The sequence below is a fragment of the Uranotaenia lowii genome, chromosome 3, assembly GCF_029784155.1.
Source record: "Uranotaenia lowii strain MFRU-FL chromosome 3, ASM2978415v1, whole genome shotgun sequence".
NCBI classification, from domain to species: Eukaryota; Metazoa; Arthropoda; class Insecta; order Diptera; family Culicidae; genus Uranotaenia; species Uranotaenia lowii.
Window position 1 is genome coordinate 21,394,174 of NC_073693.1, and position 72,089 is coordinate 21,466,262.

The window sequence follows — 72,089 nt, forward strand, 5'->3', positions numbered from 1 at the left end:
AGTTATTGAAAATGTAAATAGCGTAGCTACAGTCCAGACAGTGCCAGAAACTCTAAACAGTATGTGTATAACTTCGAAAACAAACCAGTAAGTAATTGAAAGAGCTACAAATTTCAATAAGAACCTAACCTACAATTTTCAACAGCTCACGTGTTTAAGGAAGTTTTTGGAGTGCGAGAATAGCAAGGAGATTGAAAAACTAAACGGTCTCGTTTTTTTTTTTAAATTACTACACAGAAAAAATTAATTGCCGTAAAATTACAGTAAATATCCTGTAACAAAAAGGAGCAGGACATTTACCGTAATTTTACAGGTCTAGGACATTTATTTTTAAGTGCGCACATTATTTTTATTTTACATGCCAGCTGATAATTACAGGACTGTAAATTGAACGTAATATTCTCATTCAGAATAGATTTTTTTCTAATTGGAATTTTTTTGTCAGAAATAAAAGTTACAAAACATAGAACGCCTTTTTTTATCGAACAATTTTATTTCAGCGTGAGGATAATAAAAAGTCTCTTCCGTTACCAGTGAAGCTGACGTTGCTGAAAAAGTTGTGATATTGGTACTATTTGAAATGAATCGCCAACGAAGTAGTTCGCATTTTCAAACGTTGAGGCCAGCCGGCATTGTTGTGGGATCCAGCATAAAATAAGGAGAATGGATTTGCATGGAGTTGCATTGGATAGGGTTTGAAATACTTGTTCACTCCTAGATGCCTTCCCTGTTATCATCTAAATCGACCGCCGGAAGAATGAAAGCACTGAACTGTATTGTCTGGAAAGAATGCAAAGAAACATCAGTTAGAGACTTTTAATTACTTTTACAATCATTTTTGTCAGATGACAGTTATGTCTCACTATATTGACATACCAAGAACAATCCACTTGGAACTCGTCCGGCAAGCTCTGACCAGTGTTGTGTAGTTCCAGCCATTTTCTAATTAACTGGAACTTGCACTCCTGTTGTTCAGCCGAATTATATTGAACACCCCTTTTTACCCTTGTTTTTTATGGATGCAATCACCTCCGATGAAATTTTCCTCACCTAGCCGCTTTCTTCGTGATGGAGCAAGGCCGAGGATGTCCCGCATCATGTCACGCCACTAAAAAAGAAACGAGTTGGGCGTGAATATATTTTTGATCATTTCATCAATGTATATTGTGATACCTTACCTGAACATCAAGAGAACAGCAGAAAAATTTCCCCACTGGAATGGCAGCCTACGGATTCCAATCGGAAGACTTCTGATAGCGACTGATTCTCGAAAGCCCACCGTTATCGAAGGATAATGATTCGGATTGTTGACTCCTTGAATGCACGGTGCACTTTTCGGGACAAAGCTTTTCCTCCGGGGCAGTCTTTTATGGAAGACTACCGGATTTTCAGCAAAACAAAAACAAAACAAGTCGCGCGTTTTTGACGTTTCATTCCTCGGCACCAAGCTGGGCTGCCAGACGTATTAGAACTCCCTGATGTGCAATTGAAATTATGGAACACCGTGTTATTCAAGGACACGTAATTACTTTTGGACTGTAAAACTACGACAAATATCATGTTCATTTTTGTTACAGGACATATGCTGTAATATTAAATGGTTTTCATTCAATTTTTCATGAACAAATTTAAAATAACGTGTTTTTTTTAAACTACAGGATGTTTTATTTTATATTCAATACATTCAATGACACGTAAAAGTCATTATTTTTTTCTGTGTAGGTACCTTAAAATCCTAAAAAATCATCAGAAAACAAATTGTAAAAATAACTCAAATTAAAAAGGCGTGTTGTACATTTCCTTAAAAGAATTTCTTAACGCCGCCGCCGTCACAAACGACAAAATTGTGCTGTAATAAAGGCAGTTCAATAACACTAGTCAGAGGTGCAAAGCATCGCATCGTTTTGTAAGCAACGTTTAACTTTTTCCCGACCACATCAAACTAACTTCATCTTCGGAAGCGTCGGCTTGCGAACATAGCACGCCGACTTTTGATTGAAAATGAACGCATCGCAACGACGCTGTGGCACGATTGGTTCAAATGACTACATCTTTTAAGTTCATTCCGATGCTTTGCGAACAGTTCGCCTACTGATTTTAAGGCGACGTCAACCGAAGGAACCGTTCGTCCGAATATATCGGGGATAAGTTTAAACGACCTTATCGAGATAGAGTCGTTTGAACATTCAATTGAATGTTCACTTTTGAACGTTCTATTGAATGTTCGTCTGATGCGTTCGGCAGCCTAAGGCAAGACGCCGAGCCGTGTTAGGATGGGATGGATTATCGATATGGTGCATTGCTTGCGTGTGGTGTTCGGACGTCGCTCGACGATAGAGGGTGTCGGGTGTCTTGTAGCGCGCGGATGACTAGGTAAAGAGAATGAGGCGCAGTTACAGTTTCATTTAAAGGTCCAATTTTACTGAATAAAATGCAAACCGCCCAACTACGGTTGGGCTTGTAAGAGATTGTTTATTCTTTTTCATTCCAATTTGCGGATATTGGCTGTTTGCTTTAGTTCTGAACCTAAAACTAAAGCAAACCATCAATATTCGCGAAATTTAATTTCAGGATCAGTATACATGAAAATCTGTTTTCAGATTTCAGATTCCCATTTCAGATTCAGATTTCAGATTCAGATTTCAGATTCAGATTTCAGATTCAGATTTCAGATTCAGATTTCAGATTCAGATTTCAGATTCAGATTTCAGATTCAGATTTCAGATTCAGATTACAGATTCAGATTTCAGATTCAGATTTCAGATTCAGATTTCAGATTCAGATTTCAGATTCAGATTTCAGATTCAGATTTCAGATTCAGATTTCAGGTTCAGATTTCAGATTCAGATTTCAGATTCAGATTTCAGATTCAGATTTCAGATTCAGATTTCAGATTCCGATTTCAGATTCAGATTTCAGATTCCGATTTCAGATTCAGATTTCAGATTCAGATTTCAGATTCAGATTTCAGATTCAGATTTCAGATTCAGATTTCAGATTCAGATTTCAGATTCAGATTTCAGATTCAGATTTCAGATTCAGATTTCAGATTCAGATTTCAGATTCAGATTTCAGATTCAGATTTCAGATTCAGATTTCAGAATCAGATTTCAGATTCAGATTTCAGATTCAGATTTCAGATTCAGATTTCAGATTCAGATTTCAGATTCAGATTTCAGATTCAGATTTCAGATTCAGATTTCAGATTCAGATTTCAGATTCAGATTTCAGATTCAGATTTCAGATTCAGATTTCAGATTCAGATTTCAGATTCAGATTTCAGATTCAGATTTCAGATTCAGATTTCAGATTCAGATTTCAGATTCAGATTTCAGATTCAGATTTCAGATTCAGATTTCAGATTCAGATTTCAGATTCAGATTTCAGATTCAGATTTCAGATTCAGATTTCAGATTCAGATTTCAGATTCAGATTTCAGATTCAGATTTCAGATTCAGATTTCAGATTCAGATTTCAGATTCAGATTTCAGATTCAGATTTCAGATTCAGATTTCAGATTCAGATTTCAGATTCAGATTTCAGATTCAGATTTCAGATTCAGATTTCAGATTCAGATTTCAGATTCAGATTTCAGATTCAGATTTCAGATTCAGATTTCAGATTCAGATTTCAGATTCAGATTTCAGATTCAGATTTCAGATTCAGATTTCAGATTCAGATTTCAGATTCAAATTTCAGATTCAGATTTCAGATTCAGATTTCAGATTCAGATTTCAGATTGGAAATGGACTTCCGCTCATTATGAGTTGATGTTTAACAGTACATTTACGACTAGCGCTTCAACGTTAACCCAATCATCTCAGAATTATACACATTGAGCTTAAATATATTGAGTCCCAAATTAGTGGCGTACACCATATGATTAAGACCCAAAATCAGGAATTTGGAATTCATTTATTGGGGTTAGAATAGAAAAATGAAAAATTTGATAATATTTTGTTCACCAGAACTATCAGTAAATGCTATGAAATGATTAACTGTTTGTAGTAAATTTTCAAACATGATTTACTTTCAAATGCCAATTAAATCCCTTTTTATTCCGTCCCGATGGAATGAACACTTCGTACAGGAAATGACGTTAAGGTTGGTGGCAAAGGGGTCTGCACTTATACTTCTTCGGCTCCAAACAAAAAGTAAATAGTGAGCAAGACCTCAAATATGAATCTGAAATCTAAACCCAAAATCTGAACCTTAATTCTAAAACTGAATACTTAATATGAAACCTGAATCCGATATCTGAATCAGGATCTGAAATTTGAAATCTAAATCAAAATCAGAATGTGAAATCTGAATCTGAAATCCGAATCTGAAATCTGAATCTGAAATCTGAATCTAAAATCTGAATCTGAAATCTGAATCTGAAATCTGAATCTGAAACCTGAATCTGAATCTGAAATCTGAAATCTGAATCTGAAATCTGAATCTGAAATCTGAATCTGAAATCTGAATCTGAAATCTGAATCTGAAATCTGAATCTGAAATCTGAATCTGAAATCTGAATCTGAATCTGAAATCTGAATCTGAAATCTGAATCTGAAATCTGAATCTGAAATCTGAATCTGAAATCTGAATCTGAAATCTGAATCTGAAATCTGAATCTGAAATCTGAATCTGAAATCTGAATCTGAAATCTGAATCTGAAATCTGAATCTGAAATCTGAATCTGAAATCTGAATCTGAAATCTGAATCTGAAATCTGAATCTGAAATCTGAATCTGAAATCTGAATCTGAAATCTGAATCTGAAATCTGAATCTGAAATCTGAAATCCGAATCTGAAATCTGAATCTGAAATCTGAATCTGAAATCTGAATCTGAAATCTGAATCTGAAATCTGAATCTGAAATCTGAATCTGAAATCTGAATCTGAAATCTGAATCTGAAATCTGAATCTGAAATCTGAATCTGAAATCTGAATCTGAAATCTGAATCTGAAATCTAAATCAAAATCAGAATGTGAAATCTGAATCTGAAATCCGAATCTGAAATCTGAATCTGAAATCTGAATCTGAAATCTGAATCTGAAATCTGAATCTGAAATCTGAAATCTGAAATCCGAATCTGAAATCTGAATCTGAAATCTGAATCTGAAATCTGAATCTGAAATCTGAATCTGAAATCTGAATCTGAAATCTGAATCTGAAATCTGAATCTGAAATCTGAATCTGAAATCTGAATCTGAAATCTGAATCTGAAATCTGAATCTGAAATGGGAATCTGAAATCTGAAAACAGATTTTCATGTATACTGATCCTGAAATTAAATTTCGCGAATATTGATGGTTTGCTTTAGTTTTAGGTTCAGAACTAAAGCAAACAGCCAATATCCGCAAATTGGAATGAAAAAGAATAAACAATCTCTTACAAGCCCAACCGTAGTTGGGCGGTTTGCATTTTATTCAGTAAAATTGGACCTTTAAATGAAACTGTAACTGCGCCTCATTCTCTTTACCTAGTCATCCGCGCGCTACAAGACACCCGACACCCTCTATCGTCGAGCGACGTCCGAACACCACACGCAAGCAATGCACCATATCGATAATCCATCCCATCCTAACACGGCTCGGCGTCTTGCCTTAGGCTGCCGAACGCATCAGACGAACATTCAATAGAACGTTCAAAAGTGAACATTCAATTGAATGTTCAAACGACTCTATCTCGATAAGGTCGTTTAAACTTATCCCCGATATATTCGGACGAACGGTTCCTTCGGTTGACGTCGCCTTAAAATCAGTAGGCGAACTGTTCGCAAAGCATCGGAATGAACTTAAAAGATGTAGTCATTTGAACCAATCGTGCCACAGCGTCGTTGCGATGCGTTCATTTTTTTCAATCACAAGTTAGGCGTCGTAGCTGATCTTAACCTTTTCAAGAAATAATCAGCTTGCAACTTTTTCTCGACGACGTTTGCGCTGAACGTTCATTTGCACCTCTGACACTAGTTTACAAAATTTAAAAAAAACGTGAACTTGATTGACTGACCAATATTTTAATGTAAAATCGGGCGCTGAATCCGAAAATGAAATTCAAAAAAATCTCAGTAGAACCGTTTTTGTGTTATGCTCCAAATATGAAATTTTGGAAAATTAAAAAAGTTCTTGCACTTAGATGAAAATATCTCAGACGGCATAACAGTAATTTGAAATCCCTCTTTTGCATATTAAAGGTGAGTAAATTTTCCATCGACCATCTGAACACTGTTTTTGCGTATGATCAACAGTATTGTGGATATTAGTGACTTTAGGATAGAAAAAAATATGAAAAACGCATTTTTTTAGAGAAAATTTTGTTTCAGCGAAAGTTTTAGACTCGATGGTAACATTTAAAAAATCTGATTTTCTTCTACGCTTAAATGTCAATTTAAAACAAAGATTTTAAGTGGTTATATCAAAATCGGTTAAAAATTGAAGAAGTTATGGCTACTTTACCATAACAGTATTTTTTGTAGTTTTTAATAATTTAACGAACCGCAGTACACTTATCATAGTATAGGAAGAATGAAACATGATAAATCTCACTCGCTCAAAGTCAAAATTTATTATTAGCTCTAAATTTCTCTAAAAAAATGCGTTTTTCATATTTTTTTCTATCCTAAAGTCACTAATATCAACAATACTGTTGATCATACGCAAAAACAGTGTTCAGATGTTCGATGGAAAATTTACTCACCTTTAATATGCAAAAGAGGGATTTCAAATTACTGTTATGCCGTCTCAGTTATTTTCATCTAAGTACAAGAACTTTTTTAATTTTCCAAAATTTCATATTTGGAGCATAACTCAAAAACGGTTCTACTGAGATTTTTTTGAATTTCATTTTCGGATTCAGCGCCCGATTTTACATTTAAAATGACTTTTAGTTTACTAAGTTCAAAAATGTTGTAAACTAGTGTAATCGGAAAATCAAGTCTCTCTCTGTTGTTAGTCATTCACTCAACACTGACATTCAATATTGCTTCAAAATAATCTTAAAAATATCTCAAGATTGTCCAAAAATTGTCTCAAATTATTTCAAGGTTATGTCAGAAGTGTTGAAATAGTCACCAAATAGTTTTAAAATTGTTTTAAATTGTCTCAAAAATGTCCTAAAGTTGTGTAAAAATCCGTTGAAAATTACTCTATAATAGTCTCACAATTGTCTCGAAATCTTGAACTTTTTTTTGACATTATTGTCTGAAAATGGTCATCAAGATACTTCAGAACAATCTCTATTGAATGTAAAAAATTGTCTTTAAATGGTCTTAGAATTTTCTATTTTTTTTAAAATTAGTCGGAAAATTGGTTAAAAATTGTCTGAAAATAGTTGTTCCCAAAAATACGATAATAGTTTTAAAACAGTTTTAAAATTTCCTTATAGTTGTACTAAAACTCGAAACTCTACAAATTGTCTTGAAATTGTTAAAAAAAAACCCTCAAGCAATTGTTGAAAAAACTTCCCTCGTTGGAATCTCAATACTATCTCAAACTGTCTTAGCCTGGTCTAAAAATGGTTTCAAAAACAAGCCAGAAAATTGAATCAAAATTGCACTGTAATCCTGGCCCTTCAAATCCCGGCTATTTTATCTCAAAACCTGGCAAAATCCGGGCATTTGATTTCAAAATTGTCGACCAAAATCCTGGCACTATCCGGGAAAATTTGGTCAATAGCTAAGAATTACTCATCAAGAATCAAAAAACAAAAATAAAAAAAAATAAAATTCTAAATTTATCAGCATATTGTAAATTGTATGTAAGGTTTTTTAAAAAATCTTTTATGATTGTATTTTTAAAATTTCGTGTTGGACACATAAACAATTTTTTTTTTTATTTTGATTTGATAATGAGGATGAAAATAAACCGGGACAAAATGTGAGCTTTTCCAATGAAATCTGAGCCACCGGGCAAGACCGGACTTTTCCCAAATTTTTTACTGGATATCCGGGTAAATTCGGATTAAACCGGGCAATCTGGCAACCTTTGTTTAAAATCTGCCTCGAAGTATTTTCAGAAAAGCCTGAAAAGCCTATTGGCTTACTAATTATTCTAAAATTGCTTCTCAATCGTCTTTACAAGTTCTCAAATCCGTCTCCAGGTGGCTCAAAATTGAATTTAAAGTAATTTTGAAATAATCTAGAATTTGAAAAACAAAACGCTCTTAGAAACGCCTCTTAATGATATAAGCAGCTTCGAGAATAGTCCAAAAAGTCTCTAAATAGTCTTCAACCAGTCTAATAATTGTCTTAGAATAGTTTCAAATAGTCTGAAATTAGACAAGAAACAGCCTTAAATTGTTTCAGAATTTTCTCAACTTGTTTCAACTTTGTCTGCAATTTTTTGAAAATGGTCAAATAGATACTTCAGAACAGTCTCTTCTGAATGTCAAAATTGTCTTTAAATGGTCTCAAAATTTTTTAAATTTGTTTAAAATAGTTAGAAAGCTGTATTAAAATTGTCTAAAAATAGTTATTCCCAAAAATACGATAATAGTTTTTAGACAGTCTTTCAATTTCCTTATAGTAGTCCCAAAATTGGAAACTCTCTACAAATTGTCTGAAATTTTTTTTTTAAACTCCTACCTAGCAATTGTTTAAAAAAAGCATCGTCGGAATCTCAAACTATCCCAAAATGGTCTGAAGTTTGTTGCAAAACTGTTTAACACAAGTCAAAAAATTGTATCAAAATTTCCCTATTAAGTTTAAAATTACAAAAATTACAAAAATGGCATGAAGTCTCGTGAAAATAGTTGTTCCCAAAATACAATAAAAGTTTTTAAGCAGTCTTTTAATTCCCTTACAGTTGTACCAAAACTCGAAACTCTCTACAAATTGTTTAATTATTTTTTTTAAACTCTTAGCAATTGCCTCGTCGGAATCTCAAACTATCCCAAAACGTTCTAAAATTTGTTTCAATACTGTTTAAGACAACTAAAAAAATTGTATCAAAAGGTCTCTATAAAGTTGTATATCAAAATATTTTCAGACAGGCCCTAAAAACTGTCCAAAAATAGTCCCAGCATAGTCTCAATTTGAGACTCTCAAAAGACCTGGCCATAATTGTTTTAAAATTGTCTCAAAATTGCTTCTCAATTGTCTCTACAAGCTTTCAATTCTGTCTCCAGGTGTCTCAAAAATGTATTTTAAAGTAATCTTGAAATAATCAAAAAATTGAAGAAAAAAAACGCTCTAAGAACAGAGACGTTTCTTGATATATGATATGATATAAAGAATTGTCTCGCAACTGCTCAGAATATTCCAAAATTCTTCGCAAACATTCTCTAAATAGTCTAAAAACAGTCTCATAATTGTCTAAAAATAGCTTCGAATAGTCTCAAATTTGATTAGAAGCAGTCTCAAATTGTTTCTAAACCGTCTCAGATTGTTTCAAAACTGTCTCAACTTGTCTCAACTCTACCCTTAACTGAGTCAAAAGAATTGTAAATTGCCTAACAATTGTTCAAAAGTATTCACAAAACAGTTTTAAATTGTCTAAAAATTGTTCCAAAATAGTCATGAAAGAATAGCTCAAAAATATTCTTAGAAAAGTCTACCATTGTTTTAAAACAGACTCAATATGGTTTCAAAGTTGTCCGGAAAATCCCCTTCAAAATTGTTTCAAAACTGTTCAAGACAAGTCACAAAATTGTATCAAATTGCCCTATAAGATTTAAAATCTATCTATCTATCTAATCTATCTCAAAATATTTTCAGAAAAACCCAACAGTAATAGATAAAATAGTTCCAGCGTAGTTTCCAAAGACTTTTGCCTAAATAATTATTTTAAAATTGTCTCAAAATTGCTTCTCAAAATTGTTTTTAAAGTAGTCTTGAAATAATCCAGAATTTAAAAAAAATCTTTTGGAAACCTCTCTAAATGATATAATGAATTGTCTCGAAGCTGCTCCAAAATTCTTCGCAAAAAAAGTCTCAAAATAGTCTTCAACCAGTCTCATAATTGTCTAACAATATAGTTTCAAACAGTCTCAAATATAACTATAAACAGTCTCAAATTGTTTCTTAACTGTCTTAACTTGTCTCAATTTTGTCCTTAACTGAGACAAAATAGTGGTAAATTGTCTTAAAATTGTTCAAAAGTATTCAAAAACAATTTCAAACTGTCCCAAAAAGTCATAGAATAATAGTCTCAAAATATTTTTAGGACAGTTGTCCTACGATTCTCTTGAAATTATCCCAAAATGGTTTCAAAATTTTCTTAAAAATTGTCTTTAAAATTTTAAAATTTTAAAATGTCTCAGAAATTGCCTTAAAACCAGTCTCGGTGAAATCTTCAAACTGTCTCAAACTAACCTCAAGTCTGTTTGGAAATAGTCGGAAAATTAATTTTTAATTGAATCAAAATTGTCTCAAAACAGTTCAAAATTTATCTCAGAAAAGTTATGAAAAAGTTTGAAAACAGTCGGAGGAAAGTCTTAAATAGTTTTAAAAAATCTCGAAATTTCCATAATATCCACAATATCGTTTAAAAATGTTCTCAAAATTGTATAATTACATATTCTTAGGATATTCTTAAATGGTCTTAAAATATTTTCAAATCAGTCTCCAATAAATTTAAAATTGTCTTAGAAAATCAATACATTTTCTTAAATTGTCCAAAAAAGGTCTTAAAAAAAATCGAAATGGGTTCGAAGATATCTCATAACTGTTATCAAAAAAGTTCCTTCATGGTTTAAAAATTTGACTTGAAAACTACTTTCAAATTGTTTCAAACATGTTTCAAACTGTCCCAATTGTTCCAAAATTGCGTCTCAACTTAACTCAAAAAAGTATTCAAATTATGTCAACGTTTTCGTAAAAAAAATCTTGAAATTAGCTTGAGGTATTCTCACGTCAGCAAATAATTCTCCTGAAATGGGCTCATAATGGTCTCAAAATTAACTCAAAATTGCCTTTTATTGTCTCGAAATTATCTTAAATGATTCTAGTATTGTCTAACAAAACATATGTGGTTGCAAAACAGTCTCAAAATTATCTCCACATTGTCTCAAAATTGTTTAAATAAGGTCTCAAAATTCATGCCAAATCTTCAAGCTATCAATTGACATATCTTTAAGATGGCAATCTGGAATCTTCATTTCAAGAGCACCAAATGTTCAAGACATCACGATATTGATGCCAAATATTCAAAGTTTCGAAACAAAATCTTCAATATGCATATCAAGATCGTGTCAATTCTTCAAGATAAAAGTTAACAATATTTACGATTTCGATGTAAAATCTTTGATTGAAAGAACTTTTCAGAGCCAAATCTTTAAGATAGGAGCAGTAAAAACTCTGAAAAATCTTCAAGAAAGAAAAAAACCAAAGGAATGCCAAATCTTTAACAATTTTTTTCAATATTCCAAATTTGAAACCCATTCTTGTTGAATGGATTGAAAATTATGTTTTCTAAAACTATCATTTCCTCAATCAACATTCCAGAGCACAAAATCAAGATTCATCGCTTCGACGTTGTTCCATTAACATCTCAATCTGAAATGTGCATCAAATCAATAACGTCTACTTTCTCACGAAAGTCGTTCTCTTATCAGCCACAAAATACTTACCGAATCAATCAATCACAATTCCTTCGAAACACGACAGGGCTTCAAACGACCGACAACCGAAACCAAACCAAAACCAAAATCCAGAGAAGTGGATGAACCGGTTCCAGCTCTCTCTCTATCGACAAAGTTGAATAACGACCGCCAGACGAGGAATCAGGAATGAAACAACCAACAGTCAGTTGAAGTTGAATTAATTTAGGTGGGACCCCCATTCCATTCCGATTTCCAATCCTGAAATAAACTGGAAGTCGTTCCCACGCTTTCAACCATCTCAAAATAACGTTCAATAAAACAAACACCGAAAATAGAAAACCCGGATAATCGATATCGCCTTCTCGCCTCATAACATATCGGATTGTGGTAACTGAAGGGTGTTAAAAACTAGAAATTAATAGAGCTTCCCCCCACAAATTAAAAGGAAAAACGAAACAAAACCGAAACGAAAGAAAAGCAGCAATTAGTTCTTAATAGAACAACAACCAAAACAAAACCAAAAAAGAAACAAAAATCAACTACAGTGGGACTAGGTCATCATCAAAAAGTTTAATGATTAAGTGAGAAGTACTTTGGGGTTTTTTTTTCTTTTGAATTCTTGTGTTTGTTTTATTATATAGATTTTTTGTTTATCTCTCTCCCTTCTTCTTGCCGGTTGAACGTTTTCTCCTGTCCTTTTAACATCATTCTTGTCACACTGGTGTGAATACATCTTCTTAACTAACTTTGACTTGATTGTTTGCATTTTTTATATATTCTTTCTTGCGTAAAGCTTATTTTTCTCAAACGTTTTTCTTTCTCTAACTGGGGCTGTTTTATGTTTTTTTTTATCTTACATTGCTCTTTACAGATTTTTGTTATATTTCTCTCTAATTTTCAAAGGAGTTGAAAAGTGGTGGAATATCAAAATCAAGACGTTTTTTTTTATTCTCTTTTGTTTGTTGTTAACATGTTCGCTCTCAAAAACACTACCTTTTTCAATAATTTTGCTTTTCTGCTTTGTAAGATTTGATTTCGAAAAATTTTGTTCTACTTTCTCTGCTGTTTATATTACTTTTTTTTTGCTAAATTTTTTGTTAGTTCAAGAATGTATATAATAATGTTGTCAAGGTACTAATGTATGGTAGAGAGAAGAAACTGTCCCGCAAGTGTTTGGATTCCTCTCGCTGTTGGAGTTTTTTTGTCTTGTTTTTTGTTACCATATATTAAAGCAAAATTGTACGTACTTTCTCGATAGACTTAAGTAGGTAGGTACTTAAAGGCTAAACTTTCCGTTTTTAAGGGTAGTCACAATATTATTTAAAAAAAACTAAAATGAGATCATCAGTTCAATCAACAGAAAATAAAAAATCACAAGAAAAAAAAACTAAACAGCACAAAACACAAATCAGGAGTGCTACCTAAAGCTGTCGCGCTTAACTTAAAGTTATCGAATGATTGATTGTGTTTTCTTTCTCGAATTATTGCTAATCGTTAAGTATAAATAATTAATAATATCACATGCTTTTCCTTTTACAGTAAACGTTTAGGCGAAGTTGAGAACTAGCATTGTCGTGGCGAAGAAATAAGTTAAGTACTTCCTAAACTTTAAAGGTTGATTTTTTTTTCACTTAAAGCTCACATTGCTGATCTTTTCTGCGACGAAGGCGGAAAAGACACAAGGTATTGCTCTCTCTCTCTCATCTGTCTCTAGGTTTCTGACTACTGATTCCGATGATTCTAATCATCCGCTTCCGCCGGGTGTTAGATCTTGAGGGTGGCACAGCGCCGTTCCAGCTCCTCGTTGAAGCTGTTGTCGAACACCTCGTCCTCGATCCACGTCTCGACGGTGCTGGCCGAGGTGCGCCGGGACGAGTTGGACGTCCGCCAGATGACGTCCGAGTCGATTTCGTAGTTTTTGTTGTTCAGGTTCTGCCAGATGTCGGTCCGGACCTGGTAGGGCGGGGGATATGTTTTGTTTTGCTGTTGCGGCTGATTCACAGGGCTGGACGTTGGACTGGAGGCCATCTCGTCGATGAAGGGGTTCCAGGAAGGCCTCTGCAGTGGGGACGGAAGTGTGTTGGTTGGGGATTCGCACTTTTGCGGGTACGAGTCCCAGGGGTTCTTTGAGACCTTGTTCAGCCGGTTGTTGAGGTTGTAATTTCGCCAAGGGTCGATAAAATCTTCGCTTTTGCTCGTCACCACCTGAGCCAGCGGATGGTCGGAATTGTACTCGAAGCTGAAGGATAGAATACTGTCTGCGGAGTGGGACGCTACGTAGGAACCGTTCTGAGATCGGTTGCTAGCCGTGGACGGAGAACTGGTTTCATTTCTTAGGTAACGCTTGTTCCGATCGAATTTCACCTTCTCGAAGACAATCTCTTCCAGATTAATCGAACGTCGTTCCATCCGAGGGGTCGTTTGAACCTCTGGCATCGGTTGACTCAACTCGAACTGTAACCGGCCACCACTTTCCTGGTGTGAAGAATGCGACCGGAAACCATCGAATTCGCATGCCATAAACTCGTCATCTTCGTCGTCCTCCTCCTCCCCAGGACCAAATTGCGTCTCGATTTGATTATACTTTTTATGCTTGCCACTCAAAAACAGCGGCTTCGAGATTTTACTCTTCTCCGACGTCTGCGAGGCCAGATTATTGGTATTAACAACACTTCCTCCGCATAGCTTACCATCACTCGTCTCTACAACCCCACTTCCTCCGGCTACGTGATAAAGCGTCTTGCTGATCTTATCCAATTTAGACGTCACGACGCTGCTATTATTCATCCCGGCACCATCTGCCACCATATCCTTAAACCCTCCGCCGGGACCACCCCTCAACCGGAAGCACTTTTTCAGATTCACATTCTTGTTGCTGCTGATGTTTGTCCTTTTCCTCGGCAAATTCTTCCCATCCCGGGTCACCCGGTAGTTGTTCTGGGTGGCCGGTATCGTCGACTCGTTGACCGCACTCGTCGGTTCCAGTCGTCTCCGCACCGAAGGTTCCTCCTCAACTCCACTGGTCCAACTTTCTCCGACACCACTTCCGAACCGTTCCGGTGAACTGGGTTGCACTTTGCACCGGGTCGGGGTGCAGTTCCGGTGCAGCTGGTACTTGCTCGTCGCTCGGTTGTTTAGCAATATCGACCGACCTGACGTCGGCCCGCTTCCCTTACTCGACTTTGCCGTCACCGCAGTCGAACAGGACGGGGAGGATGTGGAACCGCTGCCGCTGCTGCTGCCCGGTTGGAAGGAGAATTTCCGGATAATCTGTAACACAAACGAGAAAAGGGAAAAAAAGAAATGAGTGTCAAGTCGTGTGTGTGTTTACGACGCCCTTCGACGCTGGACAGGGCTGCGGTGGCTTGCTTGGATGGAACCTTTTATGGCGCCACGAAAGTTTTCGCAAACAAGCGTCGTTGTTGTTGTTTTGGTGGGAGGGGAAAGCAACACTCGAGGAATCGCATGTGTGAACAATTAACGGTAATTAACCTGCCCGGGGAGATGCCGTTGGAAAGAGGGAATGGAATTAAACTGAGAGTTTCCGGCAAGGAGAGATTTCTTTTGAAGGTAATTAGGATGTTTTTTTACATTCAAACTTTTCTAATTATTCTTTCATTTTTTTATAACCCAGCAACCAGTTTCTTCTGAAAGAAATTTGAATTGTGAAGTGATCTGTTGTGCGCTGCACGTTGCAAATTGCTGTGACCGATAAATATTAAATTTAACATATCATAAAGTTAGACCTCAGTTTGAAATAAGACGAATAAGTAGAAATCTTAAGAAAAATCCAAACAATCTACCGATTAACCATTTCCGGTGTAGATAACGCGCAGATTTCGATCAACCGTTGGCTGGCTGCGTCCTGTTGTTGTTTACATCCGATTGCTCGTTTCTTCAGTCGTTTTGTGTGAGCAGAAGCTTAAAAATACGTGGCCCTGCATGCGCATGTTTGGAGAAAAAACTAAAGGTAAAAATATTAAGTTTAAATAACTAACTTATCTAATTGACACTTCCTTTTAAACAAGTAACATCCTATTCATATAGCATATGGAACTACAACCAAACTATGGCTGCGTCCTGCCATTGTTTACATTTGAAGGTTAAAAATTCCAAAGTTTTATATGAAAGTTGGAAAAACAGCACAAACCTGATCGCCAAGTGGTCTTTCGATTAGAAAATTAAGAAACTGAAGATGAAAGATGGTGAATCCTAATTTTGTGCTGGAAAACTTGATCCCTCCGTGACCAAAAAGATTACGATTTCAAGATAATGACGAGCGATTTTCGTCTGCTACGAGTACGAGATTTGGTAGAAACACAGGTAACTCAGCAAATTATTTTACTATAAAAAGAATGGATCTGAAAATTTGCCTAAATTAAAATCTGTTTCAGAGTTTTATGCCAGAACAATTATATTTGAACATGAAAGATTTTAGAATCCAAATTCTACATCATTATTTGAAATTTGAAATTTAAGACTCCGTTCTGAATCAGAAACATGGATCTTAACACCAAACATTAGTTTGAGTCTGTATTTTAAATCAATTTGAAATTTTCAACTCAACTATGAGTTCTCATCCCAACAGTTTAAAAAACTCGGAATGCACTTCCTTACTTACTTCCTTACTTTAAATTTTCAACTTAGAGTTCTCAATTCGGAATGCTGAGTATTCTACATAATAACTCGGAATTCTAAACTCAAAGTTCCCAATCCGAAATCTTCAAATTTTCTGAATTCTGAAATTTTCTAATGAGTAAGACTCAACTAAAATATATTATTCTCTACTGGGAATTCTCAACTCAAAACTTGGAATCTAAACTCGAAGTTGGAATTATCAACTTAAAATTTTCAACTGAGAATCTGAACTCAGAAATCTCAATTCGAAGATCTTAAATCAGAATTCTCAACACGAAACGAAATTTTGAATTCTCAACTCTGAATTCTCATCTTCGAATTTCTTACCCAGAATGCTCAACTCGGAATTTAGAAACTGAATCTGAAATCTTTAGTTCATAAACTGAAATCTTATCATGTGATGTTATTGACTTAAAAATAAAACGTATTCAAAATAAACGTATCAATTGTCAGGAAAAAAAAATAAATCATTAGACACAATTGAATGCTTAAAAGCACGAAAAGTAAAGTGTAAGAATGCCAAACTTGCTTGACAATTTTGAGAATCTCGTTCATACCAAATTTTCAACTTCACAAAAAATTGAAAAAGATCTCATGAGTTAAAAAAACAAAGATCTCTTAAAGACATTCCATTCTGATCCCGAACCTTCTTTTTCGTTAATTTTCGCCTTACCTGAGGATCAAATTTCCAATTAGTAAACCGTCACCACCTCTCTTCTCAAGACAAAACCACACACAACCGTTTTTTTCTAAAAATAAAAATAAAACCGCTGGCATCGCCGCTTTCATCTGCGGTCTTTCCCAATTACCATAAATCACCCCCCTGAATTCGTTCGCAGAGTTTCCATTTCCCGGTATTGTCCTTCTCGAAGCCGTGCCATATCTGGTGGGATTCATCTCTGAAGAAAAAATCCAAAAAAAAACATACACAAAATAAAATCTCTTCAAGTCATTTCCTGTTTGGTTGCTGTTCCCTTGAAGAGGGCTGATGCAGGAGGAAAAAATATCCAAAATGCTTCAAAACTCTCCCAGGCTCCCAAATATGGACCTTGAGAGAGACGAAGTGGACAGACCCGAAACCGGGGAGACCCCCAGCCAGCTTTGCCAGGCTGATACACATCAGCAACAGCAGCGATCCGTTGGGCTTTTCTTTTACTTTATCTTTAGAAGACTCGCTGTTGCTCCTTTTGAGGGACCCAAAAAGAAAGAAAAAAAAAACAACCGCTTGGAGTTATGATGCTTCTTAAACATTTTCCCATCAAAACAGCATCGTCATCGCCGCAATCATCATCATCATCCTTGGTAACGTCGTCATTGTAAAGTCATCATCATCATGAAAGTTGCACGAGCATAAACGATAGAATAAGGATTTCATCAGGAACTGGTTCAAAAATACGAACGAAACGGAGGAAAACAAGCAACGCAACAACATGACTTAATTTTGTCTCCACCTCCGGAGGGAAAATCATCCCCCCTTACCGTTAGTGGTTTTTTTCCTCTCGTTTCTTTCTTTATTTCATTTTGAAAGTTCCGATAAAAATAAAGCCATTTCTCAGTGCGTTTCGATGGTTGTTGTTCGTTCGTGATGAATAAAAACATAAAACCTGGGCACATACGCATCAGAAATCTCTGAACATGACACAGGCTTCCTTACCCTCTCAGCTTAGCTCAAGAAGGAACATTCCCACACATAAATCTATCGACAATCCACCACGCGCCAGCTGCCGGCCTCTAAGGCCACTTCGTAATGCAGCAGACCTCAAAAGGCATAAACCAAAAGTTCTAAGACCCTGGGAAAATTCGGATCATCACACCTGTTCTCGTCCGAAATCACTCGACGAGAATGGACGAGAGAGAGATAAAGAAGGAAAATCCTTCAGCAGCCACCAGAAACCCAAATTCGAAAGAAAGAGAGACCCACAAAAAAAAGAATAACTAGAAGTATACAGAATAAATTCACTCGAAACAAATCCATGGGAAAGTAAACTTCCACCGAACCGGAGTGTGTTGTTGATTCCAATAACAGAAAAGAACCAAAATAATAAAGAGAACGGCGACGACGAAGACCATTCGTCCGCTCGTTGATCGCATATGTTCAGGGATGTGGGTCCTGTATTTTTTTCTCTGTTTGTAACTCTCTCTCCCCTGGTAAGGTCGCGACTTCCTTTTGGCGACAGCCAAGAAGTTCGATATGTGTGAGCACAGCAGCTTTTTTGTTTGATTTTCTTTCCCGTGTGTCGGTCCAAAGAATCGAAAACAAACCCCCGGCAAAACGGTCACGCAGTCGGCAGATGACGAATTTCGGATTTATTTTATTCCGATCAAGCGACCATGGTTACATGGATTTTGAGATTTATTATTGCTTTTTCAAGCGTCTTGGCTTGGAGTGTTGTCACGAAGAAGACGAATGATGATGCAATACACGGATATTGAAAGTCGCAGTCGGTTGAATCTTGATTTCGCTTGAAGGTCTCTCGAACTAGACTTTTCGGTTGAGAACGTTTAAAATGAAAAGCAATTTTTATCATCGCTCAAGCATGTCCAGAAAGCGCAAATTTTTGAGGTTGCGGCTGATTGTTTTTGTTGATTTGGCATCCCAGTGAAAAAGACGGAATTTGCTTAGAAAGTGCTGATTTTTTGGACTGTTGCTGCCGATTGTTTGTTTTGATTTGACCTTCTGGTGGAAAAAAACGAAATAGCTTAGGAAGCGCATATTTTTGAGATTGCTGCTAATTGTTTGTTTTGATTTGGCCTTCCGGTAAAAAAGACGGAATTGACTTAGAAAGCGCAGATTTTATGTGTTGCTGATTGTATGTGTTGATTTCGCCTTCCGGTGGAAAAAGACGGATTGGCTTAGGAAGCGCAGATTTTTAAGGCTGCTGCTGATTGTTTGTGTTGATTTGAATTTCCGGTGGAAAAAGACCGAATGGCTTAAGAAGCGCAGATTTTTAAGGCTGCTGCTGATTGTTTGTGTTGATTTGGCTTTCCGGTGAAAAAAGACGGAATGACTTAGGAAGCGCAGATTTTTAAGGCTACTGCTGATTGTTTGTTTTGATTTGGCCTTCCGGTGAAAAAGACGGATTAGCTTAGAAAGCGTAGATTATTAAGGTTGCTACTGTTTGTTTGTGTTGATTTGGCTTTCCTGTGGAAAAAGACGGAATGGCTTGAGAAGCACAGATTTTTAAAGCTGCTGCTGATTGTTTGTTTTGATTTAGCCTTCCGGTGGAAAAAGACGGATTGGCTAAGGAAGCGCAGATTTTTAAGTGTTTTTATGTGGCCTTCCGGTGAAAAAAGACGAAACTGGCTTAGGAAGCGCAGATTTTTAAGGCTGCTGCTGATTTTTTGTGTTGATTTGGCTTTCTGGTGAAAAAAGATGGAATGGCTTAAGAAGCGCAGATTTTTAAAGCTCCTACTGATTGTTTGTTTTGATTTTGTTTTCCAGTGGAAAAGACGGAATAGGCTTAGAAAGTGCAGATTTTTAAGGTTGCGGCTGATTGTTTGTGTTGATTTGGACTTCCAGTGGAAAAAAACGGAATAGCTTAGGAAGCGCAGATTTTTAAGGCTGCTGCTGATTGTATGTGTTGATTAGGTCTTCCGTTAGAAAAAATAAACTGGCTTAGGAAGCGCAGATTTTTAAGAATGTTGCTGCTGATTGTTTGCTTTAATTTCGCTTTCCGTTGGAAAAAGACGGAATGGCTTAGGAAGCGCAGATTTTTAAGGCTGCTGCTGATTGTTTGTGTTGATGTGAATTTCCGGTGAAAAAGACGAAATGGCTTAAGAAGCGCCGATTTTTAAGGCTGCTGCTGATTTTTTATTTTGATTTTGTTTTCCAGTGGAAAAGACGGAATTGGCTTAGAAAGCGCAGATTTTTAAGACTACTGCTGGTTGTTTGCTTTGATTTGCCTTCCGGTGAAAAAGACAGATTGGTTTAGAAAGCACATTGTTTTGATTTTGCCTTCCGGTGAAAAAAACGGAACTGGCTTACGAAGCGCAGATTATGAAGACTGTTGCTGCTGATTGTTGGTTTTGAATTGGCCTTCCGGTTGAAAAAGACGGAATGGCTTAGGAAGCGCAGATTTTAATGGCTGCTGCTGCTGATAGTTTGTTTTGATTTGGCATTCCGGTGGAAAAAGACGGATTGGCTTAGACAGTGCAGATTTTTAAGGTTGCTGCTGATTGTTTTTTTTTTTAATTTGGCCTTCCGGTGGAAAAGAACGGAATTGGCTTAGTAAGCGCAGACTTTTAAGATTGCTGCTGATTGTTTGTTTTGATTTGACCTTCCGGTGAAAAAGACGGATTTGGCTTACAAAGCGCAGATTTTTAAGGCTGCTACTGCTGATTATTCGTTTTGATTTGGCTTTCCCGTGGAAAAACCAAATATAAAATAAAGATTGTTAATAACCCCTCTGAAAGGATTTTTATTGATTTCAACTTTAATCCAACCCAATCGAACCACCTTTTAGAGCCTTTTTAAGTCAAAGGTATCATACTTTCCCCAGAGATCCGCAACATTAAACCGCTAATAACCCCCCATAAAAATTAAAAACCCAATAACCAATCGAAAACGGCCAATGAATGAATGAACGAAAATCCCTTCCCAAATGGATGGATGGATGAAATCGATGGGTCAACGATTTCCCGGTGTGTTTTTCTCCTGCTTCACTACTTTATTCGAGCTTTCGTACGCGTAGGGATCGATCCTTAATTGTGAACAGTTCCCACAGGTCAGTTTCGGCTGAAAATCGACAGCAGCACCAGCATAATCATCATCATCAATGAAAGGTTCCGTCACCCTCGAGAAGAAAAAACGTCAAAAAAACACATTCGCACTCGCGTGGTTTTAATTTGCACTTTTGCCCGACTCGACTCGATTCGAGTAAGACCGCTCTGGGCTCTTACTTTTGCATTTAATTCGCTCCCTGGGATGGGAACAACCTTTTCCGATTTTTCCTTTTATTTTTGCTACCGTTTTGCTGGTTGTTTCCTTTTATTGAGGTTTCCAAAACAAGAAAAAAATCGAGGTTCCGATGATCCGCTGCCAAATTTGGCAGCAGTCAATATGCCAAAAAAAAAAAGTTTGATATTTTTCCCCAGCCAGACACCGCTCTCGAATTCGTTCGTGCCTTCCATATTGATTGTTTAATCGCTCGAAGGGCCAATGCGGTGTCTGCTCGTTGATTTACGTAAGAGTTTTCCCACAGTTGTCGATGAATTAGGGCGACGTAGTGTTTTAAGGGGAAAAATAACTAAATAAAACGTCTTTCTACTTCCACACCTTGAAGATGTTTGACAAAAGGGTCGAAACGTCAAGTTGTGATTTTTTTTTTGGATTTTCCACCTTTGGAAATTCATAACACGGAAGGCTTTGAGCTCGTTGGAGTTAAAGTTAAAAATAATAAATTAACGTTTCGACCCTTCCTTCAGCCATCTTCAAGGTTCCAAATGTTAAAAAAAGAAACAATTTTTGTTTTAAATTTGTTTAGCTGTAGGAGGCTTTGATTTCTGATAAATTGGAAGATAAAAAGGAGAAACTGAACATATTGACGTTTCGGTCCTCCCGCCAGTCATCTTCAAGGTGTGAAAGGTTACTTTCAAACAAAAACGTCCAAACTAATTGTGTGTTGACCCAGTCAATTTGTCTCGCCACTTCCCCACCGGTTTTGCGGGAAACACTCAAAATTCTCACCGTCAATTTGGCTCGGTTGCTTTTCGGAATGATGGACTTTCCGCTTTTTGAAGAAGGGTGCTTGGCGGGGAGACGATGATAACGATTGGCCTCTGGTGCGCGTTTTACCATTCTGTTTTTTTTTTCTTTATTTTTTCGTATCTCCTTTTATCTCCTCCGGATACGTGGGAAAGTGTCTCGCTGTTGCGAATTTTCGCCCAGAAGGAAGGCAGAATAATAAATTCGCAGAACGAAACAGACGGGGGAAAAAAAGCTCTGAATTGGACGAATCGAATCCGATGGCAAAAAGATAAACACATAAACTGACTGAGACGGAAAAAAAAGTTGAGAGAGAGGAGGGGGACCAGACAATGAAATCAACGCTGAAGGAAGAGGCTGAAGTATCGCTTCGTCGTCGTCGTTTGTTATTATCATCGCCATCAGCGGCAGCACCACCATCATTTGGGACATTATTTCATATATGAGTGTTGTCGGTTTTTTTTGTTCCACTTCATCACAGTAGCAAGCGAATGTTTTCTCCTTTTATGAAGATTTGCTTCGCAAATATGTCCCAGATTTGGTCAGACCCCAGGGGGAAACAATGGTGTTAATGTTGGTGGTCTTGAAGACAAAAAAAATGGAAGAAAACAATAACGATCATCCGCAATTATTGTAATTTGGATGACGATGCTGAAGTGATTTTTAAAGTTGATGATCTGGTTTTTTCACTAATCACTAATCACTAATCGTACTTCCACAGCCAGAACTTATGTCTGAGTCCCAAAGAACAATAAAAGAGAGTTATTATTCTTCTTGTCATTGTTCATGCTTTTTATCATTTTAACATAACAACATTAAAATGATAAAAAACATAAAATGGTTGGGCCTACCATGGAGCAGAGAACGCAGAGACATCTGGAACACAGGAACAGGAAGAAACGTGGACCACCAGTACCATACGTTTCAAAGGGGCATTATCGTTGGAAGCATGCTAAGAAAAATGCTCCTTGATGGAAAACCACGCGTTATTTGAAGTAACTCCACAATTTACTAGAACTCTTCTTCAGTGGCTGGAAATGATTTATTTTGTACACAGAATTCACAAAACCTTAGAATAAATGCATTTTGTAGAATGTTATGTAGTAAACATGATGATTTTAAAGTTCTAAGACCTTTTTTATTCAATTGTTTTGGATTTCGATGTACAATCATTTCTGATCATAAAGTTGATGATCTGGTTTTTTGGAGTTAAATTTGGCTCAATTAGGCCTCAATGTGATGTTAATTTCCCCATGAGGAACATCACAGCACAATACGTTGCCTACCCGAAGGCGTTTACAACTGTCTTTTTTGTGGTAGAGTATAAATTTAGGCGTTTTCGATGAGCGTCACAGTGAGGTTCAATGTTTTTTTTAGATGTATTCAATTGTTAAAAATTTACAAGGAAAAGTGATGATCGGAAAAATTGCCAACCAGTCGAAATCAATCCAATTAAGTACCTACTAATATTTAAACATAAAACGAAGACGGTTCCAAAAATAAGCCTCCAACTTAAGTCGCACTGCTGCAGGGAATTAAAATAGCTTTCGAATAACAAGCCCGCTCGAAAAATTCTAAAAATTACGAAACCCATCTGTTTCGATCGCTTCGAGGCGCCAACAAACTGGGGAAGCAGAATGGCTAAATTTTCCCGAATTAATTCGAGGAAGACGATGCGACCCAGCAAACCAATTATCGATTCGGGGGAAGGAAAGGATTCGAGACGAGAGGCGTTTGGAGGAAAACATCCTTTTTGGAATAAATAGTACCACTCTGGGGTGATACTCACTCAATTACGACGCACCACTGGTAAAACGAGTGGCGGGCGTCTTAAATTTCAAAACGTTGCTTAAAATAGATGCGGTACTAACGTATTGTCAGGTCAGTCGTAGAAAATTCTATTTGAGGCACTCAATAGTTTTCTGTTTCTTGTGTTGTTTTTATCGAAATTTGTGTTTAAGCAACCGTGAAACGCGCTTCACTTTTTTTTAAACAACAGTCCAACAAAGAGAGTTCAATTTTTAGTTCATAAGGTCGAACTCAGCTTTGCTGGCTCGCCGAAGGAAAAAAAGGGATCAATTTTGAGTTCGCAGTTCGAACTCCGTTTTGAACCTTCGCAAGGAGGAAAAAGGGTACTTAACTTTAAGTTTATAGAATCGAACTATGTTTTGGACCTCGGTCATACTTAGTTTTGAGTTAAAAAAGGAGCGTGTACTGGCTGCGTCCTTTTGTTTACTCATTTCTGTAACGTGCACGTTAGCGTGTGATAACATAAAAAAAACATTTTATTTGTGATTGCATTTCAAAATGCGTGGTCTTACTCCGGAGAAGAGAAAAAGTATCGTGCACAAGTGGACTGTACTGTGAGTGGAATCTCATTGAGAAAATTGGCCAAAGAGGATGTGAGCGTTGCAGCGGTACGAACAGCTATCAAAAAATATGTTAAACATTGTACATTTGAAGATGAACCGAGGAGTGGTCGAAAATCTGTAAGTCCTGCTATCGACAAAAAGGTCAGGGATGCCTACAAACAGAAACCATCGGCTTCCGTTCGGGAAGTGGCGAGAAAAGTCAAGACTTCGATGGCTAACATGATGCGTGCTAAGAACGACTTGGGCTCAAGACGTACCGGAAGCAGAAAAAACCTAAAAGGAACCCAAATTAAGCCGCTTCTGTCAAACCAAGAGCTCGGAAACTGTATGATTCAATATTTTGCAATGTTTTGGGCACATTATCATGAACGATGAAATATTGAAAAAATGAAACTGGACTATAAAACCCTTCCTGGGCCACAATACTTCACTGTACGCAAAGACCAAGATATCTCCAAAACGGAGAAGGCCATTTTCGCCGAAAAATTTGGCAAGAAGGTGAAGTTGGTGAGTTGGTGTGGCAAAATATCTAGCTCGTACGTCACATCGGATGAACACCCAGAACTATATCAAGGAATGCCTCCAGAAGCGTTTATTGCCGATGATCGAGCAGCATGATGGAATCGTCATATTTTGGCTCGACTTGGCATCATGTCATTACGCCAAAGATACACAAGGGTAGTACAAAAGCCAAAACGTCTGATTCGTGCTGAAAAACATGAATTCGCCAAATTGCCCCGAGGCCCGGCCAATCGAGACCTTTTGGGCTTGCATGGCATAGTAAAATTATACGTCATTCAGCTTTAACGCGTACACTAGAATGCCCCAAATGACCCGACATTTCAAAAAGTTTTGCTCTGCAGTCTTAAATTGATCCTAGGCCTAGTATAAGGTCTCTTGCCAAATTTGGGCGAGATCGGATCACGGGAAGGGGTCGCTCAACGAGCCTAAAATTTGTATGGGATTTTGGGACATTTTGTTCGAGAGGAACGCGAAAGTCCAGTTATTCATGAATAACTTTGGTCCCCTTCGGCCAATTTCTTTTTCGGGTTTTCTGAAAAGCTGAACTATGACAAATATTTCATCCGAAGACTGCATTTAGATTCAAGTTAAGACACAAAAGTTATTAAGCTTAAAAAATAGTTATCTTTTTTAAAGGTGACATTCATCACTATTAATGAGAGACACTGCTTCGAACATTTTTACGCAGCAATAACAATGATGAATATCAGCCTGAAAAAAGTTACCCCATTTTTGAAATCTAATAACTTTTTTATCATAAGTCGAATCGAAATGCAGTCTTCGGATGTTATTCATGAAAAACTGGATTTTCGTGTTCCTCCCGAACAAAATGTCTCAAAATCCCATACAAACTTTAGGCTCGTTGAGCGACCCCTTCCCGTGATCCGATCTGGCCCAAATTTGGCATGAGACCTTGTACTAGGCCTAGGATCGATTTAAGCATGCAGCGCACAACATTTCACAAGCTTGAAATTTCTCATACAAATTTGGGGCAGTCTAGCGTACACATGGTAATTTTAACCAATCTTTTGTTTAAGACAAACCAAAGCGTACTCAAAAAATCCATCAGTTTTTATGTTTTAAATTTATACTCGGATATGGTAACGTTTACCATGATCTTTCTTTGTACATATCCAGTTTACAGAAATCTTCTTGTTTTTTCTTTGTAAGCGAACAACATACTGCATGAAGGCAATATTGTCCTTCTTATTTTACTTTTTCAAATTTGTCATTTCATTAAAATTCATATGAAAATGGAGAATTCTAAGCTCAGTTGAAGCAAATACAAAATTTGTAACCATTTGCTTGTGTAAATTTAGTCATATGAAGCTCAAATGAATATTAGATAGATGGTCGGAAAATTCGAACTCACAACTTTAAATAACTCAACAAAAGTTTGTTGGTGAAAATCAGTCCAGTAATTTGCAAGTTACGTCTGCTTGAGTTTGGCAGACCGACTTTTGTTCAATCTTGAGCCTTTAAGTTGAGCTTGCCAGATTGCTCGGATTCATCCGGACTTGCCCGGATATTTATAACAAAATTAAAAAATTGTCCGGCGCGGCCCGGTTTCCCGGATTTTGTTGAAAAAATGCTCGATTTTCTTCACATTATTTATAAAAATAAGCTGAAAAATGCAATCAAATAACTATATTTTTATCATTTTTGGGTCCAAAAACGAAAACTTTCCGACAAGATTTGTCAAAATAAAAATTTTAGGGAAGTCTTGAAAACAATCAAAAATGATGTATTTTGTTAACAATAAAATGGTTCAAGTGTTTTTTTTGTCTATTTTCTGGGTTTTGGCCCAACTTTGTCCGTTTTTGGGTTGAACATTTTGAAATCTACTGCCCGGATTTTGCCAGGTTTTCAGTTCAAATAGCCCGGATTTGCCTGCCCCGGATTGCTGTGGAAAATGTTTCGACTATCTTACTTTAAGTGATTAAGAAACTCTTTTAATCAAGAAACACTCTCATGGAGTGTAAAATTCTGGAAAAAAATTCTGACTACCTTACTTTAAAGATCAAGAATCTATTGTAATCAAAAAACGCTCTATTTTGAAGATTCAAACGAACATCAGCAGTTAGGAGATGTTTTAAGTTTTTTTTTAGAAATTCTAGCGTCTGCGAGTATTTTGTAACGGTTTATTAAGGCGTTAACGGTTTTTAATACGAGCCCAATCGGAGGATCGCGCATGCTGGAAGATGACTGCAAGAATTTTATCATTGCTTGAATTGAACCCCGGTCTTAAAAAGTGTTGTATAGAACTAAATTTTGACAGTTAATTGAAACGATAAATAAAAATTTGCTATATCATCCAAAGAATATTTTAGGGAGCCAAGCTGCCAAGTCCTGCCCTGGTACAGAAATCTTAATCCGCTTTTATATATTTTTTCTTTAGTAGGAAGTCTCAATTCGCTTTGAACGTTTTCAGAGGCAGCAGTCTCAATCTTCGATGTCTTCTTCTATGAGCCGGAGCAGTTTTTCGTAAAGGATATCCCTACTAGCTTGAACATCTTTCATCAGCAGAAGTCTCATTGTATTTTTTTCAATTTGTGTAATTTGTAACATTTCGTACTCCTGACAACCCTACCAAAACAATCCGGAATATGTCTGTCACCACCCTCTGGTAACTACACTTGTGTGTCAAAAGTTCAGCCCCGACTCGAGGGAGCTATTTTGTCTCAGTATTCCTATACACAAAACCCCGTGAAAAAGCGGAAGCCAAACCCAGAGCCAAATGTCCGGGAAAATAGAATAAACACACTTGAAAAATTGCAGCAGCAGCCAACAGCCAACAGCAAGTGCTCGCCTACAGAAGGATGTGACGATGACGATGACGATGGGAAAAAAGCTGGAAACTAACAATAACAGCAGACTGCTGAATATGGAACTGACTGAAGGATGACTTCTGAGACCGAGCGAGAATATGAAAAATGAAACAAACAAAAAATTATGTGAGACCGTACGGAAGTTCCAAACTTCTACACTGCAAAAAATGTACACTTATGGATTATGTTTCTGCACACATAAGCTCATAAATCTCTGCTATTATATGATTAAAATAAGATTTATGTTTAAGTTTTAGTTTATATTGGATTGGAAGATGATGTTCATCAACTTACACATAACTTTTATGAATGTGATCTTTGAAATATTGCACCCTTTCAAAATGGCTCCGATTGGAAAAAAAACATGACGTACTGGTGAAGGAAACTTTTTTGGGTCTTATAAAGGCAAACAAGGTTAGTTAATTTTATAAATAACTTCTTAAACATCATTTTTCTTACGATGATCACAAAGCGTATGTTTGTTTTTTTTTCTATCTGTTTCTCACAGCTAATATTGGTGTGGATTACGGATGGTCCTTCAACATTATTGTTGAACGCTGAATTCGGAAATGGAACCTCGGATGTCTTCGATGATGAGCCTCCAAAAAGAGTCAATAGTTGTTCAACGAAACTTTTCATAAAAAATTTTACAAGAAAGTTTTGTCATTGAGAAAACAAATCACAATTGTCTCTTTTATTTTCATATGCCCAAGACTAGATTTCAAATAATGTTATTTTGAATAATTTGAAGCCTATTTTCAGGCGTTTTCATTCCACACATAAAATCAATATGTAGGAATTTATAACTTTCATGTGTCGCATACAACTTTGAAATATTTCCTGAGTATAAGAATGACACATAATTTTTAAATGGGAGACAAATTGCAAAGATCTATATAGGCCGACACATATTCCTAATATGTGGATTTTTTGCAGTGTAGGGATGTTCCCACGTTTTGGTTTTTTCGTTGTTTTTTTTTCTTCCTTCTTTAGCTCGGCGTTGATGAGCATATTTTACCATACATCATGGTTGTTTCTGTCAAACCGGAAAATGCCACCAGGAGGGTGAGTGAGCTGCAGGACTTGCTTCTGTTTCGGTTTTTAAACAGAACCAAAAGAAGCTGAGGGGTGGCAATTAATTCTAACAAGTTGTGTCACTGTATGCAGGTTAACCCTTCTCTACTCTGCTGAAATCCTGAAAGCGAGACCAAAGGGCGATAGTGTGGGAACCCTTTTTTTTCTCCGAAAAAAAAAGATTACTCACCCACCATTTGATTCTTGAAAGTTGGAACACACATATGGGAGCAAGTTCTTCCATGGAAATTTTCATGAATGCATCAGCCAGGAGGATCAACATTACAAAACGAGCCTTGTGAGGGGGTTGGATTTTTGACATCGGATGAAGAGTCAAGTTTCAGAGTTGGCAGCCAGCTGAGTGGGTGGTAGGATGTTTATGATGCGTTTTTTTTTTTAATTCGGTGTATGGTTCTATTATTACCATACATAGCGTGGAAATAACGTCGGGCCGGGTAGTTCTATCCCAGATCGATGTGGGATGGAGTATGCAGGAGTAGGTGTATCGTCCTGCTTTGTGACGTTTTTGCTGCTTCCCACGTAATTGTCGAGTCGGGGGTTACGCCGAGCAGTGATTACTCGCCATCCCGACCGGGACCGGGAAATTGTGACCGAGATTAGTCCCGGTTGAAGTGGAGTGCGGTTGGGATTTTCTCTGATTATATATCTGATCTGAACTCTGGAGTGAGCTTGAATTTGAAATTTGAAGCTGGATTATGAATTTAAGTTCGTCTCATAATTCCGTTCATTTTTTTATTTTCTGAATCCTAAACTGAACATGACTTTGGTTGGTTTTTAAGGATCAAAACATTTTTTGTACAGTAGAAGTCTCAATCTTCTATATTCAATCCAAAGGGGTTCCCTTTTAGCAGGAGTTTCAATAGGCAGTTTTGCTTATACTTTATTATATAGTGAGTTAAAACATTTGCTGATTAAAAATGTCAAAGCTCTTGAACATTTTCAAACAGGATGTAGACTTTCGCTGATAAAAATCTTCGAAAGGAATTGAAACTTCTGCTGATGTGTAATGTTAAAATGAGTTAAAACTATTGTTGAAGATAAAGGTCAAAACCCTTGAAAATCATCAAAGAGGATTGAGACTTCTGCTATTTAAGAAAAGGCTTTGATAAGGATTGACATTTCTGCTTAAAGAAAACGTTCAAATAATTGAAACTTCTATTTAAAAAAAATTGGCAAGCTTCTCAGAATTTTCATCAAGAAATGAGACCTCTGCTGATACAATATGTCGAAATGAATTGAGACTTCTGCTAGTAGAAAGAGTTAAAGGGATGCAATATTTTCATGGATAAAAATATCAAGCTTTTTGGTATTTTCACGAAGATTGACATCTGCTGAGAAAAAATCTAGCAAAAGAATTAAAGACATATTATGTGTCATTTTTTGTCATTTTTGTAATTCTTGTCATTTTTCCATTTTGTCATTTTCGTGTCTTTTGTCTCATTTTTGAGTCATTTTTTTTGTTTTATTTTTGTGTCATTTTATGCCATTTTTTGTCAATTTTTTGTTATTTTTGTGTCATTTTTGTGAAATTTTTGTATTATTTTTGTATTATTTTTGTGCCATTTTTGTGCCATTTTTTTGTTATTTTTGTGTCATATTTGTTTAACTGCTTTAATTACTGTCTTTAATTCTTGTCATTTTTTCATTTTGTCATTTTTGTGACTTTTTGTATCATTTTTGTGTCATTTTTGTGTCATTTTTGAGACATTTTTGTGTCATTTTTGTGTCATTTTTGTGTCATTTTTACGTAACTTTTGAGTCATTTTTGTATCCTTTTGCATCATTTTTGTGTCGTTTTTGAGCCATTCTTGTGTCTTTTTGTGACATTTTTGAGTCATTCTTGTGTCTTTTTGTGACATTTTTGTGTCATTTTTGTGTCATTTTTGTGTCATTTTTGTGTCATTTTTGTGAAATGTTTGTTTCATTTTCGTTCCATTTTTGTGTTTTTTCTGTCATTTTAGTGTCGTTTTTGTGTCATTTTTGTTTCATTTTTGTATCATTTTAGTGATATTTTTGTGTCATTTTTGTATCATTTTTATGTCCTTTTTGTGTCATTTTTGTATTATTTTTGTGTCCTTTTTGTGCCATTTTTGAGTAATTTTTGTGTCATTTTTGTGAGTTATTTTGGGTTATTTTTGTGTAAATTTCGTGTAAATTGTGTAATTTTATGTAGTTTTTGTCATTTTTGTGTCAATATTGGGTCATTCTTGCCATTTTTGCCATTTTTGCCATTTTTGTCATTTTTGTCATTTTTGTCATTTTTGTCATTTTTGTCATTTTTGTCATTTTTGTCATTTTTGACATTGCTGTCATTGTTGTCATTTTTGTCATTTTTGTCATTTTTGTCATTTTTATCATTTTTGTCATTTTTGTCATTTTGGTCATTTCGGTCATTTCGGTCATTTTTGTCATTTTTGTCATTTTTGTCACTTTTGTCCTTTTTGTAATTTTTGTAATTTTTGTAATTTTTGTAATTTTTGTAATTTTTGTAATTTTTGTAATTTTTGTAATTTTTGTAATTTTTGTAATTTTTGTAATTTTTGTAATTTTTGTAATTTTTGTAATTTTTGTAATTTTTGTAATTTTTGTAATTTTTATAAATTTTATAATTTTTGTAATTTTTTAACTTTTGTTATTTTTGTAATTTTTGTAATTTTTGTAATTTTTGTAATTTTTGTAATTTTTGTAATTTTTGTAATTTTTGTAATTTTTGTAATTTTTGTAATTTTTGTAATTTTTGTAATTTTTGTAATTTTTGTAATTTTTGTAATTTTTGTAATTTTTGTAATTTTTGTAATTTTTGTAATTTTTGTAATTTTCATAATTTCTGTAATTTTTTAATTTTTGTAATTTTTGTAATTTTTGTAAGTTTTGTAATTTTTGTAATCTCTGTAATTTTTGTAATCTCTGTAATTTTTGTAATTTTTGTAATTTTTGTAATTTTTGTAATTTTTGTAATTTTTGTAATTTTTTTAATTTTTGTAATTTTTGTTATTTTTGTAATTTTTGTAATTTTTGTCATTTTTGTAATTTTTGTAATTTTTGTAATTTTTGTAATTTTGTAATTTTTGTAATTTTTGTAATTTTTGTAATTTTTGTAATTTTTGTAATTTTTGTAAATTTTGTAATTTTTGTAATTTTTCTAATTTTTGTTATTTTTGTCATTTTTGTAATATTTGTAATTTTTATAATTTTTGTATTTTTTGAAATTTTTGGTACTTTTTGATATTTTTGGAATTTCTGTTATTTTAGTCCTTTTTGTTATTTATGCCATTTTTGTCATTCCAATTTTATTAAATCCAAAAACTTTTATTTTTTCAACTTTGGATGGAAAAATTCTATAGTTTGAAAAATTAGGTAGGAAAAATCCAAACATTTTTGGAAAAAATAGAGGTCAATTAAAAAAAAAATTGCTTCAAAAAAAATTGGAAGGAAAATTATAGCAAACTAGTAACCCTAGTTCACAGTCCAAACCAGGAGTGAGGGTAATGAAAACCAAACACGCGCTTTATGACATTTCCAGGATATGACACTCGTTTCGGAATTTGGTGTGTATGTACAACGACAAAACCGTTTCAAGTGTCACCCATTAAAAAAGCGGGGATGGGGGGTGAACTTTGTAAGCACCGGAAGGCAAACAACTATAAGTTTTGATTGAGAGAAAGGAAGAATGACGGGAGGGAGGGTCTAAGTCTGTTTAACTACTTCATGGTACAAGGGAGGGGGTTTGCCAACTTACCTTTACACAACATTTCTTGGTTTGCTTCAGGATTTGCGACATTGTCATGCTGGGATGGCACCAACTGCTTGCTATTGCATCCGAATTTTAACTGTCAGGTGAATCACCACCTTCCGGCCAATTTTTGGGGCACCTCACGTTCCCAGGAAGGGTACACTTTAATCCGTTTAAGCTTCACTAAGCACTCCGGTTAGATTACTTTCCGCACACACTCTTCTCTATGTCATTAGCCACACTAATCCACTTTACCGCATTCGAGTAACTTCCGTGAATGGAAGAGGAAATTCCAGTCAGTCAGTCAGGACACGGAATGAAACACACCTGACTGCGGCTGCAGGAACTAAATTACTCGTTCGTTCGTCCTGGTGAATGGAATGGAATAAAAGGTCACACACGGACCTTTTACAAGCACGGTTGATGTTTCGCCAACCGACTCACACACACCGCGCGAACATAAAAGAAGAAGAAGAATCGCAATTTACCGTTAGATCCTTTTCATTAATCGAATCCTCGCTTCAGTTGCTCACTCGCCATTCACAAAATAGCGAAAGACGAAACACACACGGACGGACGGAAGCTTTTGTCTTCGGGAACCCACAATCTCCGAACATACACACAAACACCACACGTTAGATTACACCACTCTAATTGGGTTGCTGCTGCTATCGTTTGATTCGAGTTTAGGGGTTTCAGGACCTTCCCCACTTATTATCAGTCGCACCGGCAAATCGGTACCGTCACATGGATTTCGATCCGATGTTATGTAGCTGAACAGGCTGAGCTGGCGCTGTTACGTGCTTCCGTTTTTTTTTTCGGGCATTGTTGATTGATGATCGGCGAACCGAAAGGCACCACCCACCCTCGATCGAAATCGAATCGGATTCGAACACGTTACACCGGAATATTCAACCGCAATCGAAGCAACGAAAGGAAAAAAAGAAACAAATCAACGCAAATGTTCTGCACTGTAACTCACACACTAGGTATAGGTAACTATGCAAGCGCCGGTTGTGGTTCTCACAAATCGCGTGTATGGTCCTTCTAATAGGAAGCGAAGCACTTTCTTCGGAATCGGTACGTACGTACGCCTCGACGTTGGGCGATCAAGTGAATGGAATAGCAGCACACACGGACGATTCGAGCTGCTGCTTGCTTGCTGGCTTGAATGGTCCTATCGAGAATCGGGACGGACCTGTCGTCCTGCCACCAGAAACCAGAACTAGAAATAACGTAGGACCCAAAAACTCTCTCGCGAGAGAATTCTTGAATCATTGCTTCAATCAATCCTCCGCCTCTCCTACACACAGCATAGCAAACTTCGCTCTTCGATAGCGGTTTCCTTCGTATCGTAGAGTAGAAGGTTTTGATTCAAGAATGAAGGAACCGTAACAGAGAAGAGATTTGAATGCTCTTCTCTCTTTTTTCGGCGACTCTCAATTTTCCCCTTTTTCCTTCAAACCAACCCAGGATGAACATCAACAAACGGCACAAAATTGAATGGTGAAGAGTTCATTCGATGCGTATTCGAAGGATGCGCTGTTACGACTGTTGCAGTGTTTCTCAAAAAATATACTTTAACACACACTCTCGAATTCAGAAACAAATCGTTGAACTTTTAAATACTACTTTACTTTAAATACTCTACTCACAAATTCGCAAGCTTGTTGTCAAATTTTTTTGAAAGGGGATAGTCGGGTAAGACGGACACCATGAGAAAGAATCGCAATAGCTATGGAGGTATTGCTTTTTTCATCTCAGTCTTCGTGCAGATTAGGACTTGTGTTATAATATTTACCATTGGAATTAGTGATATTCTTTCATTATACATATTAGTGTTTTAAGCGGTTCAAAACATGCTTGCAAATTACCCTTTTTTCGCACTGTCGGGAGCTTAGCTTTGTTGACTATTCATATCCACCTGAAATCATTGAACTCGTAATGATATGTATACACATGTATACGGGGTGTTCAATAAGTTCGAATACAAATTAAAATAACGATAATTTAAAATCAACTGAACAGAATAATTTTTTTTTACTCAAATGGAATGGTATATTAATAATGGCCAATCACACCTTTTGTTTTGGAAAAATTTTACCTTGAACCAATTAGGGTAACGGACCAATTTTGGACCGCTTTGGGAAGTGGCTATGCTATTTTCTGAATTAAAAAAGTACATGTTACAATTTTTGGCTGCTTTATCCGTTCATTACAAAGATCGAGACTTTTTCTATCGGAACGTATCGTCATTTGTTACAATATAACGAGATTTAAGCCTAAAACTCATATTTTCGATCATTACTCTGGTCGATATTTTGGACCACTGGGTCTCTATTTTGGACCACCCTTTGGATCTATTTTGGACCACCCTTAAACTAAATCTAAATTTTGCTATATTTACAACAGCGGTTGATGCGCAATTATGCGAATAATGCAGGAATTCTTTTCCTTTGTCATTCTTGTAGACAAGTTTGATTCGTTCACGTTAATTTGTTCCTGAACTAACTTTTTTCAACTTTTCCCCAGCCTCTATTGAGGTACGCTTGTTTGTTGAAACTGTATCAAAAATTAAACTCGTAACATATTTGCCGATTTATTGTTGGTTTTTCCTCGGTTTTCCCCCTCTTTTAGACGGGGTTTATATTTCGTCTTTCTATCTAACCAAGTATATTTTTCTTCTCGTAAATCATCGGTTGTAATCAAATGGTTGTAACCTTTAGACTGAACTGTCAATCATTTATTATGAAGCATTAAAAATAATGACTTAATTAAAAATTCGTGCATGTTCACTTTTTTCATATTTTTAAGCTTCTCTAAGCTGTTGCTTTTGACAAATGCTTATCGAATAGTTGCGATTAATGTGGATTGTTAGATCAACAAGGTTTCAAGTTCGAAAAGTAAGTTAAAGAAAAATCATTGGCTTGGTTTTATGCCGATTGAAATAAACCCCGTATAAAGGCGGGTTTGGGCAAGTTAATTGTAAAAAATAATGCCAAATTTTATTTTTAGTAAGCGTTTGAAAAAGTGTTCAAAATTCTTTTCACATCGTTGTTCAACGTCTTATTACATTCATGAACATTTAACAGCAAGTATAATACCCAGATTATGTTGAGTGGTCCAAAATAAGACCCTAAGGAATTTAGTAGGACCTATTTTCGACATGGGTAAATTTGGTATCAAAACATTTTTTTTTTTTTTTGGTTCTTCAAGCTTGCAAACTAGTTTTCAAGTGTTTTTTAATAGCTTTGAACATGTTTGTTATTGTTAAATTCATCACAGCTAGGCAGAAAACTTCTTCAAAGTTGACTTCAATAATGGCACGTCCTCCCAAAATAGGCTTGGTTCGGCTCAACTGTGAAAAATCAAAACTTTATTTTCAATTTTCTCTCCCTTATCATCTTATTTAAATTGAATGTTAGACACGATTAGAATCATAAGAAGTAGCTTCAACTATATTTGTTAAAAAAAATCATGATTAAAATGTTTTATGAGGGAAATATTGGAAAAAGCTAGAAGGTGGTCCAAAATATGTACCCGGTCCAAAATAAGTCCGTTACCCTATGTGAGCTCCAGCGGTTTGTCAAGTCCGGTCATGGCCTAGAGGATAGCGTTCCAGTCTTCTAAGCCAGAGTCCATGAGATCAAATCCCGATCACGGAACATATAGTACTCTTTCTAAGGTCTGATGGTTTTAGCATTTGTAAGATGCTAGCCATAATATCCTTGAAAGATGTACGCCTTAGAGTTAAGTAAAATTAGATCTCTTCAAAGAAACATGAAGTTTCACTGAGATCCTTATATGTGTGTGTTCGTTTTTAAAAATAAGTTTAAAAAAAAAGTCCACCATACGAGGCACGCTCCCTTATTGTTGAAATTTCGTTCCACATAAGAATGCTGACAATTTTTATATAGAGTCAAAATAGGTTTCCTGTATTTGTTCAATCTCGACAACATGTAAGATATAACTAACCAATCCAAAAATGTTATATTTGAAGGGCAGGGCACTTTTTATTTCAACCAAAATTTCCAAAAACCTGTAATATGCTGTGTAAAATGGTCTATAAAAATAAACACTTCATGCCAAATTAGCAAAAAAAATCTATTAATTACCAATGTAAACTTAATACAAAGTTACACAAGCACATATTTCATGGTTTTCGTCTATTTATAATGTGGAATAGTTCTATCCTCTATCACGTTGGTAGGCTTTTTCAAGAAAATCAGCTAGCACGTATAACTACTTTTCGACATTTCACACATAATACGAAAAAATAGATTTTATATGAGACAAGTTTAGGAATTCTGTACTTGTTTATTCTCGACATCTTCAATGTTTATGAGAATTGGACTAATGGAGACATATTAAATGACCTGTAAACTATTTATTTTGGTCAATAAATTGGATTTTTCGTCTGTACCAGTACTTTTGGTGTGAAAAGGCTGATAAAATACGAAAACTAAATGAAAATCAATTTCTCGACACCAGGAATAGTTTGTCTGATGATAGCACAAAGTTACTCTAACAAAAAGTTAGATGTACATATATGCTACGGCTAGACCACACCATTTGGTTAAAAAGTGTATTCGAACTTATGGAACACACTGTATAGTGTATACATGATAATTATACACCAATAAAAAAAGACTTCACATACTTAATTTATTAGGCTTTGATCAACTTACGCATTTATAATTCCATGATCGCAGACGTGGCTAAGCAGAACAAATTCTACCTCTCCAATGGTTACTACTCCATGATTGATTGCCATCAATTCTATGCAAGGGCCAAAAGAATGGTGCTTGTGATTAACAGTTACATTCCCGATACACAATAACTCATGCTCTTCCTTTGAAAAATATCAATAACGGCACCGACCACGTCCTAGTAGTAGTCAATGGGGGAAATATGAAGGAATATTAGTAGGATACTTCTTAGGTTCAATCAAGCCCTTTTATATTCCAAAGCCTAGTTTTGGAAAATTTAGAAACAAATGCAAGTCAATATCACCAACTATAGAAGCCATCTATACGTCTGCGAATCTATATTCAAATATTCAAGGAAAAGGTTGTGTTGGTAGCGGAGAAGTTATAGATCAGGATCCATTTTGATAAATGGAGCGATCTTAACTCCTACATTTCCTATGTTCCTAGATATTTCTAATGGAAACTCCTATTTCTATCTATGAAGCAGTGGCGAAGATCTTACCTAGTAAAGCAACTTGGCATACTTAGTTTTCCCAAAAATTATCTAGACTAACATTTGAAAAAGACCAAACTTTTCAGGCAAATTTTTTTTAAACATATTTAGCTCGAATATTACAACTCCTACACAAATCATGAGAGAGTTTTGGAAGAATGGTTGAATTTTCAGAAAAAAAAAAAAATTTTTTTTTAAATCCTACACTGAGAGAAATGCATTTCAAAAACTTAAACTCCATTTCCTAAAAAATGCCATCTCAGAATTTGAAGAATAAAATTTCTAAGCTTCTCGTCCGATCTTCATGATTTTTTTTAAATTCATGTTATTTATTTTTCTGTGTATTTTTCCAACCTTCAATACAAAAATTCTTCGTTGAATTAATTGTACTAATTTCGAAAAAATAAGAGCTTCGATTGTAATAATTGATGGTAAAAGTAAAATAATTTTGAAATTTTTTCTATGGGATTTTTCACGTAAATTGAGATTTTGTTGCATCTTATCGATTCTACGTGAATTTTGTATTAATCACAGAGTATCAAGGATGCCCTGGTAAAAGCTGCTTTACTTTCACATAACTTACACATGATTTTCACGTAAATTCCAAGTGGATGATCTAAGTCCGTTTTATGCAATTGTCTCAAGCGTGTGGTTGTTAATTCTTATTAGAAAAGAAAATTGTCAGCCAGCTGGTGTGAAAATTTGTGTGTCCCAGGAAGAGGAGCTGCATTGACAAGCATAATTAGATTTCGTTTTGTCTTTATGGTAAGTGTCTTTAACTTTTTGATGATTCTGAATAATAATAAATTGATTTTTGTTTCCATATTTTGATAACAAGGGATGGATCTGGATGCATGCGTGCCCTTACGAAACTGGTGCCGGTTACTGTTTTTTTGGTACGACTTCCCGGAACACGGAACACAGGACACCATACAGGCAACAACGGACAAAGTAAAATTATGTTTTAATTAGATCATTTATTTTTCATTACTGAATACTTTTCCCTTTTTTTTTCAGCATTCCACAAACCGCCCTGCGTTGCTGGAACTGCGGAAACTGAAGTGTGTTTTATTGTGGTAAAAGTGAAGTGTAAGCAAAAAAATTTTGTGAAAATAAAGTTTGTCCTAAATGAATTTTGGTTATATTTTCATTATAAACATAAACAAAAATACCAATTGACCTACATTTCACTCCGATCAGGCATGAAAATTTTCATTCATTCACGTTGACGGCGAAATTTATTTTGGATCACTATACCCAAGAAAATATGATCAGTCATGGGTCATGTCATGACAGAAATATTCCGATAATGTGAATGTAAATATCATTCATATTCACGTGATGTAAATATATGTCACGTATGAGAAGAGTGGGCAATGAATGAAATTTGGAAACCAAATGGAAATAAAAAGAAAGGCGTCTAGGAAGGACATTTTTTATACTTTTTATGCAGGTCTGCCCCAATTGGGCATAGGGAGATCATGTGTATTGGGCCTAAATCACTTCTTGTCCTCACTGTCCGACGGTACAACTCGACTGGCTGGTGGTGATGCTGTGAAGGCCGAATGGGCCTCGTATCACTTCGTGTAACCGAGGATTAATCTTTGGCCACAAACTATGGTTAGTTAGAATTTGCCGTAGTACAACATTTGAAAATTAGCTTGGCATACAAAGTTGCAAAAAATTACATTGGTGATATTTCTCATGACCCATTTTAACTATCATGTCATGACCGATATATTGGAGATTTCAATGATCAATGACAGAAAGGAAAAAACTTTCTTTACCAAAATAATCATTCATAGCATGCTTTCATTTAAAAAAAATCTTTAACAAACGACATGTGAGGAAAAAAATGGGTCACTAGTCGCAGTTTTTGGCTCATGACTATGACATTATCCCGTCCCTGACTCCGATTCTAAAAACACTCCTCGTAGCTTTCATATGCACAGTGAGTTGAACTCACTAAAAATTCACGTAAATTGAAGGTAAGGCCCATGAAACACGAATTCTTATAGGGACGTGTTTACATATTGATCTTGTAGGATCTACGTGAAAATCAATTGGATAAAAATTATGTAGTTTTTCACGTAGCCACGACGTAAAGATTATTTTGGGTGTAAATATACCGAGTGCCTTAACTACGTGAGGACTATACACACACAAAATTTCATTCTATTCTGAGAGGGTCATGCCAGATATTGTGTCGAGTTGGTATGAAATCCGTTACAGTATTTTTTACAATAAAAGCAAGTCCATTTGTGTTGGAAGAAAGTGGTAGAAATTTTGACAATTCAAGCAGATTTTGAAAATTTTACAATGACATTTTTTTTTCAAGATCTGCTGCCGTCAAATTTCTTACACTTCTCTTCTATTTTTGCATGCTGTGATGCAAAAATTGTTGGATTTATATCAGATACGCCTGAAATAGAAACAGTGTTGTAAAGAAATTTGACGGCAGCAGCCCAATGATTTGAGAAAAAAGAACAAATCAATGCAAACCATACAACAGTTCTAAATTGTGATTGAAATCGTAAATCTTCAATAAACCTTGAAACCTTTATATATAACAGACATAAGGGCAAATCATCAATTTGAAAAAAAAAATTCTACATGTAACTTTCTATATGTAACGATTCTTCTTGAAATTGGTTAGTCTGAAAAGTGCGAACTTTTGCTTTCTGGAACTTGCTTTTAATTTTTTAGTATACACAGCAAGAAAATGTAACGATGGACGATGTAATTTCTGGAGATGATGTTGTATTACGGATTTCTGTTGCAATAACACATCTAAATGATGTACACAACGCGAATACGTCGTGAAGTGTAATATCACAACCTTATAGATGATATTGCATCAAGTAGTCAATGTTTTTCTTTGTTGACGTTCAAATTTGATTTCATTTCAAAAATCAAGAAACGGATTACGGACCTCAGCTGTATTTGTTTGGCTTGTAAGTACTACCAAAAATGATTAAAAATATAAGCAAATCCACAGCTTCAAAAATAATTTCATAATTTTTAATTTTTTAGGAAATTTCGCCCATATAGATCGGCGGTACGAAACATATTCTTTTACTAGAAACCGAAGGGTATATCAAGTTGTTGTTCCCGAAATATAATAGCGCCAGCACTAAATTTTACTTCGGAAGTCCGGACTTCCGACTTCCGACAAAGAAAAGGGAAGTACTAGATTGTCGGAAGTCTGTGTTTTGTTGCCAGTTCACCATCGACGTTCCTAAAATTTTCACTTAAATTCACAATAGCATAGTTTAACCCTTTAATGCATGACTTTTTTAAAATGAGAATTACAGTTATTGATTCAGTGAAATAATAACTTTTTAATTCGAATAACAAAACTCAACAGGTTTGAAGTCGTTATTTTGAGTATTATAAAAGTTATGGCCCATAAAAGTTGAAAAATAATTTTTGAAATTCTTGATTCATTTCAATACGGTTTCGCTATTTTTTTCAAAACCTTGTTAATTGGATACAGAAAGGTGTTTTTGATTGATTGAGATTGAAAAAATTGTTAGAATTTGAAAATCTGAAGAAATAACAGCAATTTTCCAAAAACTACTTTTTTCAAAAAAATTAATAAATTTGATTTTCGCATTTTTTTTTGCATACTTTGTTCGATATCTCACACATACATTGGAATATCGTAATAAAAATACAATTGCCTAATTTCTTTTAATCTCTAGAATATTTTTTGTGAATACATGACTAAAAAATATCCACGCGTTTACGAGATATTTGGATTTTGATTAGTGTTGTTTTAAACAACACTATGCATTAAAGGGTTAAAGGCGCTGTCTTCACCTGTGCCTGTGATCCAGTTCAAATTATGTTTTTGTCATGGAAACCACTGCTGTTTATTTGAATCAATCGGATCAATCCTCGCAAAAAGGTTCATTCGAATGAATGGATGAACCGATTTCCCCTACACATCATATCCATGATCCACGATATCCATGGTCCCATGGTCAGGTTCACGGCACCCTCTCGAAGAGGAAGCGCCAGCTGCACAACGTCATATTCCCATCCTGAGAAATGCATCAATAATTTTCCTTCCCATCCCATGGCCTTATCCCATTGTTGTTGGCACGGCACAAACAGAAAAACTACTGTGAGAAAATTGCGACAAGGAGGGAAGATTGTTCTCTCTTCCCTCTCGCTCTCGCTAACCCACATCATTCGGGGCACGAGGTGCATTTGAGAAACAAGTAGGTATAATCGTCCTCCGTCGCACGTCCCGCACACTTTCCTCCCGCTGTGAAGAGGATACAACCAGGAGGGGACTTATAAAGGAACATTAAAAACCCCGAGAGGGAACCCGAGTTGCTTCTCCTGGTCCTCTTCCCCTGGCCCACGATCATTCAACCTGGACAGGAATCGTCGTGGAAACAAAGTTGCAAGTTCTGGGACTCGTACTTCAAAATCTTCTTTTGTGCCTTCGGTTGGGTACCTCAATTTTTTTTTTCCTGGCAAGCTACCTACCATCAGATCAAGTGACGTAATGGAAAATCCGCATCCCGAGAACCGGTGTGTCTCGCTGATATCGGTGGAATAAAGATTTGGAGAAGGCAGCAGCAAGCAACAAAAACAAAACCTCGGCAACAGCAACCAAAACAGTAAGAACAGCAACAATAACAAGTTGCTGCAAAACTTTTGCGCTGGCTTGCTCGCTAAACCTGGAATGGGATGTTGATGATGATCTGGGACTTTCTGTTTCTCACGATACTTATCGACGCATTCGGCATCCCCACCATGTTCTGGATCTGGACACGCTTTGAGCTGAACCAGGCTTATAATGGTATGCGTCCTGCTTCTGGCTCCTGCTGGTCCATAAGCGTCCCCCGGGGTCCGGAATCAGCTTATGGAAGGACTTCTGGATATTTGAGGTAAGCATAAATGGAAGAAAAAAAACAAACTTCCAGAACTTGAATCTCGCCATGGGGTAATTCGACAATGATGATGAGTCGCTCTCTAATTGACTTAATACTTTCGACTTCGAGAAGTCATCCAACAGGTTTTGGAAGGCATCATTTGAATGAATTTAAAATTTTAGGACTGTAATTATACCTTTTATTTTATTGACAAACACCATAGGTTGGTGGTGACTTTCCTTAAATTTATAAGTTGGTAATTTAGAATTCAGAATTAAAAAATCAAACGAAGAATTTTTTGATTCAGAATTCAAGTTCTCGTGAAAAGCCTTATTTTAAAGTTGGCGGATCACACAAAATGCATTTTTTGTGGTTTTGCTAATTTTTGACGTATTTGAAAGTAATTTATGGACCTCAAATTTTCCAGCTCAGGCAATTTTATCATTTTTGTAAATTTTGTATTGTTTATTTTTCCATTTTGTAGATTAAGTCATTTTTATCTTTTTTTTGTCATTGTTATAATTCTTATAATTTTGGTCAATGTTGTCAATTTGTTGTTTTTGATGTATTTGTCATTTTTATTTTATTTTAAATTTTTCAGACTATTCTTTTTCATTTTTTTCACACATTATAATATTTTTTTATATTTTTTCAGCACTTCGACGTAATTATCAAACTTGGTAAGCCTCGTTGGATAAATTTACGACTCATGCTACTAATAGTTTTCTGCCAGTAAACGCCTCAACTGAATAGGAACTGGCTACAATTGCATCTGATTTATCTCAGATGTGCTCTCTCGTTAACGCTAATGGCAGAATTCTCGACTTAATATTCTTATATTCTTGAATTAACCAGATCTTGCAGTAATTGTAAACCCATTACACGCCATTTTAAATTCCAATCGACATCATCACCCTTCAATTTTATCAATTGACAATCCTTACGAAGTATGCAATATACCCCCTTATTCTGCGCCGCGCGTGAGGTGATGATAGTCGAGTCACCCGATTCCAGTAGTCGCTTTAGGTGAGAAACGTCTTTTAGAACGAACTTTTTGAGTTCTTATCCTAATCTAGTAGTCACCGTGAGTGACAAATCGTATGCTCTGTCACATCGGCTTCGGGAATAAGGTGACAAGACTCACGTGACTCCGTCTCGACTCGACTATCGTCACCTCACGCGCGGCGCAGAATAAGGGGGATAGACACAGTTCAGCCTGTTACTTGTGAGTTGGATTTTATGCACTGTGGTACCGATCGTGTTAGCAAAAACAAATTGGATCTCGGCATTTGCCAATCTGGATATCGACAGTGTACTTTTTACCTTCTATGACCACCTTTGGGGTATACTACGTGAGCACACCCCTTACAGACGACCAAACCGACATAAGTCGTGCTGGTGGCACTCGCGACTATGTAGAAGCCGAAATTCAGTTCGCAAAGCCCGGAAACGTTACTTCAAAGATAAATCTAAGTATAACAAAACTATCCTATCTGGTTTAGAAGTTAAGTACTCAACCCTGCGGAACACTACCTTTGAACGATACATTTAGTCAATGAAGTAAAAATCCGAAGTTTTCGCGCTGGTGATTGGCAACCTTGCCAACCAGCGACGATGAAAAATCCACCAAACACCTCGGTAATCGGCAACCCTTTCTTTTGTTTGGTTCCAACACTAGGAAGATGTTTTACAGATGTCTGGTCAACATGAAATGTCGTCAGTGATGTTGCTGTCGCTGATGTTGACGAAAACTTGTAGCCGCCACTGACCGATCCCTTACTGGCGTATGACTTAAGCGCCACTCCTTTAGGAGATCGTACGCCACGATTTAATATGCCCGATGAGACTCCGCTGAGGGTGAGTCCATAAATTATTCTTACAAGTGATTAAGGATCGGAACAGATAGGGCTCTCCAAATAGCTAGCCCAAAAGCGACGAAACTAACGCATAATCCCGAATTCGAATCACGTGAAATAGACCAAAAGAACTGCTCAGTTAAAAATCACTCATACGCATACCTGGCAATAACATCACCGAGCTAACTCCTTCCCCGGAATCCCCAAGAGTGGTCAAAATCTTCAATTAAGGGAGGGGGGGGGGGGGGGGGTAGGGTCTAACGGGTATAAAAAAAAACACCATTTTCACGATTTTTTTTCTAGAGCTATCGTTCAAACAAATGTATTCAAATTTTTTGCATTATACAAAGCATTGTTAAAAGAACATTTAGTAATTTTTTCGTTGAAAAATATTGAAAAATGAGCCGGTGACGGAGCACTTTCGAGGATGCCTTTTAGAAAACAGGATTTGCGGTGGCCACTGTATCTCAGCACAGAATAATCTGAAGTCAAAAAATCAGAGCAAAATATTTTTAATAGATGTTTTTCTGGACCCCAACGTTTTTATTTAACTTAAAAATTTTTTTATGAAATTTTTGTGGCTGTTTGAAGTAAAAACTACGATTTTTCACGAAAAAATCCGCCATTTTTCACCTGTAAAACCTCCCCAAAGTAAAAAACACAAAAAACAAAAACGTTGGGATCTGGTATTTTATATGTAGAAAGTATGTTTCAAATTTGAAAAGAATCGGATAAGACGTTTTCAAATGACGATGTCCACGGACTTTAAAAATGTGCTTTCGAGAAAAACGCGTTTGAAGTTTCTGATCTTGCTTTCTTGCAGTATTATATAGGAGAAGATAAAGGCCTATAACTTCTACAGTTTTGCTTCAATTGACTTGAAAATTTGACACAACATTCTTGACATGTTTTACAATAAGAAAATAAAAAAATAAAAAAATCGATTTTTTTGACAGTGTTAGACCCTACCCCCCCCCCCCCTTAATCGAAGAAAACAATCGAATTACAATTTACAATATATATTAGAATTCATTCCCTGACTTTAAAGAAATCATTTAACGTTTTAAATCTAAATCCTATCTAACCTACTTGCGTGCAATTTTTAAACGCCTAAAGTTATACCTCCCCATACGTGCGTGTTTTCATGCGACAAGCTTTCGAGCAGCATAGCTTGTCGCACACGAATTTATGCTTTTGATAGTGGGGCTTCCGTAAAAGATGGAATGGAAATTCGGCCTCGACACTAAATGTTGCGCAAAACGGAAATCAGATCACCGTCGTTCAGGAAATGAATAAATCCTAAACTAGAGAGTCATATATGGATGACCCCTTCAATGCCAATCACTGGTTATTGGAATGTACTCACCGATTCCTTCGCTCCTGTTACTCGCAGCCGATGGAGAGACACTGGCGGGCCTGATTGTAACGAATCACGCTGCTCTGGATGCTGTTGGCTATGCTAGCACCGTTCGGGCGCTCGCTGAAGGTGTCGATATCGAACGTCTCCCCACCTGTGCTGAGCCGATGTGCCTGTGCTTGACCTGGGGTCAAAGGTCGCTGACCGACGCTGTGGCTTGCTACCTGACCTTGAACGACTGCTGAGTGTTGTTAGATGTTGGCTGCAACGATAGCCTGCGCTGCTCTGACCACGTGGAGGTCCTGTAACTCCCACCGGGACGTTTTGTTGGCGAAACGTCCCGCTTCCGACGAATGCTGTTGTCGGGTGTTTCCGGCGCAACGGGGAAAACGGCAGCAGCGGAGTGCTACGTGGTCCCTGTGAGACTGATCTGAAAAAGACGTTCCTTTTCGACACCAGAAAGCATTAAAACACGAACGAAAAATCTAGCACGTATATTTTACCTTTAACTAACTAATGGGCGATAGAAGCGAAAAGTTATCCTCTTAAGAAAACCCGTTTAGAACTGTCAAAAGTTGGGTGAAATTTTAGCTGCATCTCACTTGCACTAATGCAAAACCATCACCCAAATTCGTCAGCGCTTCCATCGCCTATTGTCACGCAACCTTTCATTTATCACGCACTTTTCTACATTAATTATTTAGCTAAAGAAATAGAAAAAGGAAACTATAAACTAACTGAAAACTCACTGAACTGAACTGAACACATATCAATTTACATTAATTCGGACTCAATGTAGCTCGGCCCACGTACACGTCCACTGCCAATCACGCTCAAGAAACATTTGATCGTCTCCTTGAGCTCTCAGTGCAGGGAAAGTGATCTTGCTACAAACGCCCTCGGCGGAAGTTCATAATCCCCGAGAGCTCTAAAAGATTATCTCAAGAGATTAGAGATTCGGCTGATTCATTAGGATCGCAGTAGCTAATTGGTTCTAGCTGAACCACGGGAGAATGTATGAACGCGTGTTGAATTGTTGAATTTTCGAATATGAGGACTGCTACACCATCGAAAGGTCCAGGTCCAGAATGAATTCCAGCGTCATTGATTTCGAGATTAGCTGTTCCTCTTGCAACACCGCTTTGTTTAATTGTCAATCGATCGGCCTCAGAAAGTGTTTTTCCTAGCCATTGGAAAACCGCTTCTATATTGGCGTTTCATAAGTTTGGAAATGCTCACCGACCACTTTCAATCCTCTGCTATTTTTCGAAAGTGTTTGAAGTTTTAATGTACGAAAGGCTCTATTCAGCAGCTACTCCGATACTTGCCTAGGTCCAGAACAGATCAACGTTGACTAACTTGAGGTGCTGTGCCAGTGAACTGCACATTGCAACTGATAAAAAAACTGCAACTGGACTCAATATACGTCGACTTTGCCAAAGCTTTCGACAAAGTACTTCATATGGACGTGATGGAGAAAATTAAACGCTATGGTTGCACTCTTACCTGCTTAATATCCAAGGCTTCTGTGTTAATACACCGTCTTGCGTTCCGCAAGGTAGTCACTTAGGACCACTTATGTTCGTGATTTTCATAAACGACTGGGGAACCTTCCTTCAATCATCAAAACAACTATTTGCAGATGAGTTGAAAATCTACCGGATCGTTGACTCAAGACTACGCTGGACTACGCTGCGCTTCAAGAAGACAATAAAAGACTTCTCGCATTGTGTGGAAAACATCGAATGGATGTAAACGCCGATCAGTGCAAGTGCATCAGCTCTTTTAGAACCAGAAACTCAATGGTCTTCGATTACGCTTTTGGTGGCACTCCGCTTGAAAGAGTTGTCATCATTAAGGATCTAGGAGTAACCTTTGATCAAAAGCTATCATATAATCAGCAGATTGTGACAACAACAGCTAAAGCGTTCGCTTTGTGCGACGAAATACTTTAAGCTTTGAGGATCCATATACGCTCTCAAGACAGTGTGCTCTTCTGTCTTTTACATCTCTGAGCCAAGGTAGGACATATTTGTAGCGAATGTTTGTATACGATATACTGACAAACTCTGTTGACTGTGCACAATTGCTTCAAAGCTTGAGTTTATTTATTTAACAATCTTTGCAGATGATTCCAATTATTTACAGAAATTAAACTATCCTTTTCTAGATTTGAAAACAGATTTCGAAATATTAAAATCAAATTCACTAGCAACTTCATTAAATGTAACAAAACATTCATCTAAAGGGTTGTTTTGACCGTATTGAGTTCGACGATGAGAGAGTCTCAGCAATTCCTGGGATCGGGGAGTTCTTAGAGGAGCATTAAACGGTAGAAGTTATAACAGATGTCGGTAGATGTTATTCTGCAAGATGTCGAAAATGAAGAGTCGTTGTAAGAATACGCGCCTTGATGGCAGCGTCGGTAAATTTAGTAGCAAGCAACGTTGTTAGTAAGGCGGAAGTTCAAGGGCGTCGTTCCAAGGTAGCTGGCGTAGAGCGTATCTGACAAAGCATCGTTGTACTCTCTCTATTTTTTTCGATTGCAGTCGATTAGTCGTTGATATTTTGTAGTAATGGTAGTACATTTGGTGATATTCGGATTCATGCCGTTTTGATGGCACCAATCTAGCAGACTGTCAATGTCCTTTTGGAGAGCGCAGCAGTCGACTAACGAAGAAATTGTTCGGAAAATTTTGAGGTCGTCGTCGTACAGCAGTTTTTGTGACTCAAAAGTAGCATTCAAATCGTTGATGAAGAGAATGAATATCAGAGGTCCCATGTGACTTCCCTGAGGCACTCCCGAGGTAATTTTGAAAGGTGTCGAGTAAACAGAGCCCAGTCGTACGAAAGCAGTTCGGCCTACGAGATTCGAGGTTATCCAATTGTAGAGCCAATCAGGAAACCCCAATCGCCGCAATTTTTCAACAGCCAAACCATGCGGTACCTTGTCGAAAGCCTTACTCAGATCTACGTACATGGCGTCAACTTGTTTACGTTTATCAAGCCTGTCAACTAATTTCGATACGTACGTCATGAGGTTGGCGGTCGTCGATCTTCTTTTCATGAACCCATGTTGATCTTCAGAGATTGTATGTGTATGTATGACTTTGGTGTTTTTTGGCCGAGAGTGTTATACTCTATATAACCACTTTTCCTCTTTTTCTAGCTAGATATTTGAAATCTTCAGAGATTGTACGTCGCACAGTTTGGTACAGCACATCATAAACGAGACACTCAAAAATTTTCAGAAAACAGCCGAATCTGAATGTAGATAATCACCATTACGATAACCATTAGATATGAACCTTTCTTTAGTTCCTATTCTGCAAAAGAATTAAAAGTAACAATTTCAAATCTTTAAAATGGTTTGTAATTTAAGATGTTTTCTTTTCATATTCCGAAATGATAAGTTTACAATATTGAAGTTTGAAATGCATAAACAAGATTCGAATCAGGATTTTTTTCTCAATTATGATAAAAAAAAATAGTTCAGTAACAATTAACTGGATTCAGAATCCGAATTCTTATCTCAGGCATCGAATTTCAATGTTTATAAACAAATTTGGACCCACGAAATTATTCTAATTTAAGCATTCCAGATATTTTTTCAGCAAGTACCCGGCCCTCGCAAATCCGGGACATTTTCTCCAATATCCTCCAATATCAAAACTTTTAAATAAAAGTCATGAATAAAAACACATAACTTTTGTTTATCAAAAATACATCAGTCAATTACAAACCATATTTTGATTTAAAAAAAAAAATTTAACATTTATTTTGATAAAATTTACACACAAAAATGAGACGCTAATGCATAGTTTTCAAAATTTAAATTTTTGTTTTATTTTGTAAATAACGGGTGTTAAATAAAAAATGAGAATTTTTTCAATCACATATAAAAAATTGTTTGTTTTTTTTTCATCGATTTCAGTATTTTTTATTAATAACATAATGTATTTTCTTCAAAAAAATGTCAGTGAATGTTTGAGTAAGGGCCGTGGTTTGATGTTCGACGCAACTTTGTCGCGATGCTCTCACAAGAACGTTGTACGGCACTTACGTCCATTCTCCGGATTCTTGTAGTCAGTTGCTTCGTGTCCTTGGCCCTCCAATTGTTTTTATACACTAGGGCACTGAGTGAGCCAAAGAAATCCTCTATTGGGCGGCACTGGGGCAAGTTTGTTGGGTTACGATCTTTCGGCACGAACGGTATCTTTTTCTCCTCAAGGTACGTCAGCGTCTTCTTGGCGTTATGGGAAGACGCCTTGTCCGACCAGAAGACGTACTTCCCATCCGCGTGATGCTCGTTCAGGAACGGCAGCAAGATTTTATCGAGGCACTCTTCTTGATAGATTCCTGCAGACGAATCCTTCCATCTTGAGGGTACGATGGATCAATACGTGGGAGCAGCCATATTTCCGACCGGCGTCACGCAGGCTAGTTGCGTCCTTGTTGTCAAACAGCTTCTTTAACGATGTCTTCCTCTGCTTCGTCATTATCGTCACCGAACGACCACTTCCGACCTTCCGCTCTACGTTCAGGGAACTCAGGATACGATATACCGTACTGACAAATACATTTTCTTCCTTAAAATGTGCCACCGTAAACTTTTTTCCTTGCTGGAAATGCGTTTCGTAGAACCGTACAATGCGTTCGCGGAGCACGTGCTGTTTCGACGCCATCTTTGCTTTGACTAAATTCAAACTATCAAAACCAAACACGCCTACTGTTTCTAGGGAGCCCAAAGAGCAATTTTCTTGGAGAAAGAACATTTTACGCTCTTTATTTGAGTTACTGAAAGGTATTGAAAACATTCTCATTTTTTATTTAACACCCGTTATTGGGGCAAGCTTAGCAACAAGTTAGAATTTTTTTGATAAACTGTAGTAGAATTATAGACCTTGGATAAGATTTTGAGGTTATGTTCCAGTTCGGAGTCGGGATGGTTACTCTTGAATCATTTAAGTCGTTCATCAAAATTTAATTAGGAATTTGTTATTTTGAGTTTAGAGAAGAATATTTTGCTTGACTTTTTGGATCCTCATAGGGGGTGTTTAACACCTAACACCCCCCATTCCTACGGCCATGGTTGAATCTGTCCCTTTTAAAGAGTCTATTTCGATTTTGTGTGTTTATGGGATTTGAACTACTCAAGATCACAAACAACTCAAGACCTAATTTTAATCCGCAAAGTGTGACCATTTTTTTTTTACTTTCAACTCCCCAAACAATCATGTTCCACTTGTGTATTTTTTTCTTCATTCAGCATGGTGCAATTGCACTGAGTCGCCAACAAAGTGGCACAATGCCTAATGTTTATGCTTCGTGATGAGTCCTAAAATGCTTCCTCCCGGAAAACCACAGGACAGGACGACGCGACGCCGGGAAATTGTATCTTGATAACAATTTATGGACGGACGTACGCCAGGCACAACGCCGACGTCACTCATCAGTCATTTTTCTATTAAATCCATTGAAAGTGTAGCCAAGTTTTGTGCCATTTTTTCCAGGACTCCCAGGTCCCATCATCATCCTCACCGTCGATGTCGGTCCGTGACATGGAAGAGTGAAGATTTCAAGTGGCTTCGCATCCATGTCCCACCCCCAACAAACTAAGCTCAGAGGACACTCTCGATGAGTATCTTTTTTCTACCGACACGCCGCCGTCCTACTTGTATGAAAATGAAATTATGGCCAAAAGTGCAATTAGAAGAGGAAACTTGTTACGTGTGGTCGGCCACGTGGCAGGCTCTCGATTCAATTGAACGATGAGGCTCCAGGCCAGGAACTCCCGAGAGTGGTGATGATGTTTGTTTTATTTCACAATTTCCTGCTGCCGTTCGTTCGAACTTTTAGTGCTTTAGATGGAGTGACGACGATCCATAATTGTGTTTTTTTTTTACTCGTCCGTTCATTCGTTCACTCATTCAAGTGGTTTGATCGAGTGAAAGGATAAAAAAGAATGCTGCTGCTGCTCCTGTCATGTTAATGTAATTATGGTTTGTTTATGGAATTATTTTCCCACGTGCATCACCACAAACGGAAAAACCAACCCAAACAAGGATTTGAAACCACAATTTCGTTTCAAATCAAATCGAAGTCGAAACGAGCATGGACGTTGTTGATAATCACGAGGGATTTTGATTCAATTATGGCAAAAAAATATGAAAGAAATTTGATAATTTTAATTCTTGATTATAGTTGATTTACTGCACTTTACAAAGTATAAGAGTCGCAGAAAAAAAATGTAATTAAAACAACCAAATGAAAAAAACAAGGAATAATGAAAATTAAAAACAAATACAAAAATGACAAATATACAGGCTAAAGAACCCTTGAATATAACCTCAAAACATAATAAAAAACATAACAAAAAAAATTAATACAATGACAAAAATTATCAGACTGACAGAATTGACAAAACAAAAAAACAAAATTGACAAAATTAACACAGTTGACAAAATTAACACAGTTGACAAAATTGACAAAATTGATAAAGTTGACAAAATTGACAAAATTGACAAAATTGACAAAATTGACAAAATTGACAAAATTGACAAAATTGACAAAATTGACAAAATTGACAAAATTGACAAAATTGACAAAATTGACAAAATTGACAAAATTGACAAAATTGACAAAATTGACAAAATTGACAAAATTGACAAAATTGACAAAATTGACAAAATTGACAAAATTGACAAAATTGACAAAATTGACAAAATTGACAAAATTGACAAAATTGACAAAATTGACAAAATTGACAAAATTGACAAAATTGACAAAATTGACAAAATTGACAAAATTGACAAAATTGACAAAATTGACAAAATTGAAAAAATTGACAAAATTGACAAAATTGACAAAATTGACAAAATTGACAAAATTGACAAAATTGACAAAATTGACAAAATTGACAAAATTGACAAAATTGACAAAATTGACAAAATTGACAAAATTGACAAAATTGACAAAATTGACAAAATTGACAAAATTGACAAAATTGACAAAATTGACAAAATTGACAAAATTGACAAAAATGACAAAAATGACAAAAATGACAAAAATGACAAAAATGACAAAAATGACAAAAATGACAAACTGACAAACTGACAAAAATGACAAAAATGACAAAAATGACAAAAATGACAAAAATGACAAAAATGACAAAAATGACAAAAATGACAAAAATGACAAAAATGACAAAAATGACAAAAATGACAAAAATGACCAAAATGACAAAAATGACAAAAATTACAAAAATTACAAAAATTACAAAAATTACAAAAATGACAAAAATGACAAAAATGACAAAAATGACAAAAATGACAAAAATGACAAAAATGACAAAAATGACAAAAATGACAAAAATGACAAAAATGACAAAAATGACAAAAATGACAAAAATGACAAAAATGACAAAAATGACAAAAATGACAAAAATGACAAAAATGACAAAAATGACAAAAATGACAAAAATGACAAAAATGACAAAAATGACAAAAATGACAAAAATGACAAAAATGACAAAAATGACAAAAATGACAAAAATGACAAAAATGACAAAAATGACAAAAATGACAAATGACAAAAATGACAAATGACAAAAATGACAAATGACAAAAATGACAAAAATGACAAAAATGACCAAAATGACCAAAATGACAAAAATGACAATAATGACAAAAATGACAAAAATGACAAAAATGACAAAAATGACAAAAATGACAAAAATGACAAAAATGACAAAAATGACAAAAATGACAAAAATGACAAAAATGACAAAAATGACAAAAATGACAAAAATGACAAAAATGACAAAAATGACAAAAATGACAAAAATGACAAAAATGACAAAAATGACAAAAATGACAAAAATGACAAAAATGACAAAAATGACAAAAATGACAAAAATGACAAAAATGACAAAAATGACAAAAATGACAAAAATGACAAAAATGACAAATATGACAAAAATGACAAAAATGACAAAAATGACAAAAATGACAAAAATGACAAAAATGACAAAAATGACAAAAATGACAAAAATGACAAAAATGACAAAAATGACAAAAATGACAAAAATGACAAAAATGACAAAAATGACAAAAATGACAAAAATGACAAAAATGACAAAAATGACAAAAATGACAAAAATGACAAAAATGACAAAAATGACAAAAATGACAAAAATGACAAAAATGACAAAAATGACAAAAATGACAAAAATGACAAAAATGACAAAAATGACAAAAATGACAAAAATGACAAAATTGACAAAATTGACAAAATTGACAAAATTGACAAAATTGACAAAATTGACAAAATTGTCAAAATTGACAAAATTGACAAAATTGACAAAATTGACAAAATTAACAAAATTGACAAAATTGACAAAATTGACAAAATTGATAAAAATGACAAAAATGACAAAAATGACAAAAATGACAAAAATGACAAAAATGACAAAAATGACAAAAATGACAAAAATGACAAAAATGACAAAAATGACAAAAATGACAAAAATGACAAAAATGACAAAAATGACAAAAATGACAAAAATGACAAAAATGACAAAAATGACAAAAATGACAAAAATGACAAAAATGACAAAAATGACAAAAATGACAAAAATGACAAAAATGACAAAAATGACAAAAAATGACAAAAATGACAAAAATGACAAATATGACAAAAATGACAAAAATGACAAAAATGACAAAAATGACAAAAATGACAAAAATGACAAAAATGACAAAAATGACAAAAATGACAAAAATGACAAAAATGACAAAAATGACAAAAATGACAAAAATGACAAAAATGACAAAAATGACAAAAATGACAAAAATGACAAAAATGACAAAAATGACAAAAATGACAAAAATGACAAAAATGACAAAAATGACAAAAATGACAAAAATGACAAAAATGACAAAAATGACAAAAATGACAAAAATGACAAAAATGACAAAAATGACAAAATGACAAAAATGACAAAAATGACAAAAATGACAAAAAATGACAAAAATGACAAAAATGACAAAAATGACAAAAATGACAAAAATGACAAAAATGACAAAAATGACAAAAATGACAAAAATGACAAAAATGACAAAAATGACAAAAATGACAAAAATGACAAAAATGACAAAAATGACAAAAAATGACAAAAATGACAAAAATGACAAAATGACAAAAATGACAAAAATGACAAAAATGACAAAAATGACAAAAATGACAAAAATGACAAAAATGACAAAAATGACAAAAATGACAAAAATGACAAAAATGACAAAAATGACAAAATGACAAAAATGACAAAAATGACAAAAATGACAAAAATGACAAAAATGACAAAAATGACAAAAATGACAAAAATGACAAAAATGACAAAAATGACAAAAATGACAAAAATGACAAAAATGACAAAATTGACAAAAATGACAAAAATGACAAAAATGACAAAAATGACAAAAATGACAAAAATGACAAAAAATGACAAAAATGACAAAAATGAAAAAAATGACAAAAATGACAAAAATGACAAAAATGACAAAAATGACAAAAATGACAAAATGACAAAAATGACAAAAATGACAAAAATGACAAAAATGACAAAAATGACAAAAATGACAAAAATGACAAAAATGACAAAATGACAAAAATGACAAAAATGACAAAAATGACAAAAATGACAAAAATGACAAAAATGACAAAAATGACAAAAATGACAAAAATGACAAAAATGACAAAAATGACAAAAATGACAAAAATGACAAAAATGACAAAAATGACAAAAAATGACAAAAATGACAAAAATGACAAAAATGACAAAAATGACAAAATGACAAAAATGACAAAAATGACAAAATTGACAAAATTGACAAAATTGACAAAATTGACAAAAATGACAAAATTTACAAAAATGACAAAAATGACAAAAATGACAAAAATGACAAAAATGACAAAAATGACAAAAATGACAAAAATGACAAAAATGACAAAAATGACAAAAATGACAAAAATGACAAAAATGACAAAAATGACAAAAATGACAAAAATGACAAAAATGACAAAAATGACAAAAATGACAAAAATGACAAAAATGACAAAAATGACAAAAATGACAAATATGACAAAAATGACAAAAATGACAAAAATGACAAAAATGACAAAAATGACAAAAATGACAAAAATGACAAAAATGACAAAAATGACAAAAATGACAAAAATGACAAAAATGACAAAAATGACAAAAATGACAAAAATGACAAAAATGACAAAAATGACAAAAATGACAAAAATGACAAAAATGACAAAAATGACAAAAATGACAAAAATGACAAAAATGACAAAAATGACAAAAATGACAAAAATGACAAAAATGACAAAAATGACAAAAATGACAAAAATGACAAAAATGACAAAAATGACAAAAATGACAAAAATGACAAATATGACAAAAATGACAAAAATGACAAAATGACAAAAATGACAAAAATGACAAAAATGACAAAAATGACAAAAATGACAAAAATGACAAAAATGACAAAAATGACAAAAATGACAAAAATGACAAAAATGACAAAAATGACAAAAATGACAAATATGACAAAAATGACAAAAATGACAAAAATGACAAAATGACAAAAATGACAAAAATGACAAAAATGACAAAAATGACAAAATTGACAAAATTGACAAAATTGACAAAATTGACAAAATTGACAAAATTGACAAAAATGACAAAAATGACAAAATTGACAAAATTGACAAAAATGACAAAATTGACAAAAATGACAAAAATGACAAAAATGACAAAAATGACAAAAATGACAAAAATGACAAAAATGACAAAAATGACAAAAATGACAAAAATGACAAAAATGACAAAAATGACAAAAATGACAAAAATGACAAAAATGACAAAAATGACAAAAATGACAAAAAATGACAAAAATGACAAAAATGACAAAAATGACAAAAATGACAAAAATGACAAAAATGACAAAAATGACAAAATGACAAAAATGACAAAAATGACAAAAATGACAAAAATGACAAAAATGACAAAAATGACAAAAATGACAAAAATGACAAAAATGACAAAAATGACAAAAATGACAAAAATGACAAAAATGACAAAAATGACAAAAAATGACAAAAATGACAAAAATGACAAAAATGACAAAAATGACAAAAATGACAAAAATGACAAAAATGACAAAAATGACAAAAATGACAAAAATGACAAAAATGACAAAAATGAAAAAAATGACAAAAATGACAAAAATGACAAAAATGACAAAAATGACAAAAATGACAAAAATGACAAAAATGACAAAAATGACAAAAATGACAAAAATGACAAAAATGACAAAAATGACAAAAATGACAAAAATGACAAAAATGACAAAAATGACAAAAATGACAAAAATGACAAAAATGACAAAAATGACAAAAATGACAAAAATGACAAAAATGACAAAAATGACAAAAATGACAAAAATGACAAAAATGACAAAAATGACAAAAATGACAAAAATGACAAAAATGACAAAAATGACAAAAATGACAAAAATGACAAAAATGACAAAATTGACAAAATTGACAAAATTGACAAAATTGACAAAAATGACAAAATTTACAAAAATGACAAAAATGACAAAAATGACAAAAATGACAAAAATGACAAAAATGACAAAAATGACAAAAATGACAAAAATGACAAAAATGACAAAAATGACAAAAATGACAAAAATGACAAAAATGACAAAAATGACAAAAATGACAAAAATGACAAAAATGACAAAAATGACAAAAATGACAAAAATGACAAAAATGACAAAAATGACAAAAATGACAAAAATGACAAAAATGACAAAAATGACAAAAATGACAAAAATGGCAAAAATGACAAAAATGACAAAAATGACAAAAATAACAAAAATGACAAAAGTGACAAAAATGACAAAACGATTTTTTATATTAGTGAGAAATAGAGATCCCTCCTGCTTTAGATTTCGATTAGTTTAATTTGTTAAAAAAAATTTTAAGCTGTGTGAGTCAATCAAATTTTGAATTTCACATGTTTCTTATATATCATTTGAATTCTGGATGATCAATTTGTACTCGGCAATCGGTTTTCTAATACGCAGACGGAAATGTTACACTTGTTTGGGAAAACTGACATTTCGAATTTCCCATCAGTTCTTGAAGCTACCGCAAGCACCAGCTCAAAATAATTTTCCTTCTCAATTAATTCGAATGGTGAGAACACTTCCCGGTATTGCTTTCCACGATTAGTCAAAAATGCTCAGCTTATATCAATCTCAGACATGCATGCCCAGGGCCGGTCAAATTCCTCCCTTCCATCTGCTTCACAGGCCAATGTTTGCCAATCTTTTAATTCCCTTAAAACATCGCGCTCATTCATTCGATGGTTGTTCTGGCGTTCCGTTCACCCCCGGTTAGAAGTTTCGGGGATTGGCATAATTATTCCAGGTTCCCGTTGTTGCTGCTCCATTCTCACCGAACGACAGTGAGCTTCAATTTTTACACCGAGTCAGTCCCCGATTGAAGGGAGACCGTTTTTATTAAGCGATTAAAAACCACCCTCCTGGTTCCTTCGGTGGTCGTCGGCGATGGTGACAATTATTGTTTTGATCTGAACTTCGTCATTCCGCCTCAAACACGTTTTTCCACCTCCTCACTTTGTAAATGCTTCGATTCCAGCCTAAGTGTTCCTTTATCGAGCTTCAACGAGGGTGAATTTTTCCTGTGAGAATGCGATTCACTTCTCTAGGGAATCGACTCGAGAAATTTTCTCAGAAAATTCGTGTGAAAGAAAATTTTCTAACTGTTAAATTGAACATCCAGAAACTGCTTACAAAAAAAATCCATCCTTCGAACCGGATTTGAACCAGTGACCTATGGATTACTACTTTTGATAAGTGATAGGTCAAATTCTAGTAGAATTTGTCCGCTTATCTGCTTCTACAGTCCACCGCTCTACCAACTGAGCTATCGAAGGTTGTTAGATGGGTTATTTTCCGCAGGCATCGACCGACGTCTGAGTGATTCACTAAAAATAAAATAATAAGCAGTGGAAGACAAAAGCGAGAATAAAGCGATGATAGCGTCGGTGTTTATAAATAGTCACACAGTTTACTGATAATATAATTGATATATTCCGTAGCATCTTCCCCACGCCGTAGAAAATAAGAAACCAACTAAATCAGGAAACACAACTTTTGTGTTATTTATGACTTGTCATTTTCCGAAAGCAACAAGCTCTCACGCTGCATTTTCGATTTGCTTCAATTTGCACTTGACATTCCCGACTGCCAATGATTTTTAAATTATGCTCGACAAATTTGCAACAAATCACTTCCAATGGGTTTGTCCACAGGAAATGAAACATGCCCATCTCGAGAAGTAGTTTTTTGGGGAACAAATCTGGTCCAATTTTGCACCGAACAAAATGCTGAACTTGAAACGACTGAAAAAAATAACGAGCAAAATAAAAACAATTTCAAACTGGTCAGATTTTTGCTTCGGGAAAGAGCAGCTAATTGCTTCGTTTTGAAAACTGCACCAACCTCGTGTGTCCCATAAATTAATATAAGTTGATGTTGTTCAATTAATACACCCTGAGATTGAGAAAAGTAAACCGGCTCCAAGCCGAGATTGCTGCCAATATAATATGTAGGTATACACTACACACAAACGTGAGAGAGGAAAAATGATGAAAATTAAAAACTAAAATGCTTCTTCATTGGTTTTCTCTTCGAAAGCATTTCTTTGGGACGAAATGGTGAAAGTCGAACATTTTCCCAACGAAATTAAGGATATTCTCATGTTGTAATTACACATAAACGGTTGTCGATTTGCTTTCATCCTTCAAAATTTCGGTCTTAATTAGAGTTGTTTATTAACTGTAAACCTTAATTGGAAGATTTAAGGAGAAATTCATTCGAGTTTAATTTGTCGTTAATGTATTTGCTGTAGTTTTAAAACTTTTATCAATTTTTCCTTTTATCATTAAGGTAATTTTTGTAAATTTATGCAACTTTTGCCATTTTTGCCAGTTTTGTCAATTCTGACATATTCCTCATTTTTGCCATTTTTCTCATTTTTCTCATTTTTCTCATTATTGTCAATTTTGTAAATTTTGTCAATTTTGTCATTTTTGTCATTTTTGCCATTTTTGTATTTTTTGTCATTTTTGTCATTTTTGTCATTTTTGTCATTTTTGTCATTTTTGTCATTTTTGTCATTTTTGTCATTTTTGTCATTTTTGTCATTTTTGTCATTTTTGTCATTTTTGTCATTTTTGTCATTTTTGTCATTTTTGTCATTTTTGTCATTTTTGTCATTTTTGTCATTTTTGTCATTTTTGTCATTTTTGTCATTTTTGTCATTTTTGTCATTTTTGTCATGTTTGTCATTTTTGTCATTTTTGTCATTTTTGTCATTTTTGTCATTTTTGTCATTTTTGTCATTTTTGTCATTTTTGTCATTTTTGTCATTTTTGTCATTTTTTCATTTTTGTCATTTTTGTCATTTTGGTCATTTTTGTCATTTTTGTCATTTTTGTCATTTTTGTCATTTTTGTCATTTTTGTCATTTTTGTCATTTTTGTCAATTTGGTCATTTTTGTCATTTTTGTCATTTTTGTCATTTTTGTCATTTTTGTCATTTTTGTCATTTTTGTCATTTTTGTCATTTTTGTCATTTTTGTCATTTTTGTCAATTTGGTCATTTTTGTCATTTTTGTCATTTTTGTCATTTTTGTCATTTTTGTCATTTTTGTCATTTTTGTCATTTTTGTCATTTTTGTCATTTTTGTCATTTTTGTCATTTTTGTCATTTTTGTCATTTTTGTCATTTTTGTCATTTTTGTCATTTTTGTCATTTTTGTCATTTTTGTCATTTTTGTCATTTTTGTCATTTTTGTCATTTTTGTCATTTTTGTCATTTTTGTCATTTTTGTCATTTTTGTCATTTTTGTCATTTTTGTCATTTTTGTCATTTTTGTCATTTTTGTCATTTTTGTCATTTTTGTCATTTTTGTCATTTTTGTCATTTTTGTCATTTTTGTCATTTTTGTCATTTTTGTCATTTTTGTCATTTTTGTCATTTTTGTCATTTTTGTCATTTTTGTCATTTTTGTCATTTTTGTCATTTTTGTCATTTTTGTCATTTTTGTCATTTTTGTCATTTTTGTCATTTTTGTCATTTTTGTCATTTTTGTCATTTTTGTCATTTTTGTCATTTTTGTCATTTTTGTCATTTTTGTCATTTTTGTCATTTTTGTCATTTTTGTCATTTTTGTCATTTTTGTCATTTTTGTCATTTTTGTCATTTTTGTCATTTTTGTCATTTTTGTCATTTTTGTCATTTTTGTCATTTTTGTCATTTTTGTCATTTTTGTCATTTTTGTCATTTTTGTCATTTTTGTCATTTTTGTCATTTTTGTCATTTTTGTCATTTTTGTCATTTTTGTCATTTTTGTCATTTTTGTCATTTTTGTCATTTTTGTCATTTTTGTCATTTTTGTCATTTTTGTCATTTTTGTCATTTTTGTCATTTTTGTCATTTTTGTCATTTTTGTCATTTTTGTCATTTTTGTCATTTTTGTCATTTTTGTCATTTTTGTCATTTTTGTCATTTTTGTCATTTTTGTCATTTTTGTCATTTTTGTCATTTTTGTCATTTTTGTCATTTTTGTCATTTTTGTCATTTTTGTCATTTTTGTCATTTTTGTCATTTTTGTCATTTTTGTCATTTTTGTCATTTTTGTCATTTTTGTCATTTTTGTCATTTTTGTCATTTTTGTCATTTTTGTCATTTTTGTCATTTTTGTCATTTTTGTCATTTTTGTCATTTTTGTCATTTTTGTCATTTTTGTCATTTTTGTCATTTTTGTCATTTTTGTCATTTTTGTCATTTTTGTCATTTTTGTCATTTTTGTCATTTTTGTCATTTTTGTCATTTTTGTCATTTTTGTCATTTTTGTCATTTTTGTCATTTTTGTCATTTTTGTCATTTTTGTCATTTTTGTCATTTTTGTCATTTTTGTCATTTTTGTCATTTTTGTCATTTTTGTCATTTTTGTCATTTTTGTCATTTTTGTCATTTTTGTCATTTTTGTCATTTTTGTCATTTTTGTCATTTTTGTCATTTTTGTCATTTTTGTCATTTTTGTCATTTTTGTCATTTTTGTCATTTTTGTCATTTTTGTCATTTTTGTCATTTTTGTCATTTTTGTCATTTTTGTCATTTTTGTCATTTTTGTCATTTTTGTCATTTTTGTCATTTTTGTCATTTTTGTCATTTTTGTCATTTTTGTCATTTTTGTCATTTTTGTCATTTTTGTCATTTTTGTCATTTTTGTCATTTTTGTCATTTTTGTCATTTTTGTCATTTTTGTCATTTTTGTCATTTTTGTCATTTTTGTCATTTTTGTCATTTTTGTCATTTTTGTCATTTTTGTCATTTTTGTCATTTTTGTCATTTTTGTCATTTTTGTCATTTTTGTCATTTTTGTCATTTTTGTCATTTTTGTCATTTTTGTCATTTTTGTCATTTTTGTCATTTTTGTCATTTTTGTCATTTTTGTCATTTTTGTCATTTTTGTCATTTTTGTCATTTTTGTCATTTTTGTCATTTTTGTCATTTTTGTCATTTTTGTCATTTTTGTCATTTTTGTCATTTTTGTCATTTTTGTCATTTTTGTCATTTTTGTCATTTTTGTCATTTTTGTCATTTTTGTCATTTTTGTCATTTTTGTCATTTTTGTCATTTTTGTCATTTTTGTCATTTTTGTCATTTTTGTCATTTTTGTCATTTTTGTCATTTTTGTCATTTTTGTCATTTTTGTCATTTTTGTCATTTTTGTCATTTTTGTCATTTTTGTCATTTTTGTCATTTTTGTCATTTTTGTCATTTTTGTCATTTTTGTCATTTTTGTCATTTTTGTCATTTTTGTCATTTTTGTCATTTTTGTCATTTTTGTCATTTTTGTCATTTTTGTCATTTTTGTCATTTTTGTCATTTTTGTCATTTTTGTCATTTTTGTCATTTTTGTCATTTTTGTCATTTTTGTCATTTTTGTCATTTTTGTCATTTTTGTCATTTTTGTCATTTTTGTCATTTTTGTCATTTTTGTCATTTTTGTCATTTTTGTCATTTTTGTCATTTTTGTCATTTTTGTCATTTTTGTCATTTTTGTCATTTTTGTCATTTTTGTCATTTTTGTCATTTTTGTCATTTTTGTCATTTTTGTCATTTTTGTCATTTTTGTCATTTTTGTCATTTTTGTCATTTTTGTCATTTTTGTCATTTTTGTCATTTTTGTCATTTTTGTCATTTTTGTCATTTTTGTCATTTTTGTCATTTTTGTCATTTTTGTCATTTTTGTCATTTTTGTCATTTTTGTCATTTTTGTCATTTTTGTCATTTTTGTCATTTTTGTCATTTTTGTCATTTTTGTCATTTTTGTCATTTTTGTCATTTTTGTCATTTTTGTCATTTTTGTCATTTTTGTCATTTTTGTCATTTTTGTCATTTTTGTCATTTTTGTCATTTTTGTCATTTTTGTCATTTTTGTCATTTTTGTCATTTTTGTCATTTTTGTCATTTTTGTCATTTTTGTCATTTTTGTCATTTTTGTCATTTTTGTCATTTTTGTCATTTTTGTCATTTTTGTCATTTTTGTCATTTTTGTCATTTTTGTCATTTTTGTCATTTTTGTCATTTTTGTCATTTTTGTCATTTTTGTCATTTTTGTCATTTTTGTCATTTTTGTCATTTTTGTCATTTTTGTCATTTTTGTCATTTTTGTCATTTTTGTCATTTTTGTCATTTTTGTCATTTTTGTCATTTTTGTCATTTTTGTCATTTTTGTCATTTTTGTCATTTTTGTCATTTTTGTCATTTTTGTCATTTTTGTCATTTTTGTCATTTTTGTCATTTTTGTCATTTTTGTCATTTTTGTCATTTTTGTCATTTTTGTCATTTTTGTCATTTTTGTCATTTTTGTCATTTTTGTCATTTTTGTCATTTTTGTCATTTTTGTCATTTTTGTCATTTTTGTCATTTTTGTCATTTTTGTCATTTTTGTCATTTTTGTCATTTTTGTCATTTTTGTCATTTTTGTCATTTTTGTCATTTTTGTCATTTTTGTCATTTTTGTCATTTTTGTCATTTTTGTCATTTTTGTCATTTTTGTCATTTTTGTCATTTTTGTCATTTTTGTCATTTTTGTCATTTTTGTCATTTTTGTCATTTTTGTCATTTTTGTCATTTTTGTCATTTTTGTCATTTTTGTCATTTTTGTCATTTTTGTCATTTTTGTCATTTTTGTCATTTTTGTCATTTTTGTCATTTTTGTCATTTTTGTCATTTTTGTCATTTTTGTCATTTTTGTCATTTTTGTCATTTTTGTCATTTTTGTCATTTTTGTCATTTTTGTCATTTTTGTCATTTTTGTCATTTTTGTCATTTTTGTCATTTTTGTCATTTTTGTCATTTTTGTCATTTTTGTCATTTTTGTCATTTTTGTCATTTTTGTCATTTTTGTCATTTTTGTCATTTTTGTCATTTTTGTCATTTTTGTCATTTTTGTCATTTTTGTCATTTTTGTCATTTTTGTCATTTTTGTCATTTTTGTCATTTTTGTCATTTTTGTCATTTTTGTCATTTTTGTCATTTTTGTCATTTTTGTCATTTTTGTCATTTTTGTCATTTTTGTCATTTTTGTCATTTTTGTCATTTTTGTCATTTTTGTCATTTTTGTCATTTTTGTCATTTTTGTCATTTTTGTCATTTTTGTCATTTTTGTCATTTTTGTCATTTTTGTCATTTTTGTCATTTTTGTCATTTTTGTCATTTTTGTCATTTTTGTCATTTTTGTCATTTTTGTCATTTTTGTCATTTTTGTCATTTTTGTCATTTTTGTCATTTTTGTCATTTTTGTCATTTTTGTCATTTTTGTCATTTTTGTCATTTTTGTCATTTTTGTCATTTTTGTCATTTTTGTCATTTTTGTCATTTTTGTCATTTTTGTCATTTTTGTCATTTTTGTCATTTTTGTCATTTTTGTCATTTTTGTCATTTTTGTCATTTTTGTCATTTTTGTCATTTTTGTCATTTTTGTCATTTTTGTCATTTTTGTCATTTTTGTCATTTTTGTCATTTTTGTCATTTTTGTCATTTTTGTCATTTTTGTCATTTTTGTCATTTTTGTCATTTTTGTCATTTTTGTCATTTTTGTCATTTTTGTCATTTTTGTCATTTTTGTCATTTTTGTCATTTTTGTCATTTTTGTCATTTTTGTCATTTTTGTCATTTTTGTCATTTTTGTCATTTTTGTCATTTTTGTCATTTTTGTCATTTTTGTCATTTTTGTCATTTTTGTCATTTTTGTCATTTTTGTCATTTTTGTCATTTTTGTCATTTTTGTCATTTTTGTCATTTTTGTCATTTTTGTCATTTTTGTCATTTTTGTCATTTTTGTCATTTTTGTCATTTTTGTCATTTTTGTCATTTTTGTCATTTTTGTCATTTTTGTCATTTTTGTCATTTTTGTCATTTTTGTCATTTTTGTCATTTTTGTCATTTTTGTCATTTTTGTCATTTTTGTCATTTTTGTCATTTTTGTCATTTTTGTCATTTTTGTCATTTTTGTCATTTTTGTCATTTTTGTCATTTTTGTCATTTTTGTCATTTTTGTCATTTTTGTCATTTTTGTCATTTTTGTCATTTTTGTCATTTTTGTCATTTTTGTCATTTTTGTCATTTTTGTCATTTTTGTCATTTTTGTCATTTTTGTCATTTTTGTCATTTTTGTCATTTTTGTCATTTTTGTCATTTTTGTCATTTTTGTCATTTTTGTCATTTTTGTCATTTTTGTCATTTTTGTCATTTTTGTCATTTTTGTCATTTTTGTCATTTTTGTCATTTTTGTCATTTTTGTCATTTTTGTCATTTTTGTCATTTTTGTCATTTTTGTCATTTTTGTCATTTTTGTCATTTTTGTCATTTTTGTCATTTTTGTCATTTTTGTCATTTTTGTCATTTTTGTCATTTTTGTCATTTTTGTCATTTTTGTCATTTTTGTCATTTTTGTCATTTTTGTCATTTTTGTCATTTTTGTCATTTTTGTCATTTTTGTCATTTTTGTCATTTTTGTCATTTTTGTCATTTTTGTCATTTTTGTCATTTTTGTCATTTTTGTCATTTTTGTCATTTTTGTCATTTTTGTCATTTTTGTCATTTTTGTCATTTTTGTCATTTTTGTCATTTTTGTCATTTTTGTCATTTTTGTCATTTTTGTCATTTTTGTCATTTTTGTCATTTTTGTCATTTTTGTCATTTTTGTCATTTTTGTCATTTTTGTCATTTTTGTCATTTTTGTCATTTTTGTCATTTTTGTCATTTTTGTCATTTTTGTCATTTTTGTCATTTTTGTCATTTTTGTCATTTTTGTCATTTTTGTCATTTTTGTCATTTTTGTCATTTTTGTCATTTTTGTCATTTTTGTCATTTTTGTCATTTTTGTCATTTTTGTCATTTTTGTCATTTTTGTCATTTTTGTCATTTTTGTCATTTTTGTCATTTTTGTCATTTTTGTCATTTTTGTCATTTTTGTCATTTTTGTCATTTTTGTCATTTTTGTCATTTTTGTCATTTTTGTCATTTTTGTCATTTTTGTCATTTTTGTCATTTTTGTCATTTTTGTCATTTTTGTCATTTTTGTCATTTTTGTCATTTTTGTCATTTTTGTCATTTTTGTCATTTTTGTCATTTTTGTCATTTTTGTCATTTTTGTCATTTTTGTCATTTTTGTCATTTTTGTCATTTTTGTCATTTTTGTCATTTTTGTCATTTTTGTCATTTTTGTCATTTTTGTCATTTTTGTCATTTTTGTCATTTTTGTCATTTTTGTCATTTTTGTCATTTTTGTCATTTTTGTCATTTTTGTCATTTTTGTCATTTTTGTCATTTTTGTCATTTTTGTCATTTTTGTCATTTTTGTCATTTTTGTCATTTTTGTCATTTTTGTCATTTTTGTCATTTTTGTCATTTTTGTCATTTTTGTCATTTTTGTCATTTTTGTCATTTTTGTCATTTTTGTCATTTTTGTCATTTTTGTCATTTTTGTCATTTTTGTCATTTTTGTCATTTTTGTCATTTTTGTCATTTTTGTCATTTTTGTCATTTTTGTCATTTTTGTCATTTTTGTCATTTTTGTCATTTTTGTCATTTTTGTCATTTTTGTCATTTTTGTCATTTTTGTCATTTTTGTCATTTTTGTCATTTTTGTCATTTTTGTCATTTTTGTCATTTTTGTCATTTTTGTCATTTTTGTCATTTTTGTCATTTTTGTCATTTTTGTCATTTTTGTCATTTTTGTCATTTTTGTCATTTTTGTCATTTTTGTCATTTTTGTCATTTTTGTCATTTTTGTCATTTTTGTCATTTTTGTCATTTTTGTCATTTTTGTCATTTTTGTCATTTTTGTCATTTTTGTCATTTTTGTCATTTTTGTCATTTTTGTCATTTTTGTCATTTTTGTCATTTTTGTCATTTTTGTCATTTTTGTCATTTTTGTCATTTTTGTCATTTTTGTCATTTTTGTCATTTTTGTCATTTTTGTCATTTTTGTCATTTTTGTCATTTTTGTCATTTTTGTCATTTTTGTCATTTTTGTCATTTTTGTCATTTTTGTCATTTTTGTCATTTTTGTCATTTTTGTCATTTTTGTCATTTTTGTCATTTTTGTCATTTTTGTCATTTTTGTCATTTTTGTCATTTTTGTCATTTTTGTCATTTTTGTCATTTTTGTCATTTTTGTCATTTTTGTCATTTTTGTCATTTTTGTCATTTTTGTCATTTTTGTCATTTTTGTCATTTTTGTCATTTTTGTCATTTTTGTCATTTTTGTCATTTTTGTCATTTTTGTCATTTTTGTCATTTTTGTCATTTTTGTCATTTTTGTCATTTTTGTCATTTTTGTCATTTTTGTCATTTTTGTCATTTTTGTCATTTTTGTCATTTTTGTCATTTTTGTCATTTTTGTCATTTTTGTCATTTTTGTCATTTTTGTCATTTTTGTCATTTTTGTCATTTTTGTCATTTTTGTCATTTTTGTCATTTTTGTCATTTTTGTCATTTTTGTCATTTTTGTCATTTTTGTCATTTTTGTCATTTTTGTCATTTTTGTCATTTTTGTCATTTTTGTCATTTTTGTCATTTTTGTCATTTTTGTCATTTTTGTCATTTTTGTCATTTTTGTCATTTTTGTCATTTTTGTCATTTTTGTCATTTTTGTCATTTTTGTCATTTTTGTCATTTTTGTCATTTTTGTCATTTTTGTCATTTTTGTCATTTTTGTCATTTTTGTCATTTTTGTCATTTTTGTCATTTTTGTCATTTTTGTCATTTTTGTCATTTTTGTCATTTTTGTCATTTTTGTCATTTTTGTCATTTTTGTCATTTTTGTCATTTTTGTCATTTTTGTCATTTTTGTCATTTTTGTCATTTTTGTCATTTTTGTCATTTTTGTCATTTTTGTCATTTTTGTCATTTTTGTCATTTTTGTCATTTTTGTCATTTTTGTCATTTTTGTCATTTTTGTCATTTTTGTCATTTTTGTCATTTTTGTCATTTTTGTCATTTTTGTCATTTTTGTCATTTTTGTCATTTTTGTCATTTTTGTCATTTTTGTCATTTTTGTCATTTTTGTCATTTTTGTCATTTTTGTCATTTTTGTCATTTTTGTCATTTTTGTCATTTTTGTCATTTTTGTCATTTTTGTCATTTTTGTCATTTTTGTCATTTTTGTCATTTTTGTCATTTTTGTCATTTTTGTCATTTTTGTCATTTTTGTCATTTTTGTCATTTTTGTCATTTTTGTCATTTTTGTCATTTTTGTCATTTTTGTCATTTTTGTCATTTTTGTCATTTTTGTCATTTTTGTCATTTTTGTCATTTTTGTCATTTTTGTCATTTTTGTCATTTTTGTCATTTTTGTCATTTTTGTCATTTTTGTCATTTTTGTCATTTTTGTCATTTTTGTCATTTTTGTCATTTTTGTCATTTTTGTCATTTTTGTCATTTTTGTCATTTTTGTCATTTTTGTCATTTTTGTCATTTTTGTCATTTTTGTCATTTTTGTCATTTTTGTCATTTTTGTCATTTTTGTCATTTTTGTCATTTTTGTCATTTTTGTCATTTTTGTCATTTTTGTCATTTTTGTCATTTTTGTCATTTTTGTCATTTTTGTCATTTTTGTCATTTTTGTCATTTTTGTCATTTTTGTCATTTTTGTCATTTTTGTCATTTTTGTCATTTTTGTCATTTTTGTCATTTTTGTCATTTTTGTCATTTTTGTCATTTTTGTCATTTTTGTCATTTTTGTCATTTTTGTCATTTTTGTCATTTTTGTCATTTTTGTCATTTTTGTCATTTTTGTCATTTTTGTCATTTTTGTCATTTTTGTCATTTTTGTCATTTTTGTCATTTTTGTCATTTTTGTCATTTTTGTCATTTTTGTCATTTTTGTCATTTTTGTCATTTTTGTCATTTTTGTCATTTTTGTCATTTTTGTCATTTTTGTCATTTTTGTCATTTTTGTCATTTTTGTCATTTTTGTCATTTTTGTCATTTTTGTCATTTTTGTCATTTTTGTCATTTTTGTCATTTTTGTCATTTTTGTCATTTTTGTCATTTTTGTCATTTTTGTCATTTTTGTCATTTTTGTCATTTTTGTCATTTTTGTCATTTTTGTCATTTTTGTCATTTTTGTCATTTTGTCATTTTTGTCATTTTTGTCATTTTTGTCATTTTTGTCATTTTTGTCATTTTTGTCATTTTTTGTCATTTTTGTCATTTTGTCATTTTTGTCATTTTTGTCATTTTTGTCATTTTTGTCATTTTGTCATTTTTGTCATTTTTGTCATTTTTGTCATTTTTGTCTTTTTGTCATTTTTGTCATTTTTGTCATTTTTGTCATTTTTGTCATTTTTGTCATTTTTGTCATTTTTGTCATTTTTGTCATTTTTGTCATTTTTGTCATTTTTTGTCATTTTTGTCATTTTTGTCATTTTTGTCATTTTTGTCATTTTTGTCATTTTTGTCATTTTGTCATTTTTGTCATTTTTGTCATTTTTGTCATTTTGTCATTTTGTCATTTTTGTCATTTTTGTCATTTTTGTCATTTTTTGTCATTTTTGTCATTTTGTCATTTTTGTCATTTTGTCATTTTTGTCATTTTTGTCATTTTTGTCATTTTTGTCATTTTTGTCATTTTTGTCATTTTTGTCATTTTTGTCATTTTTGTCATTTTTGTCATTTTTGTCATTTTTGTCATTTTTGTCATTTTGTCATTTTTGTCATTTTTGTCATTTTTGTCATTTTTGTCATTTTTGTCATTTTGTCATTTTTGTCATTTTTGTCATTTTTGTCATTTTTGTCATTTTTGTCATTTTGTCATTTTTGTCATTTTTGTCATTTTGTCATTTTTGTCATTTTTGTCATTTTTGTCATTTTGTCATTTTGTCATTTTTGTCATTTTTGTCATTTTTGTCATTTTTGTCATTTTTGTCATTTTTGTCATTTTTGTCATTTTGTCATTTTTGTCATTTTTGTCATTTTTGTCATTTTTGTCATTTTTGTCATTTTTGTCATTTTTGTCATTTTTGTCATTTTTGTCATTTTTGTCATTTTTGTCATTTTTGTCATTTTTGTCATTTTTGTCATTTTTGTCATTTTTGTCATTTTTGTCATTTTTGTCATTTTTGTCATTTTTGTCATTTTTGTCATTTTTGTCATTTTTTTGTCATTTTTGTCATTTTTGTCATTTTTGTCATTTTTGTCATTTTTGTCATTTTGTCATTTTTGTCATTTTTGTCATTTTTGTCATTTTTGTCATTTTTGTCATTTTTGTCATTTTTGTCATTTTTGTCATTTTTGTCATTTTTGTCATTTTTGTCATTTTTGTCATTTTTGTCATTTTTGTCATTTTTGTCATTTTTGTCATTTTTGTCATTTTTGTCATTTTTGTCATTTTTGTCATTTTTGTCATTTTTGTCATTTTTGTCATTTTTGTCATTTTTGTCATTTTTGTCATTTTTGTCATTTTTGTCATTTTTGTCATTTTTGTCATTTTTGTCATTTTTGTCATTTTTGTCATTTTGTCATTTTTGTCATTTTTGTCATTTTTGTCATTTTTGTCATTTTTGTCATTTTTGTCATTTTTGTCATTTTTGTCATTTTTGTCATTTTTGTCATTTTTTGTCATTTTTGTCATTTTGTCATTTTTGTCATTTTTGTCATTTTTGTCATTTTTGTCATTTTTGTCATTTTTGTCATTTTTGTCATTTTTGTCATTTTTGTCATTTTTGTCATTTTTGTCATTTTGTCATTTTTGTCATTTTTGTCATTTTTGTCATTTTTGTCATTTTGTCATTTTTGTCATTTTTGTCATTTTTGTCATTTTTGTCATTTTTGTCATTTTTGTCATTTTTGTCATTTTTGTCATTTTTTTGTCATTTTTGTCATTTTTGTCATTTTTGTCATTTTTGTCATTTTTGTCATTTTTGTCATTTTTGTCATTTTTGTCATTTTTGTCATTTTTGTCATTTTTGTCATTTTTGTCATTTTTGTCATTTTTGTCATTTTGTCATTTTTGTCATTTTTGTCATTTTTGTCATTTTTGTCATTTTTGTCATTTTTGTCATTTTTGTCATTTTTGTCATTTTGTCATTTTTGTCATTTTTGTCATTTTTGTCATTTTTGTCATTTTTGTCATTTTTGTCATTTTTGTCATTTTTGTCATTTTTGTCATTTTTGTCATTTTTGTCATTTTTGTCATTTTTGTCATTTTTGTCATTTTTGTCATTTTTGTCATTTTGTCATTTTTGTCATTTTTGTCATTTTTGTCATTTTTGTCATTTTTGTCATTTTGTCATTTTTGTCATTTTTGTCATTTTTGTCATTTTTGTCATTTTGTCATTTTTGTCATTTTGTCATTTTTGTCATTTTTGTCATTTTGTCATTTTTGTCATTTTTGTCATTTTGTCATTTTTGTCATTTTTGTCATTTTTGTCATTTTTGTCATTTTTGTCATTTTTGTCATTTTTGTCATTTTTGTCATTTTTGTCATTTTGTCATTTTTGTCATTTTTGTCAATTTTGTCAATTTTGTCAATTTTGTCAATTTTGTCAATTTTGTCAATTTTGTCAATTTTGTCAATTTTGTCAATTTTGTCAATTTTGTCAATTTTGTCAATTTTGTCAATTTTGTCAATTTTGTCAATTTGTCAATTTTGTCAATTTTGTCAATTTTGT

The 72,089-nt window shown here is 33.0% G+C and overlaps 1 protein-coding gene and 1 non-coding gene across 3 annotated transcripts; both read right to left on the bottom strand.

Annotated features, from left to right (window-relative positions):
* Nucleotides 1-12,144: 12,144 nt before the first annotated feature.
* Nucleotides 12,145-46,559, bottom strand: LOC129755420 (uncharacterized). 2 transcript variants are annotated; one of them, XM_055751907.1, is made up of 5 exons: nucleotides 46,505-46,559; nucleotides 46,230-46,430; nucleotides 45,736-46,171; nucleotides 32,429-32,790; nucleotides 12,145-14,800 (listed from the first exon to the last, which is right to left on the bottom strand). In XM_055751907.1, exons 4-5 carry the CDS (start codon nucleotides 32,474-32,476, stop codon nucleotides 13,295-13,297), a joined length of 1,554 nt encoding a protein of 517 aa, XP_055607882.1. In that variant the 5' UTR covers nucleotides 32,477-32,790; nucleotides 45,736-46,171; nucleotides 46,230-46,430; nucleotides 46,505-46,559; the 3' UTR covers nucleotides 12,145-13,294. The 2 variants fall into 2 exon arrangements, with proteins under 2 accessions (XP_055607882.1, XP_055607883.1); XM_055751908.1 differs by lacking the exons at nucleotides 45,736-46,171; nucleotides 46,230-46,430; nucleotides 46,505-46,559 and adding an exon at nucleotides 32,911-36,477.
* Nucleotides 46,560-58,634: 12,075 nt separating this feature from the next.
* Nucleotides 58,635-58,765, bottom strand: Trnay-gua (transfer RNA tyrosine (anticodon GUA)). The gene is made up of 2 exons: nucleotides 58,729-58,765; nucleotides 58,635-58,670 (listed from the first exon to the last, which is right to left on the bottom strand). It is a non-coding gene; the product is annotated as a tRNA-Tyr (tRNA).
* Nucleotides 58,766-72,089: the final 13,324 nt, after the last annotated feature.

Excerpts from the sequence above, each read along its gene's own strand:
- LOC129755420 (XM_055751907.1), bottom strand. The coding sequence starts at position 32,476 with ATGACAATGTCGCAAATCCTGAAGCAAACCAAGAAATGTTGTGTAAAG. Across the intron at positions 14,801-32,428 it reads CCAAGAAATGTTGTGTAAAG|ATTATCCGGAAATTCTCCTT; the intron begins GTAAGTTGGCAA and ends TTTGTGTTACAG.